Source organism: Phyllobates terribilis, unplaced genomic scaffold (genome assembly GCF_046119375.1).
Source record: "Phyllobates terribilis strain yellow unplaced genomic scaffold, ASM4611937v1 Scaffold_4__5_contigs__length_816908805, whole genome shotgun sequence".
Lineage (NCBI taxonomy): Eukaryota > Metazoa > Chordata > Amphibia > Anura > Dendrobatidae > Phyllobates > Phyllobates terribilis.
This window is the reverse complement of record NW_027362764.1, coordinates 721,769-793,857: the sequence shown is the minus strand read 5'-3', so window position 1 is coordinate 793,857 and position 72,089 is coordinate 721,769.

Here is a 72,089-nt window from a genome sequence, read left to right as displayed (position 1 = left end):
ATATATACCTGACAGGAGCCCATACATTCTGCTGGCTCCAATAATATATACCTGACAGGAGCCCATACATTCTGCTGGCTCCAATAATATATACCTGACAGGAGCCCATACATTCTGCTGCCTCCAATAATATATACCTGACAGGAGCCCATACATTCTGCTGCCTCCAATAATATATACCTGACAGGAGCCCATACATTCTGCTGCCTCCAATAATATATACCTGACAGGAGCCCATACATTCTGCTGCCTCCAATAATATATACCTGACAGGAGCCCATACATTCTGCTACCTCCAATAATATATACCTGACAGGAGCCCATACATTCTGCTGCCTCCAATAATATATACCTGACAGGAGCCCATAGATTCTCCTGCCTTCAATAATATATACCTGACAGAAGCCCATACATTCTGCTGCCTCCAATAATATATACCTGACAGGAGCCCATAGATTCTGGTACCTCCAATAATATATACCTGACAGGAGCCCATACATTCTGCTGCCTCCAATAATATATACCTGACAGGAGCCCATAGATTCTCCTGCTTCCAATAATATATACCTGACAGGAGCCCATACATTCTGCTGCCTCCAATAATATATACCTGACAGGAGCTCATAGATTCTCCTGCCTTCAATAATATATACCTGACAGAAGCCCATAGATTCTCCTGCTTCCAATAATATATACCTGACAGGAGCCCATACATTCTGCTGCCTCCAATAATATATACCTGACAGGAGCCCATAGATTCTGGTACCTCCAATAATATATACCTGACAGGAGCCCATAGATTCTCCTGCTTCCAATAATATATACCTGACAGGAGCCCATACATTCTGCTGCCTCCAATAATATATACCTGACAGGAGTCCATAGATTCTGGTACCTCCAATAATATATACCTGACAGGAGCCCATACATTCTGCTGCATCCAATAATATATACCTGACAGGAGCCCATACATTCTGCTGCCTCCAATAATATATACCTGACAGGAGCCCATACATTCTGCTGCCTCCAATAATATATACCTGACAGGAGCCCATACATTCTGCTGCCTCCAATAATATATACCTGACAGGAGCCCATACATTCTGCAGCCTCCAATAATATATACCTGACAGGAGCCCATACATTCTGCTGACTCCAATAATATATACCTAGCAGGAGTCCATACATTCTGCTGCCTCCAATAATATATACCTGACAGGAGCCCATAGATTCTACTGCCTCCAATAATATATACCTGACAGGAGCCCATACATTCTGCTGCCTCCAATAATATATATACCTGACAGGAGCCCATACATTCTGCTGCCTCCAATAATATATACCTAGCAGGAGCCCATAGAGTCTCCTGCCTCCAATAATATATACCTGGTAGGAGCCCATACATTCTGCTGCCTCCAATGATATATACCCGACAGGAGCCCATACATCCTGCTGCCTCCAATAATATATACCTGACAGGAGCCCATACATTCTGCTGCCTCCAATAATATATACCTGACAGGAGCCCATAGATTCTCCTGCCTCCAATAATATATACCTGACAGGAGCCCATACATTCTGCTGCCTAAAATAATATATACCTGACAGGAGCCCATACATTCTCCTGCCTCCAATAATATATACCTGACAGGAGCCCATACATTCTGCTGCCTCCAATAATATATACCTGACAGGGGCCCAAAGATTCTCCTGCCTCCAATAATATATACCTGACTGGAGCCCATACATTCTGCTGCCTCCAATAATATATACCTGACAGGAGCCCATACATTCTGCTGCCTCCAATAATATATACCTGACAGGAGCCCATACATTCTGCTGCCTAAAATAATATATACCTGACAGGAGCCCATACATTCTCCTGCCTCCAATAATATATACCTGACAGGAGCCCATACATTCTGCTGCCTCCAATAATATATACCTGACAGGGGCCCAAAGATTCTCCTGCCTCCAATAATATATACCTGACTGGAGCCCATACATTCTGCTGCCTCCAATAATATATACCTGACAGGAGCCCATACATTCTGCTGCCTCCAATAATATATAACTGACAGGAGCCCATACATTCTCCGGCCTCCAATAATATATACCTGACAGGAGCCCATAGATTCTCCTGCCTCCAATAATATATACCTGACAGGAGCCCATAGATTCTCCTGCCTCCAATAATATATACCTGACAGGAGCCCATACATTCTGCTGCCTCCAATAATATATACCTGACAGGAGCCCATACATTCTGCTGCCTCCAATAATATATACCTGACAGGAGCCCATAGATTCTGGTACCTCCAATAATATATACCTGACAGGAGCCCATATATTCTCCTGCCTCCAATAATATATACCTGACAGGAGCCCATACATTCTCGTGTCACCAATAATATATACCTGACAGTAGCCCATAGATTCTGCTGCCTTCAATAATATATACCTGACAGGAGCCCATAGATTCTGGTACCTCCAATAATATATACCTGACAGGAGCCCATACATTCTCCTGCCTCCAATAATACATACTTTACAGGAGCCCATACATTCTGCTGCCTCCAATAATATATACCTGACAGGAGCCCATACATTCTCCTGCCTCCAATAATATATACCTGACAGGAGCCCATACATTCTCCTGCCTCCAATAATATATAACTAGCAGGAGCCCATACATTCTGCTGCCTCCAATAATATATAACTGACAGGAACCCATACATTCTGCTGCCTCCAATAATATATACCTGCCAGGAGCCCATACATTCTCCGGCCTCCAATAATATATACCTGACAGGAGCCCATAGATTCTCCTGCCTCCAATAATATATACCTGACAGGAGCCCATACATTCTGCTGCCTCCAAAAATATATACCTGACAGGAGCCCGTACATTCTCTTGGCTCCAATAATATATACCTGACAGGAGCCCATACATTCTCCTGCCTCCAATAATATATACCTGACAGGAGCCCATACATTCTGCTGGCTCCAATAATATATACCTGGTAGGAGCCCATAGATTCTCCTGCCTCCAATAATACATACCTGACAGGAGCCCATACGTTCTGCTGCCTCCAATAATATATACCTGGTAGGAGCCCATAGATTCTCCTGCCTCCAATAATATATACCTGACAGGAGCCCATAGATTCTCCTGCCTCCAATAATATATACCTGACAGGAGCCCATACGTTCTGCTGTCTCCAATAATATATACCTGGTAGGAGCCCATACATTCTCCTGCCTCCAATAATATATACCTGACAGGAGCCCATACATTCTGCTGGCTCCAATAATATATACCTGACAGGAGCCCATACATTCTGCTGGCTCCAATAATATATACCTGACAGGAGCCCATACATTCTGCTGCCTCCAATAATATATACCTGACAGGAGCCCATAGATTCTCCTGCTTCCAATAATATATACCTGACAGAAGCCCATACATTCTGCTGCCTCCAATAATATATACCTGACAGGAGCCCATACATTCTGCTGCCTCCAATAATATATACCTGACAGGAGCCCATACATTCTGCTGCCTCCAATAATATATACCTGACAGGAGCCCATAGATTCTGGTACCTCCAATAATATATACCTGACAGGAGCCCATACATTCTGCTGCATCCAATAATATATACCTGACAGGAGCCCATACATTCTGCTGCCTCCAATAATATATACCTGACAGGAGCCCATACATTCTGCTGCCTCCAATAATATATATGTAGCACCCTGAGGATTCGGCTGCTACAGGGGTATTGCACCTCAACCCAGAGGTGTGATATTCCACTCCCGGGTAAGGATGGAGTGTGGAACTGAGCTCAGTCAGCTGCATGCACTACACACATCCCATTTCCGAGGAACAGACCAACGGTACTCCCACTTAGAAATGTGCAGGTACGACCGAGTCTGTTCCTGGCTGGAGTGGGAGGGGGTTGGTACATCCCAGTAGTGTAGGGGCAGATAGGGGGAGCAGCCTGGGTAAAGTTAGGAGCTCATTGGGTGCTGGTCACCTGAGCTCACACATAGAGGGAGTATTTAAGGTGGGCACCATCTAAGAACAGGGTCAGTCAGTCAGTCAGCCACAGTCAGTCAGCCACAGTCAGTCTGTGAGAAGTCAGCCTGTTGTAGTGAAGACTTTGCAGAGCAGTGGAAGAAAGCAGAGGAGCAGAGCAGCCCCAAGGCCCAAGAGTGAGAGAGGAGAGAAAGAAAGACCCAGAGGGGGAGAAAGAAGGAACTCTGAGAGCCCAAATACAATCACAGGGTGAAGAGTTGGCAACAGGGTACCGGATCCCAAACTGGTGGGGGCTACAGCATACCTCAGCCAGAGACCGGAGGCCGTGGGCAGCATCTGCCACGGCCACCCACCATATCCACCCAGAAGGCAGACCACGCATAGGGTCAGGGAACCCAGAGGCAAGGGTTCGCCAACAGAAGGCCCGAGGGAGCCGGACATAGGTGGATCCCTGGTGGGGAAGGCCAGAGACGAGGACAGGACAGAACGGGAGCTCAGAACCACGCTCCAGAACTACTTGGGGGTTGGCCGAGTCCAGGACCTGGTGGACGCAGCACGGCTCGGGTGGTCACTCAAGGCCGGAGTGACCGGAACATCTGCAGTAAGTAAAGAACCCTGAACTGCACAACCCGACTCTGACTCTCATTACCATCATCCCTGCACCTCCACAACCACCATCCTCTGCACCTGACCCCCCTGAGGCTATACCCCTCCCGTTGGGGGTTATACTACCTAAGCTGCACAAACACCATCAGCCTCAGCGGACCCTGCTGCAGCGGCGGCCGTAGTGACCGCAATTCAACGGGTGGCGTAGTCGACATAAAGAACTTTAGTAACATCAGTAAGGACTGCCACACACTGAGCTTGACACCCTGGGCACGGACCGGGTCACAGCCACTCGGAGACTACAACCCCCATCTGATCCGGCTCCGGGTATTCCCCTAAAGAATATGGCCCAAGGGGCGCGTCAACTTTGGCGTAGTCGGCAGGATTACGTGCCCGCAACAACCGGGTACTGCGTGCCTGAAGAAAAGAACAAGTTTACCTCAAAAAGAAGTCTCCTGCCGGTTCCGGAGGGTCCCCGCCATCGGACTCCATCACAGGTCGATTCCCGCCGGTTGTCCGCCATTAACAGCTTTTTCCCGCCATCTGCAGAGTTTCCCGCCACTGGGAGACGATTCCCGCCATTTCCAAAGATTTCCCGCCTTGGAAGAGCGGACGCCATTATGGGCGTGCCTGAGGGTGGCAAGAGACCACCTCCCATCGTGGGCCAGGTCGAAGAATGGCGCCAAAAGCGGAAACCGCGCCCACCAACAGAGACTGTGATGCTGGAAGTGTCCATCAGCGTGAGAGAACTGCCCCTGGAACTGACAATCACTAAGTTGCCCCGGGACCACCCTCAATGTGGGCGGAGACAGAACAAGAGAACAAAGATGGGTGTCGCCTGGAGCAGTCTGGAGAGAGCGCACCCGGAGACAAGAAGCCTGGAGCAGAGTCCAGAAAGAGCCTACCCGGAGATGGAGGGAGAGCCAGGCAGCACCGACCCAGTGGTCAGGAGCCTGATGCGGGCCGCCACTCCAGGCAGCACCGACCCAGTGGTCAGGAGCCTGTTGCCGGTCGCCACTCCAGAAGGCCTGCTGGAGACAACGGGAGAAGAGCAGAGCAGCACCGACCCGTTGGTCAGGAGCCTGCTAGAAGCAACGACCCCACTAGGCTTAGTGGAGGTCTTGGCACAGCTCCCCCGAGATCGGGAGTGTGCACAGACCGCGCTGGAGGGCCTCGCACGGAGGATGGCCCGGGTGCAGCGAGAGACGTTGGCGGAGTGGAGCCGTGAGATGGCCCAGCAGACAAGAACTCGTCAGCGGAGCACGCCACCCGAGACGAGGAGACAGACCGCCTCTGAGGATGGCGCAGGAGGACTGAAGGCCGGAGACGGCGCCGAGAAGGGAGCCGAACGAAAGGAGGCAGGTAAAGGGGACGTCTCTACCCCAAACCGGGAAACCGCGTACCTGCCCCAGCTCCCCGTCGCAGAGCCCGAAGTACCCCCTGCCGTGCCCGTAACCGCAACGTCACCGCCACAGACTAGGCCTCAACCGGAAGCCGTAGCCGCGACCCCTGTGACGTCACACGCCTCGACCCCGAGCGTGACCAAGCAGGAAGTACCACCAGCCTGGTCGCAAGGCCTAGTACCCCCGGGCGCCGCAATACCAACAGCGCCCCCTACCTCCGCGGAGCCACCGGCCTGGTCGCAGGGCCAAGTAGCCCAGGGCGCCGCCGTCCTTACGGTGCCCTTCACTTTCCAGGTGCCCCAGGCCTGGCCGCAAGGCCTGGGCAACCCGGGCGCCGCTTCCACCACCGCGCCCATAACACCTAAAGTACCGCACCTGGGTGAGGACCTGTTCGCCCAGCATACGTGCCCGGGCGGGTCTGAAACTGAAACTGTCCACAAAGAAAGAGCAGGAGGACGTCGTCGTTGAGTACAGCAGAGTAGAAGCTGTATATAGTTGCCCGTCGGGGCACGGTGAACCGTTGCTGCTATTATAATCCCCATTGGGACCAGCGAATTGAACTGTTACCCGTATTTCCCTTATTCCCACTGACCGAGGACTGAGAGCGGTCATCCCTTTCCTAATACCTGGCCGAGGACTGAGAGCGGCCATACCTTCCCCTTGTATATAGTTGCGCTTCCTAAAGCGCCCCCTACCGGTTTTATAGAAGAACTGATTTTTCTTCAAGAGACTGTCGCACTTTACCCGGTCACAAGTTGCACCGTGACCGGAGGTACCAGAAGATAAGAATGTTTTTATGAAAAGTTTATATGAAAAGTTTATGCTGATATATATGATGTTTTATATGTTTATGTTTCTGAAAAAAATTGTATGTTTTGGATGTTGTTTATATCTTACAGCCCGAGGACGTGCTGTGATTTACCAGGGGGGAATGTAGCACCCTGAGGATTCGGCTGCTACAGGGGTATTGCACCTCAACCCAGAGGTGTGATATTCCACTCCCGGGTAAGGATGGAGTGTGGAACTGAGCTCAGTCAGCTGCATGCACTACACACATCCCATTTCCGAGGAACAGACCAACGGTACTCCCACTTAGAAATGTGCAGGTACGACCGAGTCTGTTCCTGGCTGGAGTGGGAGGGGGTTGGTACATCCCAGTAGTGTAGGGGCAGATAGGGGGAGCAGCCTGGGTAAAGTTAGGAGCTCATTGGGTGCTGGTCACCTGAGCTCACACATAGAGGGAGTATTTAAGGTGGGCACCATCTAAGAACAGGGTCAGTCAGTCAGTCAGCCACAGTCAGTCAGCCACAGTCAGTCTGTGAGAAGTCAGCCTGTTGTAGTGAAGACTTTGCAGAGCAGTGGAAGAAAGCAGAGGAGCAGAGCAGCCCCAAGGCCCAAGAGTGAGAGAGGAGAGCAAGAAAGACCCAGAGGGGGAGAAAGAAGGAACTCTGAGAGGCCAAATACAATCACAGGGTGAAGAGTTGGCAACAGGGTACCGGATCCCAAACTGGTGGGGGCTACAGCATACCTCAGCCAGAGACCGGAGGCCGTGGGCAGCATCTGCCACGGCCACCCACCATATCCACCCAGAAGGCAGACCACGCATAGGGTCAGGGAACCCAGAGGCAAGGGTTCGCCAACAGAAGGCCCGAGGGAGCCGGACATAGGTGGATCCCTGGTGGGGAAGGCCAGAGACGAGGACAGGACAGAACGGGAGCTCAGAACCACGCTCCAGAACTACTTGGGGGTTGGCCGAGTCCAGGACCTGGTGGACGCAGCACGGCTCGGGTGGTCACTCAAGGCCGGAGTGACCGGAACATCTGCAGTAAGTAAAGAACCCTGAACTGCACAACCCGACTCTGACTCTCATTACCATCATCCCTGCACCTCCACAACCACCATCCTCTGCACCTGACCCCCCTGAGGCTATACCCCTCCCGTTGGGGGTTATACTACCTAAGCTGCACAAACACCATCAGCCTCAGCGGACCCTGCTGCAGCGGCGGCCGTAGTGACCGCAATTCAACGGGTGGCGTAGTCGACATAAAGAACTTTAGTAACATCAGTAAGGACTGCCACACACTGAGCTTGACACCCTGGGCACGGACCGGGTCACAGCCACTCGGAGACTACAACCCCCATCTGATCCGGCTCCGGGTATTCCCCTAAAGAATATGGCCCAGGGGGCGCGTCATATACCTGACAGGAGCCCATACATTCTCCTGCCTCCAATAATATATAACTAGCAGGAGCCCATACATTCTGCTGCCTCCAATAATATATACCTGACAGGAGCCCATACATTCTGCAGCCTCCAATAATATATACCTGACAGGAGCCCATAGATTCTGCTGCCTCCAATAATATATACCTGACAGGAGCCCATACATTCTACTGCCTCCAATAATATATACCTGACAGGAGCCCATAGATTCTGCTGCCTCCAATAATATATACCTGACAGGAGCCCATACATTCTCCTGCCTCCAATAATATATACCTGACAGGAGCCCATAGATTCTCCTGCCTCCAATAATATATACCTGACAGGAGCCTATAGATTCTCCTGCCTCCAATAATATATACCTGACAGGAGCCCATAGATTCTGCTGCCTCCAATAATATATACCTGACTAGAGCCCATAGATTCTCCTGCCTCCAATAATATATAACTGACAGGAGCCCATACATTCTGCTGTCTCCAATAATATATACTTGACAGGAGCCCATACATTCTGCTGCCTCCAATAATATATATCTGACAGGAGCCCATACATTCTGCTGCCTCCAATAATATATACCTGACAGGAGCCCATACATTCTGCTGCCTCCAATAATATATACCTGACAGGAGCCCATAGATTCTCCTGCCTCCAATAATATATACCTGACCGGAGCCCATACATTCTGCTGCCTCCAATAATATATACCTGACAGGAGCCCATACATTCTGCTGCCTCCAATAATATATACCTGACAGGAGCCCATACATTCTGCTGCCTCCAATAATATATACCTGACAGGAGCCCATAGATTCTCCTGCCTCCAATAATATATACCTGACAGGAGCCCATACATTCTGCTGCCTCCAATAATATATACCTGACAGGAGCCCATAGATTCTCCTGCCTCCAATAATATATACCTGACCGGAGCCCATACATTCTGCTGCCTCCAATAATATATACCTGACAGGAGCCCATAGATTCTGCTGCCTCCAATAATATATACCTGACAGGAGCCCATAGATTCTCCTGCCTCCAATAATATATACCTGACAGGAGCCCATACATTCTGCTGCCTCCAATAATATATACCTGACAGGAGCCCATACATTCTGCTGCCTCCAATAATATATACCTGACAGGAGCCCATACATTCTCCTGCCTCCAATAATATATACCTGACAGGAGCCCATACATTCTGCTCCCTCCAATAATATATACCTGACAGGGGCCCAAAGATTCTCCTGCCTCCAATAATATATACCTGACAGGAGCCCATACATTCTGCTGCCTCCAATAATATATACCTGACAGGAGCCCATACATTCTGCTGCCTCCAATAATATATAACTGACAGGAGCCCATACATTCTCCGGCCTCCAATAATATATACCTGACAGGAGCCCATAGATTCTCCTGCCTCCAATAATATATACCTGACAGGAGCCCATAGATTCTCCTGCCTCCAATAATATATACCTGACAGGAGCCCATACATTCTGCTGCCTCCAATAATATATACCTGACAGGAGCCCATACATTCTGCTGCCTCCAATAATATATACCTGACAGGAGCCCATACATTCTGCTGCCTCCAATAATATATACCTGACAGGAGCCCATAGATTCTCCTGCCTCCAATAATATATACCTGACCGGAGCCCATACATTCTGCTGCCTCCAATAATATATACCTGACAGGAGCACATAGATTCTGCTGCCTCCAATAATATATACCTGACAGGAGCCCATAGATTCTCCTGCCTCCAATAATATATACCTGACAGGAGCCCATACATTCTGCTGCCTCCAATAATATATACCTGACAGGAGCCCATACATTCTGCTGCCTCCAATAATATATACCTGACAGGAGCCCATACATTCTCCTGCCTCCAATAATATATACCTGACAGGAGCCCATACATTCTGCTGCCTCCAATAATATATACCTGACAGGGGCCCAAAGATTCTCCTGCCTCCAATAATATATACCTGACTGGAGCCCATACATTCTGCTGCCTCCAATAATATATACCTGACAGGAGCCCATACATTCTGCTGCCTCCAATAATATATAACTGACAGGAGCCCATACATTCTCCGGCCTCCAATAATATATACCTGACAGGAGCCCATAGATTCTCCTGCCTCCAATAATATATACCTGACAGGAGCCCATAGATTCTCCTGCCTCCAATAATATATACCTGACAGGAGCCCATACATTCTGCTGCCTCCAATAATATATACCTGACAGGAGCCCATACATTCTGCTGCCTCCAATAATATATACCTGACAGGAGCCCATAGATTCTGGTACCTCCAATAATATATACCTGACAGGAGCCCATGTATTCTCCTGCCTCCAATAATATATACCTGACAGGAGCCCATACATCCTCGTGTCCCCAATAATATATACCTGACAGTAGCCCATAGATTCTGCAGCCTCCAATAATATATACCTGACAGGAGCCCATAGATTCTGGTACCTCCAATAATATATACCTGACAGGAGCCCATATATTCTCCTGCCTCCAATAATATATACCTGACAGGAGCCCATACATTCTCGTGTCCCCAATAATATATACCTGACAGGAGCCCATAGATTCTGGTACCTCCAATAATATATACCTGACAGGAGCCCATACATTCTGCTGCCTCCAATAATATATACCTGACAGGAGCCCATACATTCTCCTGACTCCAATAATATATACCTGACAGGAGAACATAGATTCTGCTGCCTCCAATAATATATACCTGACAGGAGCCCATAGATTCTGGTACCTCCAATAATATATACCTGACAGGAGCCCATAGATTCTGGTACCTCCAATAATATATACCTGACAGGAGCCCATACATTCTCCTGCCTCCAATAATATATACCTGACAGGAGCCCATAGATTCTGCTGCCTCCAATAATATATACCTGACAGGAGCCCATACATTCTGCTGCCTCCAATAATATATACCTGACAGGAGCCCATACATTCTCCTGCCTCCAATAATATATACCTGACAGGAGCCCATACATTCTGCTGCCTCCAATAATATATACCTGACAGGAGCCCATACATTCTGCTGCCTGCAATAATATATACCTGACAGGAGCCTATAGATTCTGCTGCCTCCAATAATATATACCTGACAAGAGCCCATAGATTCTCCTGCCTCCAATAATATATACCTGACAGGAGCCCATACATTCTGCTGCCTCCAATAATATATACCTGACAGGAGCCCATACATTCTGCTGCCTCCAATAATATATACCTGACAGGAGCCCATACATTCTGCTGCCTCCAATAATATATACCTGAAAGGAACCCATAGATTCTCCTGCCTCCAATAATATATACCTGACAGGAGCCCATACATTCTGCTGCCTCCAATAATATATACCTGACAGGAGCCCATAGATTCTCCTGCCTCCAATAATATATATCTGACAGGAGCCCATACATTCTGCTGCCTAAAATAATATATATCTGACAGGAGCCCATACATTCTGCTGCCTCCAATAATATATACCTGACAGGAGCCCATACATTCTGCTGCCTCCAATAATATATACCTGACAGGAGCCCATACATTCTGCTGCCTCCAATAATATATACCTGACAGGAGCCAATACATTCTCTTGCCTCCAATAATATATACCTGACTGGAGCCCATAGATTCTGCTGCCTCCAATAATATATACCTGACAGGAGCCCATAGATTCTGGTACCTCCAATAATATATACCTGACAGGAGCCCATAGATTCTCCTGCCTCCAATAATATATACCTGACAGGAGCCCATACATTCTCCTGCCTCCAATAATACATACCTTACAGGAGCCCATACATTCTGCTGCCTCCAATAATATATACCTGACAGGAGCCCATACATTCTGCTGCCTCCAATAATATACAGTGCCTACAAGTAGTATTCAACCCCCTGCAGATTTTGCTGGTTGACACATGCAGAATTAACTTGGCATTGTGACATTTGTACTGTAGATCAGCCTGGAAGTGGGAAATGCACTGCAGCAAATATTGTTTTTTGTTTTTTTTTTAAACGTTAAAAGTTAATTCACAGTGTCATTTATTATTCAACCCCTCAAACCACAAGAATTCTGTTTGGTCCCCCTAAAGTATTAAGAAGTAGTTCAGGCACCAAGAACAATGAGCTTCACATGTGTGGATTAAAGATCTCTTTTGCCAGCCTTTTCTGACTATTTAAGACCATCCCCAAACTGGTGAACAGCACTCAGACATGGTCAACATGGGAAAGACAAAGGAGCATTCCAAGGCCATCAGAGACAAGATCGTGGAGGGTCACAAGGCTGGCAAGGGGTACAAAACCCTTTCCAAGGAGTTGGGCCTACCTGTCTCCACTGTTGGGAGCATCATCTGTAAGTGGAAGGCTTATGGAACTACTGTTAGCCTTCCACGGCCTGGACAGCCTTTGAAAGTGTCCTCCCGTGCCGAGGCCAGGCTTGTCCGAAGAGTCAAGGCTAACCCAAGGACAACAAGGGAGGAGCTCCGGGAAGATCTCATGGCAGTGGGGACATTGGTTTCAGTCAATACCATAAGTAACGTACTCCACCGCAATGGTCTCCGTTCCAGACGAGCCCGTAAGGTACCTTTACTTTCAAAGCGTCATGTCAAGGCTCGTCTACAGTTTGTTCATGATCACTTGGAGGACTCTGAGACAGACTGGTTCAAGGTTCTATGGTCTGATGAGACCAAGATCGAGATCTTTGGTGCCAACCACACACGTGACGTTTGGAGACTGGATGGCACTGCATACGACCCCAAGAATACCATCCCTACAGTCAAGCATGGTGGTGGCAGCATCATGCTGTGGGGCTGTTTCTCAGCCAAGGGGCCTGGCCATCTGGTCCGCATCCATGGGAAGATGAATAGCACGGCCTACCTGGAGATTTTGGCCAAGAACCTCCGCTCCTCCATCAAGGATCTTAAGATGGGTTGTAATTTCATCTTCCAACAAGACAACGACCCAAAGCACACAGCCAAGAAAACCAAGGCCTGGTTCAAGAGGGAAAAAGTCAAGGTGTTGGAGTGGCCTAGTCAGTCTCCTGACCTTAACCCAATTGAAAACTTGTGGAAGGAGCTCAAGAATAAAGTCCACATGAGACACCCAAAGAACCTAGATAACTTGGAGAAGATCTGCATGGAGGAGTGGGCCAAGATAACTCCTCAGACCTGTGCCGGCCTGATCAGGTCTTATAAAAGACGATTATTAGCTGTAATTGCAAACAAGGGTTATTCCACAAAATATTAAACACAGGGGTTGTATAATAATTGACTCACACTTTTATGTTTAAAATTTATTAAAATTCAACTGAGCAACATAACTTTTTGGTTTGTAAGATTTATGCTTCTGTTCATAAATCCTACTCTCGTTTGCAGTTTGAAGGCTCTAACTTATTTGCATCTTATCAAACCAGCTAAATCTGCAGGGGGTTGAATACTGCTTGTAGGCACTGTATACCTGACAGGAGCCCATACATTCTGCTGCCTCCAATAATATATACCTGACAGGAGCCCATAGATTCTGGTACCTAAAATAATATATACCTGACAGGAGCCCATACATTCTCCTGTCCCCAATAATATATACCTGACAGGAGCCCATAGATTCTGGTACCTCCAATAATATATACCTGACAGGAGCCCATAGATTCTGGTACCTCCAATAATATATATCTGACAGGAGCCCATACATTCTCCTGCCTCCAATAATATATACCTGACAGGAGCCCATACATTCTCCTGCCTCCAATAACATATACCTGACAGGAGCCCATACATTCTGCTGCCTCCAATAATATATCCCTGACAGGAGCCCATACATTCTCCTGACTCCAATAATATATATGACTCGCCCCCTGGGCCGTGGGGCACGCGGATCCGGGCGATAGGGGAACGATGGGGTTAGTAGTGGCGGCCCGGTCCCGCGGCTCAGGGTGGTCAGACCAGTGGTAGTCTTTCAGATGTTTTAGATAATGTCCGACTACGCCACCCGTGGATTGCGGTTATTAGGAACCGCCGCTGCATGCAGACCGCTGGGGCTGATGAGGTGTGCAGCTAGGGTAGTGTGACTCCCTACGGGAAGAGTGCGGCCCCAGGGCAGTATAGTGGATGGTGGGAGTGATGGTAGTGAGAGTCCCAGAGCTGGTAGTGCTGGAGGAGCAAGGAGCACACAGACAACAGGTTGCAGTCCAGGGTCTTTACTAAACAGGTAAACTGACCCACAAGCAGTCCCGGCTAGGAGGGGACCTGGATGTCTGAGAGCAACGGGGAAATTGGCCCTGGTCAGGGTGAGGGTGTAGGCCTACCGTGCTCTCTGCGCTCCTTCTGGCTATCTCCTCCTGATAGGGTAACAGCCCACGTTTCCAAGCTTTCCGTGTATTCTCGCCTGTATGGCCTGCGACGTGGGCTCCTTTCTGCTCCCAGCCTTGTACGGCTTTACTGGTCCCTTTGGTTGTGGCAGGGCCTCCAGGCTTCTTAGGCCAAGGAATATACAGTCCCTTGCGGACTGGTTCTCTGCTGGGGGATGTGGAATCCTTCCAGCCTCAGACACCAAAGTCTGGTAAAATTAAGTCTTTTCTCTGCCAAGACAGGCTCTCTTCGCCTCTTGTCTCTGGCTTGTGGCTCTCCTACTGCCACACTTCCTCTTAGGTGCAATCAACTTTCTGTCCCTGCTCCACACTGGGACACGTCTCAGTGCTGAGACAGGCAATCCAGTTCTCCCTAACCCTGCCCCCAGTACCAGCTTTTATAGGGGCAGCCAGCTCCCCCTACTAGCCTGAGACAGGAGGCATTGCATGCTAATGTTCCCCTGACTAGAGAACCTCCCCCTTGCTCTCAGACACAGCTTTAATTACACTTGTGGCATCCAGGTCAGGGTGACACATTCCCCCCTAGTGAAATTTAGTACTCCGGGACTAAACAGTAAACAAAGACAATATGCATAACAATAAAACATTAACAGACAGACGACGCACAAATTGAGTTCTTTAGGTCACAGTGTGGTCTGTGACCGGGTGTCCATATCACCAAAACAACGGGGAGCCTTAACCAGGTGGGGGTCTGTCCTACCCCAAGTCCTTTACAGTCTTAGTTCATTCCTGGGTTAGGCTCCAAACGCAGTCCATACAAGGTCCCGGTTATAAAAAGTCCATAACCTTTGAGTCCTTACGGTAGCTGCAAGAAACTGAAACACAGAATTACCAAACATGCATGTAACTTGGCAAACAATTCAACACTTGGCAACAGGGTTATTTACAAGTTTAGTACACTCTATATTCTCCAGCGAGCGGGTATCTGTCCCTTTGTGCTCCTGGTTGACCTACGTAGCTCACTGTCTGGTGGTGGACCAACCTGGCTTTCCCCACTAGTGTTAGGGGTACAGCCCCTAACTACAACGTAGGTGCTCGGGGCACCTTTTGAGGTGGTCTCTGGAGACGACACTAGTGGTTTCTCCTCCGTCCTTGGTGATTACTCACACCTTTGGGTTGTCGTGGTCAGACTGCAGTATGGTGTAGGGTTCCCTTTCCCACTGGTCGTCCAACTTATGTAGCCTTCTTTTTCGCTTTAGGACTTGCTCACCAGGTTCTAGGGGACCAGCAGGGGCGTGTTGATTGAAGAGTCTTTCTTGCTTCTCTCTCACCTGGGCCAGGCTCTTCTCCACACTCTCCTGTACCTTCTTGTACTGCAGTTGCCTTTCCGTATCCCAGTCCGCATCCGGGGAGGTGTCCTCAGGTATTAAGACTCCCATCTCCAGGTCTACGGGCAGCTTACCTGGTCTAGCTCGCATCAGGTAAGCCGGGGTGCAGTTTGTAGCATTCACCGGGATATTGTTGTATAGGTCTATCAGGTCCGGCAGTTTTTCTGGCCACAGGCTGCGTTCCTCCAGGGGCAACGTCTTCAGGAGATCAATGACTATATTGTTCATCTTCTCACACATCCCGTTGGTTTGTGGGTGGTAAGGCGTTGTCCGGATCTTCTTACAGCCATAGAGGTTGCAGAACTCCTGGAAGATTTCAGCCTCGAACGCTGGACCCTGGTCTGTCAAGACCTGTTCCGGATACCCGTGTGGACGGCAGAAGTATTGCTGGAAGGCTCTGGCCGCTGTTTGGGCTGTCAAGTCTTTTACCGGGACCACCACGAGAAAACGGGAATAGTGGTCCACGATTGTCAGGGCGTAGATGTACCCTGACCGGCTTGGAGCCAACTTGACGTGGTCTAGAGCTACCAGCTCAAGAGGCTGCGTGGTGACGATGGGCCTCAAGGGTGCCTTCTGGCTGGCGCGGTCCTTCCTCCTCAGGTGACAAGGGCCACAGTCTCTGCACCACTTTTCTACAGCTCCTCTCATGCCGACCCAAAAGAACCTTCCTCTTAGTAGGAACTCCAGTTTCTTCCAACCGAAGTGTCCCGCTCTGTCATGGTAAGCCCCCAGGACCATAGCTGCATCCCGCCTTGGGACCACGACTTGCCAGGTCAGCTCGTGCGTCCGGTGGTTGACAATCCTTCTGCACAACTTGCCTTCGTAGAGGAACAGCTTGCTCTTCTCCTTCCATAGCTGCTTGGCTTCCTCTGGGGCATCTGGATCTAGGCGGGCGTCTTCCCGGGTCAGCAGATCTTTCACCAGGCGGACTGCAGGGTCACTATCTTGGGTCTCGGCCCAGCTGTGGTGAGGTAGGGGATTCATCATCACAGTTGTTAGATCCTCCTCCTTCACGCGGTGAGAGTGTTGAGCGGCTCCATACCGGTGAAACGCGGGGAGTTCTACCTCCTCCAGCTCTTCTGGGTCTTCGTCACCTTCAGGTAAGTGAGGCATCCTTGATAGGGCGTCCGCGTTGGCGTTGGTTTTGCCTGCCCGATACTTGATCACGAAGTCATAGTTGGAGAGACGGGCCATCCACCGCTGTTCCAGGGCACCCAGTCTTGCATTGTCCAGGTGTGTCAACGGGTTGTTGTCCGTGTACACGGTGAATTTTGCGGAGGCCAGGTAATGCTTGAAGCGTTCCGTCACGGCCCACACCACCGCCAAGAATTCTAGCTTGAAGGAGCTGTAATTCTCCGGGTTCCTCTCGGTGGGCCTCAGCTTCCGGCTGGCGTATGCGATCACCCGTTCTCTGCCCTGTTGGTTTTGGGACAGTACGGCTCCCAGTCCCACATTACTGGCATCTGTGTGGAGAATGAAAGGCTGGCCGTAATCAGGGTAGGCCAGGATCTCATCCCCCATGAGGGCCATCTTTAGCTGGCGGAAGGACTCCTCTTCCGGTTTATCCCACTTGAAGGGTGGCTTTTGACTCCTGGACTTAGACTGTCCGATCAGGAGGTCCTGCATAGGAGCTGCCATCTTAGTGAACCCGGGGATGAACCTTCGGTAGTAGCCTACCAACCCGAGAAACTGTCTCACCTCTTTGATGTTCGAGGGGCTTGGCCAGCTCTTGATTGCCGTGACCTTGTCAGGGTCGGGGGCCACTCCTTCCGTGCTTACCATGTGCCCTAGGTACTGGACCTTTGGTTTCAGCAGGTGGCACTTCGATGGTTTCACCTTCAGGCCATAGCCTTCCAGGGCTTCGAACACCTCAGCCAGGTGCTTGAGATGGTCCTCGTAGGTCTTCGAATAGACGATCAAGTCGTCCAGGTAAAGGAGGATCGTCTCGAAGTTTCGGTGCCCTAGACAGCATTCCATCAGCCGCTGGAAGGTCCCTGGTGCGTTGCAGAGCCCGAAAGGCATGCAGTTGAATTCGCTCAGTCCCATCGGGGTGGTGAAGGCGGTCTTCTCCTTGTCAGCCTCTGCCACAGGAACCTGCCAGTACCCACTAGTAAGGTCCAAAGTAGAAAAGAAGTTAGCAGATTTTAGTGCGGCTAAAGACTCCTCTATTCTATGCAGCGGATATGCGTCTTTGTGGGTGATACGGTTGATTTGTCTATAGTCCACGCACATTCTCATGGTGCCGTCTTTCTTTTTCACCAGAACCAAGGGGGCTGCCCAGGGGCTACAGCTATCTCTAATAACCCCAGCTTCTTTCATCTCTCTTAGCATGCCCTTGGCGTTCTGATAATGTGCAGGGGGTACAGGTCTGTGCCTCTCTTTTATTGGTGGGTGGCTCCCTGTGGGGATGTGGTGTTCTATCCCTTTTACTCTGCCGAAGTCTAGCGGGTACTCCTGTACCACCCGGTAGACTCCTTGTTTTTGGTGCAGGGGAGTGGAGTCAGCACCCACATGGAGTTTCTGGCACCAGTCCTCCTTTTGTTTCTGGGAGCCATTACCCTCCGCCTGTGGAGATGAAGGCAAGGGTTCCACGGCCCTGATAGCTTGGTGCTCGACAACAAACAGTTTGGCGAGTGTAGCGTACCTGGGTAAGTGTACTTCCCTCTCCCCAATGTTGAGGATGCGGACGGGCACCCTCCCATGACGGACATCAACCACCCCCCGGGCTGTCAAAATGGTGGGCCTGCTGTCTGAGTACACGGGTTCTACCATGGCTTGGTAGTCTCTACCTCTCAACCCGATTGCAGTCCGACACCAGATCATCATTTCACTTTTGGGAGGCATGGAAATGGGGAATGGATCACTGAGTCTCACGCTACCGATCTCACCACCAGACAGTTCTACCTGCAGCCATCTCATCAGGGCTTTTATCTCCTTGTTGAGGACTCTCTGTTGGCTGGAACTAGCATTCACCGCCATCTGTTGTAGAATTACAATTACCTCTGAAAGACAATTTTCAATTATGTTAGTACCCACAGTTATTTTAGGGTGACTTTCATGACGGTCAATGTCCACAATAATCACTCCCTGTGCCGGCAGTTCAACTTTACCAATTTTAATGGTCATCTCCTTGAACCCCATCTGCGGCACGGGTAAGCCATTACAGGCGATGATGCTCAAGTTACTGTCTGGATATCGTGTGATATCAGCATCAGTCCAATACTGCTTAAAAAGTACATAAGGGATTGTGGTTACTTGCGACCCAGTATCCAGCAAGGCGCTCATGGGGATACCGTCCAGCACCACGGGTAAAACCGGGCGCCCCCCAACGTACTTATCACGCCAATTATAAGGGCCTGGTGATCTTATGCCTGGGGGTCGGCCCTCTGCCCCAGGTTGGACCCGTTTAAATTACAGTACCTGGAAATGTGTCCGGGCTGGTTGCATCAACGGCAAATGGGCTGTCCATCCTCTGCGTAGCGGTCTGTGGGCCTCCCTCGGAACGACAGGATCCTCCTCTGTCGACGCCACGGGACATCCTCCGGACTTGAAGCCAGCTCGATGGGTCTTGACGGGTCCACTTGCAACGCCTGGACGGTCCTGGTCAATGCCGCGATGCTCCTGGTTAGCTCCTGGACTTGGTGGTGCAGGCATTTCGACGGGTTTGGTTCAGGGCCTGTGCATCAGCCTCCACGGAGTCCATAGAGGAGGGCGCCGCCTCCTGGTGGTAGGTGATAGCAGGGCGCCGGGGGTTTATAGCGCCACTGGTTGCAGATTCATGGAGCACCCTTATGGCCCTGTCCTTAAATTGGGCAAAGGTCAGGTCGGGGTTCTGAAAGAACATGAGGCGCAGTTGGGCCCTGTGGGCGCTAGACAGCAGACCTTCTATGAATTGTTCTGTTAGCAGCTTATCGGTTTCCTGCACACTGCCAGGGTCAGTTTGTTGAATAGCCCTCAAGGCTTCCTGCAGATTTAGGGCATAGTCTCTGATGCTGTCCTGTGCCCGCTGCTTACATCCATAGAACCTCATTTTAATCTCAGCGGAGGTACGTGTATCAAAGGTACCCCGCAGCCGGGCCAGAATACCCTTCACAGTCCTTTTCTCCTCAGTGGGCCATGATTTTACCTCCCTTTGGGCTGCGCCAGTTAACTGCCCTGTCAATATGCTGACCTTCTGTTCCTCTGTCAGGGGGTAAACCTGGAACAAACTGTATAGCCTTTCCTTAAAGTCAGTTAGGGCATGGGGCTCCCCTGAGTATTTGGGCAGCCAGGCCGCTCCAGGAATGTAGGGCAAGGAAAAGGGCATCACCGCTGCTGCAGCTGCGTTGGTGGTAGTGGGCGCCTCTGTGTCCGACATCTTCCTCCCCCCTAGTTACGCGTGGCCTACCTTCCGACGATCCTCTTCTGTAGGCCGTGGCTCCGCTGCTGCTGCTATGGACGAGGACCTGGCGTCGCGTCCTGATGACGTCAGCGTCGCTCTCTCTCCCTTCCAGGACCTTGCGCAGCGTCGATGCGTGGGGCGGAGCTTCGGATCTCGCGCGGTTTTGACGTCCACGCCCCTCTTCTTCCCGTGCGGCGTCCTGAAGATGGCGTCCGATGGCGGGAAGCAGCCGCGGATGGCGGGAAGACGGCAGAAGACGGTGGGAAACGGTCCAAGATGGCGTCCGATGGCGGGAATCGGCTCCAGATGGCGGGAAACGACTCCGGACGGCGGGAAACGGTCCAAGATGGCGTCTGATGGCGAGAATCGGCTCCGGATGGCAGGAAACGACTCCGGACGGCAGGAAACTTCGCCACAGGTAAGTTACAAAAGTCTTTTTCAGGCACGCAGTACCCGGTGGTTGCGGGCACGAAATCCTGCCGACTACGCCAAAGCTGACTTGCCCCCTGGGCCGTGGGGCACGCGGATCCGGGCGATAGGGGAACGATGGGGGTAGTAGTGGCGGCCCGGTCCCGCGGCTCAGGGTGGTCAGACCAGTGGTAGTCTTTCAGATGTTTTAGATAATGTCCGACTACGCCACCCGTGGATTGCGGTTATTAGGAACCGCCGCTGCATGCAGACCGCTGGGGCTGATGAGGTGTGCAGCTAGGGTAGTGTGACTCCCCACGGGAAGAGTGCAGCCCCAGGGCAGTATAGTGGATGGTGGGAGTGATGGTAGTGAGAGTCCCAGTGCTGGTAGTGCTGGAGGAGCAAGGAGCACACAGACAACAGGTTGCAGTCCAGGGTCTTTACTAAACAGGTAAACTGACCCACAAGCAGTCCCGGCTAGGAGGGGACCTGGATGTCTGAGAGCAACGGGGAAATTGGCCCTGGTCAGGGTGAGGGTGTAGGCCTACCGTGCTCTCTGCGCTCCTTCTGGCTATCTCCTCCTGATAGGGTAACAGCCCACGTTTCCAAGCTTTCCGTGTATTCTCGCCTGTATGGCCTGCGACGTGGGTTCCTTTCTGCTCCCAGCCTTGTACGGCTTTACTGGTCCCTTCGGTTGTGGCAGGGCCTCCAGGCTTCTTAGGCCAAGGAATGTACAGTCCCTTGCGGACTGGTTCTCTGCTGGGGGATGTGGAATCCTTCCAGCCTCAGACACCAAAGTCTGGTAAAATTAAGTCTTTTCTCTGCCAAGACAGGCTCTCTTCGCCTCTTGTGTCTGGCTTGTGGCTCTCCTACTGCCACACTTCCTCTTAGGTGCAATCAACTTTCTGTCCCTGCTCCACACTGGGACACGTCTCAGTGCTGAGACAGGCAATCCAGTTCTCCCTAACCCTGCCCCCAGTACCAGCTTTTATATGGGCAGCCAGCTCCCCCTACTGGCCTCAGACAGGAGGCATTGCATGCTAATGTTCCCCTGACTAGAGAACCTCCCTCTTGCTCTCAGACACAGCTTTAATTACACTTGTGGCATCCAGGTCAGGGTGACACATATACCTGACAGGAGCCCATAGATTCTGCTGCCTCCAATAATATATGAGAAACCACAATAATTGAGTAATAATGGCATAAAACGACAAAGTTTATTAAGGTAGTTAAAAAAGTATACAGTAGTAATACAAAAATTGTATAATTACATATTAATGTTCAGACAATGAGTGACTATTGGATCAATGAGATAGAAAGAAACTCCCATAACATCTTATAAATCCCTTAGATATGTGTGTGCCAGGGTACAGTATATCCCAATGGAATCCACAAGGGGAAGAGTCAAGGGAAGGAGCAGAGAAAGACGAAAAGAGTAAATGAAAATAAGTAATAAAGGTGGAAGCAAAGGAGAGGATCAGGTCATAACCAAAAGGGCGAGATAGTATCATCCTTAAATATAATTCCCAGATGGGAAGCCATAATAATGGATAAATAGGAGCACTCACCAAATAGGTTGCTAACCCTCCCAAGTGTATAGGGCAGAAGGAGGCAGGTAAGGAACATCCACCAGGGGCCTCGACGCGCGTTTCGCATGTAGCTTTATCAAGAGGCTAATAATATATACCTGACAGGAGCCCATAGATTCTGGTACCTCCAATAATATATACCTGACAGGAGCCCATACACTCTGCTGCCTCCAATAATATATACCTTACAGGAGCCCATACATTCTGCTGCCTCCAATAATATATACCTGACAGGAGCCCATACATTCTTCTGCCTCCAATAATGTATAACTAGCAGGAGCCCATACATTCTGCTGCCTCCAATAATATATACCTGACAGGAGCCCATACATTCTGCTGCCTCCAATAATATATACCTGACAGGAGCCCATACATTCTGCTGCCTCCAATAATATATACCTGACAGGAGCCCATACATTCTGCTGCCTCCAATAATATATACCTGACAGGAGCACATACATTCTGCTGCCTCCAATAATATATACCTGACAGGAGCCCATACATTCTGCTGCCTCCAATAATATATACCTGACAGTAGCCCATAGATTCTGCTGCCTCCAATAATATATACCTGACAGGAGCCCATAGATTCTGGTACCTCCAATAATATATACCTGACAGGAGCCCATAGATTTTCCTGCCTCCAATAATATATACCTGACAGGAGCCCATACATTCTGCTGCCTCCAATAATATATACCTGACAGGAGCCCATACATTCTCCTGCCTCCAATAATATATACCTGACAGGAGCCCATACATTCTGCTGCCTCCAATAATATATACCTGACAGGAGCCCATACATTCTGGTACCTCCAATAATATATACCTGACAGGAGCCCATACATTCTGCTGCCTCCAATAATATATACCTGACAGGAGCCCATACATTCTGGTACCTCCAATAATATATACCTGACAGGAGCCCATACATTCTGGTACCTCCAATAATATATACCTGACAGGAGCCCATAGATTCTCCTGCCTCCAATAATATATACCTGACAGGAGCCCATACATTCTGGTACCTCCAATAATATATACCTGACAGGAGCCCATACATTCTGCTGCCTCCAATAATATATACCTGACAGGAGCCCATACATTCTGCTGCCTCCAATAATATATACCTGACAGGAGCCCATACATTCTGCTGCCTCCAATAATATATACCTGACAGGAGCCCATACATTCTCCTGCCTCCAATAATATATACCTGACAGGAGCCCATACATTCTCCTGCCTCCAATAATATATACCTGACAGGAGCCCATACATTCTCCTGCCTCCAATAATAAATACCTGACAGGAGCCCATAGATTCTGCTGCCTCCAATAATATATACCTGACAGGAGCCCATACATTCTGCTGCCTCCAATAATATATACCTGACAGGAGCCCATACATTCTCCTGCCTCCAATAATAAATACCTGACAGGAGCCCATACATTCTCCTTCCTCCAATAATAAATACCTGACAGGAGCCCATACATTCTCCTGCCTCCAATAATATATACCTGACAGGAGCTCATAGATTCTCCTGTCCCCAATAATATATACCTGACAGTAGCCCATACATTCTCCTGCCTCCAATAATATATATACCTGACAGGAGCCCATAGATTCTGCTGCCTCCAATAATATATACCTGACAGGAGCTCATAGATTCTCCTGTCCCCAATAATATATACCTGACAGTAGCCCATACATTCTCCTGCCTCCAATAATATATACCTGACAGGAGCCCATAGATTCTGCTGCCTCCAATAATATATACCTGACAGGAGCCCATACATTCTCCTGCCTCCAATAATATATACCTGACAGGAGCCCATACATTCTGCTGCCTCCAATAATATATACCTGACAGGAGGCCATACATTCTCCTGCCTCCAATAATATATACCTGACAGGAGCCCATACATTCTCCTGCCTCCAATAATATATACCTGACAGGAGGCCATACATTCTCCTGCCTCCAATAATATATACCTGACAGGAGCCCATACATTCTGCTGCCTCCAATAATAAATACCTGACAGGAGCCCATACATTCTGCTGCCTCCAATAATAAATACCTGACAGGAGCCCATACATTCTCCTGCCTCCAATAATATATACCTGACAGGAGCCCATACATTCTCCTGCCTCCAATAATAAATACCTGACAGGAGCCCATAGATTCTGCTGCCTCCAATAATATATACCTGACAGGAGCCCATAGATTCTGCTGCCTCCAATAATATATACCTGACAGGAGCCCATACATTCTGCTGCCTCCAATAATATATACCTGACAGGAGCCCATACATTCTCCTGCCTCCAATAATAAATACCTGACAGGAGCCCATACATTCTCCTGCCTCCAATAATATATACCTGACAGGAGCTCATAGATTCTCCTGTCCCCAATAATATATACCTGACAGGGGCCCATAGATTCTCCTGTCCCCAATAATATATATACCTGACAGGAGCCCATACATTCTGCTGCCTCCAATAATATATACCTGACAGGAGCCCATACATTCTGCTGCCTCCAATAATATATACCTGACAGGAGCCCATAGATTCTCCTGTCCCCAATAATATATACCTGACAGGAGCCCATAGATTCTCCTGCCTCCAATAATATATACCTGACAGGAGCCCATAGATTCTCCTGCCTCCAATAATATATACCTGACAGGAGCCCATACATTCTCCTGCCTCCAATAATATATACCTGACAGGAGCCCATACATTCTGCTGCCTCCAATAATATATACCTGACAGGAGCCCATAGATTCTGCTGCCTCCAATAATCTATACCTGACAGGAGCCCATACATTCTGCTGCCTCCAATAATATATACCTGACAGGAGCCCATACATTCTGCTGCCTCCAATAATATATACCTGACAGGAGCCCATACATTCTGCTGCCTCCAATAATATATACCTGACAGGAGCCCATACATTATCCTGCCTCCAATAATATATACCTTTGAAATCACAAAAAGACATATATAGAAGCAAAAACAAATAAAATAAAAGGGATACAATACAGATACAGTGAAGGAAATAATTATTTGATCTCTTGCTGTTACTTATGGTTTTGTAGCCCATTCCAGCTTTGTGCAGGTCTATGATTTTGTCCCTGACATCCTTAGAAAGCTCTTTGGTCTGGCCCATGTTGTAGGGGTTAGAGTCTGACTGATTAATGGAGTCTGTAGACAGGAGTCTTTTATACAGGTGACTATGTAAGACAGCTGTCTGTAATGCAGGTAACGAGTTGATTAGTAGCGTCTAACTGGTCTGTAGGAGCCAGAAACTCATAATGGTTTGTAGGGGATCAAATACTTATTTCTCACTGCAAAAGGCAAATAAATGTATCTAATTTATACAATGTGATTGTCTTGATTTTTTGGGGGATATTTTATCTCTCAATGTTAAAATTAACCTACCCTTAAAATTATAGACTGTTCATGTCTTTGTCAGTGGGCAAACTTACAAAACCAGCAAGGGATCAAATACTTATTTCCTTCACTCTACATCTTACGAACTGGATCCGTGGGAGGAGAACGTGATGGTAGATATGGACAGACCTGCAATACTCATTGCTTCTCCTGGGGTCTGACTCCGATATTCCTTAGATAACAGGTTATAAAAGGTCTCACCAGACTCCTCACTCTTCCCTCCATGGAGGAAAGTGGAGGATGGCTGATTAGATTCGATTCTAATCCAGCTTTAGCAGAATCCTCCCACAGAAACAATATGGCTGTCATCTTACTGAACATCCTTTCCAGCCTTCTATACATACCACGCATGAATATGATCTATCCATAATTCAGGGAGATCTTGCACTCTTGTGGATTGCCAGCTACCAAAACTTTTGCAATTTTACCAACAGATGTGAATAGGCTTCACGATCCTGGATATATACAAAGATTTTGTCTATAAAAGAATTTGTCTTTACCAATGGAAAACTGGAGACATCTGAGTTCATATTAAGGTTTATGTCTTGTATACAAGGACATACACGCAATTCACCTCTATAAAGATGGCAGTAGGAGTGTCTGCCCGCTATACATTTACAGTAGCATATATAGCAATGCTGACACAGCAAATACCAGTGCAAACCAGTTATTTTCCATAGTGTCTGTGAAGACCCGGGGTCTTCCGTGGGCGTAATACTACTCAGACAACACAAGATGAGGGTAAAACAGTGTGGCAATACTTTATTGAACCACAAAGCGGACAATAAACAGTCCCAGAAAATACCCAAGATAGTGCAAAATTAAACAGTTCTCAATCTTCCGCTAGCCCGCCTGGGATAGAACAACTGTGACTTTGGGACTTCCAGGGCCAACTACCTCAACCAGTGGCCGCCCACTTCTGGCGGACCCCACAGAGAGAAAATAGCGGCCAGCTTAGGAAGCTAACAGTCCATCGAGGTACAAGGCCAGGAGACCTGACGGTCCCAACATGGCCTCTTTGGGAGTTTCCATGGGGCCAGATGACCAGCTGGTCCCAATATGGCTTCTCCCAATGTCTCCATGGGTTCCAGTCGACCGGAGGGTCCCACCTGGCAACCCCAAACAACATATCCATGGGGCCAGGTGACTTAATCGTCACAACCTGGTATCCTCAAATGTATCCATGGGCTTTCTGATGGTCAATGGAGCAGATCCATATCTTTCCAGTCAGGGCCTCGTACTCTTAGGCCGGAATCATGTAGAATCCAAATCTGTGTATCATGCCATCAGCCATGCTCCCAAGCTGATGGCATGAACGAGTCTCTGATCTTTGATTTTCCTTGCAAAGTCTCTCTGAATCTGTTTCAAGTCTGACTGCTATAGAACCACATGTCCCTTAAAATAGTTACAGTTTTCTGTTCAAGTACACATTAACAGGTAAGGGGTTAGGGATGGCATTACTCACAGGGCTCAGGTATAATTGTTTGAGCTAATCTATTTACATAGTTGGTATAGAAGGGGGCTCTTGCAAATAAACATCTAGCTAGCTTAGTATAATATGTCATTAGCATATTAACAACATCATTGTTTCCATACGAAGAGAAGTCAACTTTCAGTTTTATATACATAATAGCGTGTCCTTCTAGACCAGCCACAGAAATACACATTACAAGTCAACATTAACACAATAGTGTATTTCTCTTGACTTAACAAATCTAATCGTCTGGCTGATTAAGATTATAAGCTGTATCGTCAGTGTCCATTATCAAAACATGTGTAGGCATATAGAGGAACTTGTCCTTTTGCAATCTTCTTTTTGCACATCTCATTTTTATTTCTTAAACAATAATTTTCATGCATGAATCACTTAGGCGTTGGCTATAGTTAAGACATTTTAGTATAAGCATATAAAGAAAATATTCTAAAACTTTATCTTTCAACGACTATATAATTAATCACATAAAAATTATTATAACAAAAACCTTAAAATAATGTTTTACCTTGTCTGGTTTTCAGGGTACAGACAGAGTGGATGAACAAGGTTAAAGCATTGATGCCCCTGCGTTTAACATCTATGTGCCAGTGGAGGCATACAGGACACATCTGCTGGCCCAAATGGTTATCCAACATTAACAGCTACCCGGTAATTACTCTGTATATAGACTCCATGTCTGCTCTCCATCAGATAACCTGCTTCAATTACCTGTTCACAGCAGGGGGTGCAGGCAATGATCTAATGGCCCCAGCTTTTGATCTATATAACTCATAACCTCACTTATGACACTGGGTATTTTCAGAGTATTTTATTATTGTCACAGACTTTTGTAGTTTACCAGTATTTTTGCCTGCAGTATGTTTACACCTTTAAAAATCAATTGGAAAACTGCATTGCTTTCAGGAAAAAAAACACATCAGAAAAGTCTTTGGTTGCATTGCAGAACCATTATGTGTGAAATGACTCAGAAAAAAGTGGAATGCAATCTGTGCAAAACTAAAACTCTGCAGTGTCTATTAATCCAGCAGGTTAATGCGCAAGGACAGCAACAAAACTGGGGAAAACAACTTTGGCCATGTGTGGCCATTAACATGGGGGGGGGTCTCGGATACGTGGGTCATAGACCTGCTGGAACCTTGGCCTAGAAACTGAGGGCGCAACTGGCACAACACGGCCTTTACCAATTCCAACTCTGTCTCCTTTTATTATTCTTCGACTTATCCTGGGTAATTTTCTTCTTCCTCCTCCTACAGAGGATTCGGGAGCAGCCTTCATCTTGTTCCTGGAGCTCTGTTTCCCAGTTCCTGACCCACAGGTGGCCCCGACCTCTGACACTGTAGTGGTCCCAGCCATGTGGAAATGGGCTACCGATCCCTGCATCATCTGGACTACAGACGGTTCTCATGTCGGTGGAGAAAATCTCCAGCTGTCTTCTTGTGCCACCTTCAGCTTGGTCCACTTCCACAGCCCTCTCCCAAGCTTTCTCAGCCTTCTACCACCTCCCATCTGACACCGTCCAATCCAGAGTCTCACCAATTATGTAACTCAAGTGAGAACCTTGCAACTTCAGGAACATTACCCACTCGTCCAGCGAAAGATCATGTGGCCTCTGGGGTAGGTATTCCTTCGTCATCATCCGCCTCTACATAGACGTTGTGGCCAGTCCCATGCTCAGTTATATATGCATGCCCTCCTTTTGAGTCAAAGCTAACAACTTCTTCATAGGAGGCCTGTTCCTTTAAGTGGACAGCTAGGGAACCTACCAGCATCTCTTCAGCTTTAGTTTTGGGTTCTTTTTCTGGGCCGCCGATAGATCCATGCTGCGCTGATCCCTCACAAACTTCCAAAACCTTATCTCGATCCCCACAGGTCGCAGGGGGCGCAAAGTCATGGTTTGGGTCCTTATCGCTGGCTTGGTTGCTTGAGCTGGAACAGCCTGTCCCAGGTCTGCCGTGCTGATTCCTACCCTCTCCTCAAACAGTCTGGCCAACCCAAGGTCCTCTTTTCCTTGTCCAGCCTATCCGTCTACGCTCACGATAAGCGGGACCTTCTTGTTGTTCTGAGCCACTAACCACCAATACAAAGTTCATGCGCTGCGCCATCTTGGATTGCGTAATGGTCGCCATCCTATACGTAACTCGAGTTTTCCCTGCATCACTCTGCTCTTCTAGCTGCAAGACTCGATCCTGCTGACTACGCCAAATGTAAAGTGTTGCGGAGCGGTAGCCGTCGGCGAGGTACTAGTCTCTTGCGCCACGGCACATTACATGAAGGTGGGGGTCAAGGCTTGGTGCGTGGACTTGTGCTGTGAGGGTGCTACGTCTGTGTAGGCCGCATGTAACCTATGTTGCTTGTTGGCCAGGACCAGATATTTGACAGCTCAAAATAAACTTTTTACTGAACATTAACTTTGGGAGGGTTATACACAGTAGATAGCGGGTACATATCCTCTCAAACATTTTCTTGATAAAGCGTAACATTTTCCTCACATAAATTCAATCCCTCTCTTTTCTCTCTCTTTACTTGTTCTCTGTATTCACTATTCCTCATTAATTCACCACAAACCGGCTTGACACTACAGTTCGGCTAGCAAGAGACCTTGACTTCCACCTGCAGTTCCGCATGGCCGGACCACATGTTACCACCACATAGTGACCAAATAATACCACATACAGGAGACAAATACTGCCACATCATGACCAGACCACATATTACCACCACATAGTGACCGAAAAACACCACATACTAGGAACAAATACCACCACACCATGACCAGACCACATATTACCACCACATGATGACTGAATACTAATCATTAATAAAAAAACACAATACTAATATTACCTTAGCAGCTGAGATGTATATTATGAGGTTCTGCAGCAGCTGAGGTGTGTATTATGAGGTTCTGCAGCAGCTGAGGTGTATTATGAGGCTCTGCAGCAGCTGAGGTGCATTATGAGGTTCTGCTGCAGCTGATCTGTGTATTATGATGTTCTGCAGCAGCTGAGGTGTGTATTATGAGGTTCTGCAGCAGCTGAGGTGTGTATTATGAGGTTCTGCAGCAGTTGAGACATGTATTATGAGGTTCTGCAGCAGCTGAGATGTGTATTATGAAGTTCTGCTGCAGTTGATCTGTGTATTATGAGGTTCTGCTGCAGCTGAGATGTATATTATGAGGTTCTGCAGCAACTGAGGTGTATTATGAGGCTCTGCAGCAGCTGAGGTGTATTATGAGGTTCTGCAGCAGCTGAGGTGTATTATGAGGCTCTGCAGCAGCTGAGGTGTATTATGAGGTTCTGCTGCAGCTGATCTGTGTATTATGAGGCTCTGCAGCAGCTGAGGTGTGTATTATGAGGTTCTGCAGCAGCTGAGATGTGTATTATGAGATTCTGCTGCAGCTGAGGTGTGTATTATGAGGTTCTGCAGCAGCTGAGGTATGTACTATGAGGTTCTGCAGCAGCTGAGGTGAATTATGAGGTTCTGCAGCAGCTGAGGTGTGTATTATGAGTTTCTGCAGCAGCTGAGGTGTGTATTATGAGGTTCTGCTGCAGCGGAGGTGTGTACTATGAGGTTCTGCAGCAGCTGAGGTGTTATTATGAGGTTCTGCTGCAGCTGAGGTGTGTATTATGAGGTTCTGCTGCAGCTGAGGTGTATTATGAGGTTCTGCAGCAGCGGACGTATGTACTATGAGGTTCTGCAGCAGCTGAGGTGTGTATTATGAGGTTCTGCAGCAGCTGAGGTGTGTATTATGAGGTTCTGCAGCAGCTGAGGTGTGCATTATGAGGTTCTGCAGCAGCTGAGATATGTATTATGAGGTTCTGCAGCAGCGGAGGTATTTATTATGAGGTTCTGCAGCAGCGGAGGTATGTACTATGAGGTTCTGCAGCAGCGGAGGTGTGTACTATGGGGTTCTGCAGCAGCTGAGGTGTGTATTATGAGGTTCTGCTGCAGCTGAGGTGCGTACTATGAGGTTCTGCAGCAGCGGAGGTATGTACTATGAGGTTCTGCAGCAGCGGAGGTGTGCACTGTGATGTCTACCTTACTACATACAGTGGAAATGTATACACACTGCATCTGCTGAAGAACCTCTTTTTGTACCCTTATTTTGCATAAGTTTCACTACAAATAACTATTTTTGGAGGAACCTTTCTATTGGTTTTGTATAATGAAGTCTTTCTTGAATCCTGCTTCGGTGACATTATTTCCTGTTGTGATTATGAAGCTTTTCTAGATCTTCATTTATTATTTTTGCTTCCTATTTTATTTGGATTGAGATCTGCTCTGCAGCCATGGAAAGGAAATGTGCCAGCATGCGTCCATGCCATTTTGGGGCAGCCTGCGCCATTTTTTGGCAGCACATTAATCTGTAAACCTCACAACACTATCGAGAAATCTTCACCATTGGATTTGCAAGGAAACTGCTCAGTCTTATGGAGCCCAAGCTTTGTCCCCCTTGTTGGAGGACCGTGGGGTGGATTTCGTGCACGGACCCCTTCTCTATAGACCGGCACCTTATATGATCTATAAATACATACCGCCATACACCGGATATTCTTCACCCTCTTCATTGCCCGGATGTCGATATTCCGGCTCAAGGTTTGTTATAAGTCACCTGAGTTCACGTTAAAGTTCCTGCAGTAAAGAAAAGTGACCGACTCGCAGGACAGGGGGTAAGAACGTGGATTATCAGACGGTGTTACACAACGCAGCTTTACTGGACTCCACATCCAACTTACTCATACATTCACCTATTGCAATAGGATAACAATTAACTAACCGCATCCCACAGACGGCCCCACGTCACACTTACCGCTGCCACCACTCGCCATTATACCAGACCAGCGAGATGCCTTCTCCGATCAGCACACTGGTACACATGCACACCCAGCTTTCCCAAGCTCCTGAACGATTCACTACTTGCACTCTGGCTACAAGGTAACAGAACCCAGCTATTTTCTCTCCTCGAGATCGTGGGTATGTTACAGCAACGAGTGACAAACTGATTAAAGTTTTTATTTAAAATACAAAAAGAACAGTGCTTAAAAAAGTACCAAAAGATGAAATCACAAAAAGACATACAGTACAGACCAAAAGTTTGGACACACCTTCTCATTTTAAGATTTTTCTGTATTTTCATGACTATGAAAATTGTACATTCACACTGAAGGCATCAAAACTATGAATTACCACATGTGGAATTATATACTTATCATTGGGGTACATATATGTGGCATTATTAATTGTTGCTGCATTTGTTTACGTGGCCAGGGTTTTGAATCCAGAGATCCTGGGTTGACACTACCCCTGGATGGAGGTGTCTAAGGGTGTCCGTATCTAGAAATGAGGCCCCCCTCTTTTTTCGGGTTATCATGTGGCTATTATTTACCCCATGTGACGCCCCCTCCTCGATTTGCACGCGCCGCACCGCACCAATGGGAGGTTGTATGTCCGCCCCGGATGTGACGTGTGCGTGTCATGGCCGGAGTATGCGTTCCACGGACCGGAAGTGACGTACCCGCATGTGGTATACGCGGGTGGCTTTAAATGGAATAGGGAACGTAGAGGAGCTGCGCCGCCTATATGGAGTTTGGGCTGGCGACGGTCACCCATGACAGTAGGGTAGTCTTTACACCCTTATCTCCCCTGAGGAATTATGAATATAAGGAAACGCGTTGGGAGCGGTGTACTATGCAAGGCTGAGGATTGAAGTTGTTCTGACGCCCTGCTTGAATTGAACTATCCCCTGTTTAAGCATGAACTATCGATGTGGCTGGTGAGATCATTCCAATATTATTGCATGAATTGTGTGCTCATTATTAACCACCGGTGGTCTGCTAAGAATGACATTTGATGTTTCAGGCAGGGATGGTTCTAGGAAGGTTAGGCCACTGATTTTTTTGGTCGATTTGCCAATAATTTGCGTAACTTTTGGTTTATGTGACCGGTCTATTTATTTTTGAGTCCTTTGTATCACTATTCCTATATAGGATTTTATTCACATAATTTATTAAAGGTTATGCTTTAACTCTTATACCACTATTCTGCTTTGATCTTTTTGTAGAACTTCACAGATGTCAGACAAGCATTCCCACTCATCGGATGTTATGTGCTGAGGCTGACTAGAATACAGATGACGGCCAAGTTGTAGCTGGTATTCAACTACTACCCTCTGCTGCTCACAAAGCCTTGTCAACATGTGTAATGTGGAGTTCCAGCACATGGTCATGTTGCACACCAGTCGGTGAGCTAGCACTTAGAAAGTGCTTCTGCAGCACTGACAGATCGGCGGTAGCTGTAGCTCACTTGAGAAAATGGGCGCACAAGCAGCGTACCTTCACAAGTAGCTCAGGCAAATTATGGGTAAGTTTTGAGAAACAGCTGAACCACTAAGTTGAGCACGTGGGCCAGGCATGGTTCATACGAGCTTGCCAAGCTTCAGAGCCGCCATAGGGTTATGGCCATTATCACACACGACCATGCTTGGTTGTAGATTCAGAGGTGTGAGCCACAGATCTGTCTGGTCTGTTATACCTTTCCACAACTCTGTGGCAGTGTGCTGTTTGTCACCTAAGCAAATTAAATTCAGCAGAGCCTGTTGCCGCTTCATCGAGGCACTGCTGCAGTACTTCCAGCTTGCGATTGATATGGATGTTGTGCTTCGATATGACATTTGGAGATGGAGGATGAGGAAGGGGTGCAGAAACTGGAGTAGGAGGTGGAGGAAACCCTGATGGAACTAGGGCCCACAATCATTGGCATTGGTAACACATGTGCCATTCCAGAGTCCGACTCTGTCCCGGCCTCCAGAAGGTTCACCCAGTGTGATATCATTGAAATGTAGTGTCCCTAGCCAAAAGTACTTTTCCATGTCTCGGTCTTTAAGTGGACCTTCCCAGTAGCTGCATTGGTCAGGGCATGAGTGATGTTATGAGACATGACGCGCTGGTGTAAAGTGGGGACGGCTGTCATGGGTGTGTCAGGTCTAACAGACAGTCATCCTGGATCCAGCTGTAGAAGGTCACTGCGCTTGGCTCTGCAGGCACCTTCTTGATCTTTTCATCTCTGTATTATGGTGATATCCTTCTCCCTCTAGGACCGAGCTGTGACCTCCACTTTCTGCTGCTAATTGACACACCCTTGCTGGATGTTTAAATACCTTCAGTCTCTCCAGAGAGTCGCCAGTGCTAGCTCTATTTTCCTCTGTCCAAGCCTGAAGTACTGGTAGTCGGCTACTGTCTTCTTGGTGTTCCCTTGGAGGATAGTTGGCGTGATCTCTCTGGTGTGTTCTCAAGCTAAGTGTATTCCCTTGTCTGTTTACCTGTTTGTCTTTAGTTGCAGTGGGGGCTGACTAGTGCTCACCCCATCCCCTCCCTATTTAGGGCCTGTCGCTAGGGGCAGTCAGGTATTAGGTTTCCTGCTTGGCTATAAGTGTGAAACCTATTTAGGGACGTTAGGGGAGACAGGGTGTTGTCAGATCTGCCTAGGGGTCTCCACTCCCTCTTTTCCTAGTGTTTGGGCTTCCTTTCCCTTTTCTCGCTGTGTTGCACTTAGTCTTTCCCTCACCTTGCGTGACATTATCACCGGCCATACATATAATATAATATATATTAAAAAAAACCAGACACATGTTTTTTTTGTGTGTTTTTTTTTTCTCTCCCCTGGTTCAAGGATCCCGTTTCTGTGCTGGCAGAGCAGCTGCGGAGGTTGTCACTAGAGGTGACTGACCTTCTATCTGAGGTTCAGCAGCAACGGCAGCAGCTGCAGACTCCTATTGAACCCAAATTTGCCTTCCCGGACAGGTTTTCAGGAGGTAGAGACAAGTTTTTTGTATTCAAGGAAGCTTGTAAATTGTATTTCAAACTTTGACCTTACTCCTGTCACGGGTGTGTCAGAAGTGACAGACAGTCGCCCTGCAGTTGGTTGCAGGAGATCTCTTCATTTGGCATTACAGACACCTTCTTAGAGGCTGTCTCTCTAGGACCCAGCAGCTACATTCCTCTTGCTAATTAACATCCTAGGCTGGGTGTATAAATACCTGCTGTCTGCAAGGGGGAGGTGCCGGCGATACTCACATTACCCCTTGAGAAGGCTCGGAGCAAGTGCATTACTTCTTCCTCTCTGTAGCTATGAGGATGGGTGTTCATCTCTCTGAAGTCGACTAAAAGCTAAGATATCTTCCCTTGTTTGTTCCCCCTTGTTGTCTTTAGTTGTCAGTGTGGATCGACTAGTGCTCATTCCCCTCCCTTCCCTAGCCAGGGCCAAATGCCAGGGAAAGACAGGGCGAGGTTTGCGTGCGGCGATTGGTAAAGAACCAATATAGGGACGTTAATGGAGACAGGGTGATATTAGATCTGACGCGCCCCCTGGGCCAGTGTTGTTAGGGATACCCGGAGCCGGATCAGATGGGGGGTTGTAGTCTCCGAGTGGCTGTGACCCGGTCCGTGCCCAGGGTGTCAAGCTCAGTGTGTGGCAGTCCTTACTGATGTTACTAAAGTTCTTTATGTCGACTACGCCACCCGTTGAATTGCGGTCACGACGGCCGCCGCTGCAGCAGGGTCCGCTGAGGCTGATGGTGTTTGTGCAGCTCAGGTAGTATAACCCCCAACGGGAGGGGTATAGCCTCAGGGGGTCAGGTGCAGAGAATGGTGGTTGTGGAAGTGCAGTGAAGATGGTAATGAGAGTCAGAGTCGGGTTGTGCAGTTCAGGGTTCTTTACTTACTGCTGTTCTTGTACCGGTCACTCCGGCCTTGAGTGACCACCCGAGCCGCGCTGCGTCCACCAGGTCCTGGACTCGGCCAACCCCCAAGTAGTTCTGGAGCGTGGTTCTGAGCTCCCTTTCTGTCCTGTCCTCGTCTCTGGCCTTCCCCACCAGGGATCCACCTAAGTCCGGCTCCCTCGGGCCTCTTGTTGGTGAACCCTTGCCTCTGGGTTCCCTGACCCTATGCGTGGTCTGCCTTCCGGGTGGATATAGTGGGTGATCGTGGCAGATCAATCCTGCCCACGACCTCCGGTTCCTGGCTAAGGTGTGCTGTAGCCTCTGCCAGCTTGGGATCCGGTACCCTGTTGCCAACTCTTCACCCTTTGATTTAGTTTGGGCTCTCAGAGTTCCTTCTTTCTCCCCCTCTGGGTCTTTCTTTCTCCTCTCTCACTCTTGGCCTTGGGGCTGCTCTGCTCCTCTGCTTTCCTCCACTGCTCTGCAAAAGACTGATGTCTCACTGACTGACCAGCCTTCTGCAAAAGACTCATCTGCAAAGACTGACAGACTGACCAGCCTTCTACAAAAGACTCCTCTGCAAAGACCCTGATCTAAGATGGTGCCCACCTTATATACTCCCTCTATGTGTGAGCTCAGGTGACCAGCACCCAATGAGCTCCTAGCTTTACCCAGGCTGCTCCCCCTATCTGCCCCTACACTACTGGGATTTTCCACCCCCCTCCCACTCCAGCCAAGGACAGACTCGGTCGTACCTGCACATTATTAAGTGGGAGTACCATTGGTCCGTCCTCCGGAAATGGGATGTGTGTAGTGCATGCAGCTAACTGAGCTCAGTTCCACACTCCATCCTTACCCGGGAGTGGAATATCACACCTCTGGCTTGAGGTGCAATACCCCTGTAGCAGCCGAATCCTCAGGGTGCTACAGATCAGCCTAGGAGGTCTCCACTTCCCCATTTCCCTAGAGCCTTTCCCACACCTTGCATGACAACTGCTTTGGAAACATAGTGTTGTCAGATCTGCCTATGGGTCTCCACTCCCCCTTTCCATAGTGTTTGGGCTTCCTCACCCTCTTCCGTGCCTGAGCATGCTGTTGCTGGTCAGGCTGGTAGTGGTCAAGCTCCTTCTGATCTTGGTACAGTACAGGTTGGAAATGACTGATCTTTTATTGTCTGCGCTTTCTTTAAAAAAGCACCAGACTGGGGAACTACTGGCCTGGGAACTTGCGTGTGGTTTCCCACCTTCTTCCTCTGGCCACACCACTGCCTCTTCCTGCTTGTTGCAGTGCTGCAGATTACTCCCCCTCTGTGCTCCTGTCTTCCCTCCGCATGGCACCTTCCAAGGTTGGTGGGTCAGTGACTTCATCGTCCACCACCTTGTTTTCGACTTCCACTCTCTAGTCCTAACTGGTTGTCTTAACAACATCGCTTGTTGGCAGCTGTGTCTCATCATGATCTACCTCTGGAGGCACTAATTGCCGTTCCCCACCGTCATATTCTTCTTACGATGGCTGCTTAAATATTTGGGCATCACTACACAAAATCTCCTCATGTCCCTCTTGAATTTGCAGTGCGAGAGGCCAAAATCAATTAATGGAAATGTAAAGACTGTCCGGGTGTGGGATCACTCGTCTCCTTGGGCTCGCCATGGTGGGAGGAAGGAGGATTATGGTGAGGATTATGTGTTCCAGACTCTTGCCTAGTGAGACTGGACAGTGTGGAATACACGGTGGTGCTGGGAAACATGCTGGAAGCATTATATGCCATCCAACCGACCACCTGTTTGCACTGTTCTGACTTCAAGAGTGATGTTCCGCTCCACCCAGCAAACTGGGGCAGGAAGCTAGGTCTCGTGGATGAGCGTGTTTGTCATGTTTCCGCAGCAGTCACAGTTTCTTCTGGCCCACGACCTCAGCCTCTGCATGCACCATCAGCAGCACGTCCACTTTTACGTCCCTTGCCGCATGATTTGCGCATTTTAAATTAGGTATATAATATATGCCGGCAAACTTTCCGGTATTAATAGGGAAAAGAAAATATGTAGCTCTGAAAAGGTCTTTTGTTTTTAGGTTGCAGCAGCAGCAGCATACCTAAATAAGGACAGTAAGGCAATAAACCCTGTCTATATGCATCTAATCCAAAACTATCCCTCCTCCACCAGCTATCCCTACACTGAATGCTGGTAACAGCAGTTTTATTAGAGAAAGGACAGGATGCAGCCCTCAAAAGGACTTTTGTTTTAATGGTGCAGCAGCAGTATACAAGTACTTCTATAGCAATTAAACACCTGCTCGGGTCTAAACTCTCCTTCCTAGATCAACTGTCCATGAACTGCTTCCAGAGGAGAGGGTGTCGAGCATCACATCACCAGGTCTTATACATGACCCGACGGCACGATGCGGCTGGCCAATCACAGTAATGCCAGTAGCCAACATTGCTACGCCATTACCGTGTATGGCAGGCAATCCCTGCATGTTTATTGGCTTTCTAGCAGCAGCAAAACATGAGGGACGGAGACTGTAACATGGTGATCAAGCACCCGCAATACTCGATCGAGTGCCGAGCATACCTAAGCACCCAGATACTCGATCGAGTGTCAGGCAGTGCTGAGTACGCTCGCTCATCACTAGTCAAGGGGCCTTATCCCTCATAAGTGAATAAGTGAATAGCGCCTCCTGTGGGTGCAATTCTCCTGAATACCAGCTGTATGACACCTGACACCCTGCGGTATTGGCCCCTGGGAGGTTTTGGAACCGATTGGGGCAGATTAACTCCTTAAATACTGCTGTCAATCACCACAGCAGTATCTAAGTGGTTAAAAGTAGGTTAAAAGACCCCCTATGACAAGATAGTCCACCCTCGATCATAATCACAGGTGCCAATCATTGCATGGTGCCCTGAGGTCATCTGATGACACCAGGGTACAGTGGCCTGTGAGATCCTGCCATAAGCTGGGTCTCACAGGCACAGTCAGTGACTCATTGACAATTCTCCAGCAGTGCAGTACACGAGTACTGCAGGGCATGAAGCTAGTGATCAAAGTAAAAAATATTCATGTCCTACAGTGGTACTAAGTGAAAAAGTAAAAAAAAAGAATGACATAAAATGTGTAAAAAGTAAAAAAAAAACACACAAAAAAGCGCACACATATCACAAAAAGTTGTTTCGCCACTAAAAATGCAGCGTTTGTGTTAAAACAGAAATAAACAAAAAAAATGGACACATAATTGGTAACGCCGCGTCCGGAATGACCCGATCTATAAAACTGGCATGTTATTTATTTGGAAAGGCGAACACCATAAAAAATAAAAATTTAAAACACTCCATACTGACACACAAAAAAACTGAATAAAAAGCAAAAAAAAATATTGTGACGACACAGCATTTAATCTTAATTATGCCAAACTTAAATTCAGTAGGCCCAGAGATAAAGGCTATTGCCTGAATATTGACTATTGAATTTATGAGTTTTTTTCTTCGGTTGCACAAGAAACTAGGCCTATTGTCATGTGAGTCTGAATGTTGTAACGTATCTGTTATCTTTGGAGGACAGGAACACAGGTTCATGGAACAATCGATGTTTGCTAATATGTTGATTATCCATTATATAAGTCTATGTAACTTGTTGACCTGCAAATCAGAGGAGAACAAACTAAGCAGATTGATTAAATACTCAAACATTGCGATTTGCGAGTTAATCTCATCCCACCTTCCCCTTGAACTGTGGATGATGACCTGAACCACAAATGTGGGTATAAAAAGCGTATTTTCTATCCTTCTGTTACAAGAGAGTGACTTGACAGAACACAGCCAGGACATCATGACTCCATAGAGGAACACTGTATATGACAGCTGCCAGGACACCATGGCTCCATCAAGAGGGACACCGATTTGACATTCTACAGGAGATGCCAGCCTTAAGGACCACAGCCCTAGCTGGAAGAATACAGATCTGCTCCATTGACCATAGTTGAACCCTTAAAGACGTCTTGAAGAATCTAGGTTGGGACAATCAGGTCACCTGGCCACATACATCACTGATCTCGGTTAGCTTTCTAAGCTTGTCATTACCTCCTCTCTGTGGGTGCCAGCCAAAAGGAGGGTACCACTGGTGAGGGTAGTTGGCCTTGGAATTCCCGAAGTTGCAGCGGCTCAAATCCCGGCGAATCAGAGGAAGGGTGAGACTGTCATTTGCACCATCTTGGGTATTTTGCTGGGACTGTTCCATATTTTATTGATCGTTTGGTGGTTTAATAAAGTATTGCCACACTGTTTTATCCTCACCCTGTGTTGCCTGAGTAGAATTATGCCCACGGGTGCTCAGTGGGATGAGCCCTGGTCCATGCGGTCTCGGGCCAGCGGACGAGAGTACCCACTGCCCCACCCCCTCCCGTGTCTCCACATATATATAAAAAAAATGGTACAATTCAAAATGCCAAACCGTCCCGCAAAAAACATCCCCTAATATGGCATATTTGGAAAAAAGTTATCGCTGTAATCGTACTGACCCGATGAACAAATCGGTCTTATCACTTTTACTGCACGGTGAACTGTGCAAAAAAAATATAAAAAAACAATAACTGAATTGCTGGTTTTTATTCATTTAGTGTCTAAAAAAATCTGAATAAAAAGTGATCAAAAAAGTTATGTACCCCAAAATTGTAACAAAAAAATCTCCAGCTCATTGCGCAAAAAATAAACCCTAATACAGCTCTGCCAAAAAATAAAAAAGGCACAGCTCTCAGAACATGACGACAACATTTTTTTTTTTATAAAAAAAAGCATTTGTACTGCGTGATAATAGCAAAACATAACAAAAAAAAAGAAGATATAAATCTGGTATCACTGACCCGAAGGTTAAAGCCGTCTGTGGTAAGACGACTCGCTCGGCCGCTCCCGGAAGTAGACACAGGAACCGAGTTTTCTCTGCAGGCTTTATTACATGGCATAAAGCCCTGCAACTCCAGCAAAAATAAACACGGCCTTACTTGCAAAACGACAAAATAAAAGATAAACGATAGCACAGTCCATATGTATGGGGGATATGCCCACACAGGGTGTAATCCCAGCCTTCAGCTCTGTCCTGAGCTGAAGCTTTCCCAGTCTGGAGACCTTGCCTCTCCAGACCACAATACAGAGAAATAAACAGGCCTGAACATTTAAACCCTGCTCAGCCACACCCTGAGGGAAGGTATGGTGAATGACGTCCCTCCCATCTCTATGTCATTCACATAAAACCACACCCTTCAAAAGAGTTAACCCCCAGCATATAACATGCTGGCAGAAATTCAGTAGGTTTCAGTTCACACAGGAGAGCAACCTGAGTGACACATACCTCCCCTCGTATATTACACCAGTGACTCTGTCACACGTCTTATCACTAATACCGCACAGAAAATGACGCAAAATTAAAAATAATAAATATTCTTGTACTGCTGTCTATTTGTTCATTCAACCTCCCAAAAATTAGAATAAGGCTTGGTTAACATTTATAATGCTCTCTCCGCTGAGCACTGACGTCGGGTTTTCCGTGTAAATCCCAAAAAAAAATGCGATTCTGACAAAACCTCCAATGGAACAACTCACTGTAATGAGGCAGATGGAGTCCCTTTGGACTCTGTCTGGTCTCTGTTCCGGCGGTGTCACATCATTTTAGGTGTCTTTTTAGTGCACGTGTGGTTGACCACAGTTCTGTGAGTGCCTAAAAAGATGGATACCACTGGAACTGGAGAGCAAACAGAGTCCAAATTGTCTCCATCTGCCTCATTATAGTGAGTGATTCCATTGGGAGTTTCATCCGAATCACATTTTTGTGGGATTTACACGGAAACCCTGACGTAAGTGTTCAGCGTAGAACACAGCCTTATACTGAAAGCGATCAAAAAATGTTAAGTACCGTATATTCCGGCGTATAAGACGACCTGGTGTATAAGACGACCCCCCTACTTTCCTGTTAAAATATCGAGTTTAGGATATATTCACCGTATAAGACTACCCCTTTTCCAACGCATACCAAACACCGGTAAAAATTTAAAAAAAACAGATTTGAATTTAACATTGTCCTTTTTTTAATTTAAATTCTTATGACATGCAGGTATATAGCAGGAAAACTGTCACTCATAAACATATTAAAATAGGGGGGACCCCACGTCATTTTTTGGGGGGGTCCCCCATTCTAATAGCTAGTAAAGGCTAGGTATTCAGCTGGGGGCTGATATTAGTAGCCTGGGAAGCTCCGTGGGTATTACCCTCTTCCCAGACTTCAAACATCTGCCCCAGCCGTCTGCTTAACCTCCGCTAGAGACTATAATGATGGTGGATCCCACGCCAATTTTCTTTTTAAAAAATCCTTTATTTTAACACTAAATGACAATTGAGGGGTTAATAAAGATGCAGTCCCTAAATTATTAATTTTGTAATTAATTTTTCCCAAAAATGTTGACGTGGGGCTTCGCCATATTTTTGTGTCCAGCCAGGTACAGCAGGCAGGAACGGGCTGCCCCCAACCACCAGCTGCCTATTTGTACCTGGCCGGACACAACAATATAGGGAAGCCCTTTTTTTTTAAATTATTTCATGAAATAATTTAAAAAAAAAATACGTGGAGCTTCGCCCTATTTTTGTGTCCAGCCAGGTACAACTAGGCAGCTGGGGGCTGGAATCCGCAGCGCAGTGAGGCCCAAGCTTTCTGGGCCCCCCCCGCTGCAAATTGCAGTCCGCAGCCACCCCGGAAAATGGCGCGTTCATAGAAGCGCCATCTTCTGGCGCTGTACCCAACTCATCCAGGGCCCTGGTGCGGTGGCTCACTGGGTAATAAAGGGGTTAGGGCCAGCTTGGCATTATCAGCTGGCCCTAAGCCCGAAATTCATGGGGTCACGCCAATATTAGACATGACCACCATGAATTTCTAGTAAAGTAATTAAAAAAAACACAACACCCAGAATAAAGTCCTTTAATTGAAATAAAGACACAATTTTTTAATGTTCTAAATTAAACCATACTTACCATCACGCCCATTCCAGCTGAAGCCAACGATCTCCTGCAATAAAAGTAAAATAATAAAGCAACCTCATCCTTACCTCTCCATGGTTCCCAGGACCGGTCCAGCTCTGCTACATTCACATGACAGGCTGCACCGTTCAGCTTGCCATGCGGCAGACACTGAGAAGCGCAGGCATGCTTGTGCTCCTCAGTGTCTGACTGTGACGGCATCCAGATGAGCCGAGATCATGTCCAATGAACTCGGCTCACCTCATGCACGTCACTGACAGCGTGGGAAAATTCTCCTGCTCCCCGCATGCGCAGTAGAAGTTTCCCACGCTGTCAGTGACGGACGTCCAGGAGGTGAGCTGAGTTCATTGTCGGCTCATCTGGATGCCGTCACAGCCAGACACTGCAGAGCGCAAGTATGCCTGCGCTTCTCAGTGTCTGCGGGATGACAGGCTGGATGGCAGCGTTCTGCTGCGGTCCAGCCTGTCATCTCGATGTAGCAGAGCTGGACCCGTCCTGGGAACCATGGAAAGGTAAGGATGAGGTTGCTTTATTATTTTACTTTTATTGCAGGAGATCGTTGGCTTCAGCTGGAATGGGCGTGATGGTAAGTATGGTTTAATTTAGAACAATAAAGATTTGTGTCTTTATTTCAATTAAAGGACTTTATTCTGGGTGTTTGTGTTTTTTTTAACTTTGACTATGGGGTTAGTAATGGGGGTGTCTTATAGACGCCTCTCCATTACTAACCTGGGCTTGATGTCAGCTGGCATTATAAGCTGACATCAACCCCAGCCCTATTACCCCCTGCCACCGCTACAGGGCAGTGGGAAGAGTGAGGCTAAGTGCCAGAATTGGCGCATCCTATGAATGCGCCATTTCTGGGGCGGCTGACGGCTGGTGTTTCTAGCCTGGGAGGGGGCCAATATTCATGGCTCCCTTCCTGGGCTATTAATATCAGCCTCCAGCTGTCTGCCTAGCCTTTGCTAGCTATTAAAATAGGGGGGACCCCACGTCATTTTTTTGGGATCCCCCATTTTAATAGCTAGTAAAGGCTAGGTATTCAGCTGGGGGCTGATATTAGTAGCCTGGGAAGCTCCGTGGGTATTACCCCCTTCCCAGGATTCAAACATCTGCCCCAGCCGTCTGCTTAACCTCCGCTAGAGACTAAAATTAAGGGGAACCCCACGCCAATTTTTTTTTTAATAAATCCGTTATTTTAACACTAGATGACAAGTACAGTAATCAACACTGTCACTGTGCTTCTTATATGTGTGACTGACATGTTTCTATCTATCTAATCTATGTGTGATGCTCTATCTTTCTGTTATAAATTGTCGGGTACCGATGCTGAATTGCCGGCCGGCTTTCTTAAAGAGACAGTGCATGAAAACACTATTATTTGTTTTAATAAATCCTTTACACTAAATGACAAGTACAGTAAGCAATACTGTCACTGTACTTCATATATATGTGACTGACATGTTTCTATCTATCTAATCTATGTGTGAAGCTCTATTCTTTCTATTCTAAATTGTCGGGTGCCGGCTTATGCCGCTGCTGAATTGCCGGCTTTTCATATATTGTCACAGAAGCGATGCGAACTTCCCAGCTCCGGACACAGCGCAGCGCTTCTGTGACAAGTGAAAGCTGTTGGCACAGAAGCCCTGCGCTGTGTCCGGAGCTGGGAATACGCAGCGATGTGTCAGTTTCAGCACAGAAGCGCTGACTGTCTGGACCTACCGCCGCCGTATTTTAACTCCCTCCACCTTATATTAACTCCGACATGGCAGGGATACGGCCACGGCAGCTTATTAACACCCCCAGAGTATCCCCGCATGTCAATTTCTGAAAGTTCAAAAGCATTACCGGCGTATAAGACGACCCCAGACTAGACAGAAGATTTTTCAGTCTTCAAAAGTCGTCTTATACGCCGGAATATACGGTACCCCAAAATGTTACCAATAAGATCCCTAACTTATTCTGCAAAAAAACAGCTCCCACTCAGGTCCGTCATCTGTCATTGGAAATATAGGGGGTTCCCATGTTACTGGTAGAATACTCTGGAAAAGCGACAGAGCTCCCAACCCCAAATAAAATCCAGTGAAGTCTGCTCTCCCAAATCCGCATCTTCCCCTCCTTCTGAGCCCCAATGTGCCTAAACCGCAGTAAGTGGCCACATGTTGGCATTATTGTAGTGTGGAGAGAGTACTTCATTTACATGGTGCATGTTTCCAGAAACACAAGCCGGGCACAATGTATGGAGGCGCTTCAATATATGGGGGCACTACACTGCAGGGGGACACAATGTATGGGCACTAAACTGGCAGATTTGCAATTGTCCAGAGAAAAGGCCCAGCGTGGATGCTACAAAATAGTCGCTGCAGCCATAGATTAATTCATTGAGAGGTGAAATTTCATTGAGAGGTGCAATTTCTATAATAGGGTTACATTTGGGGTTTTTCTTCTATTCTGGCACCTTAAGGGCTCTGCAAACATCACCCACAAACTATTCTAAGGCTCCAAAATCCAAATAGTGCTCCTTCCTTCTCAGCCCTGATATGTGGTCAAACAGAGTTTCTGACATATGGGGCATCACCGCATTCGAAAGAAATTGTGCAATAAATTGTGGGGTCCAGCTTCACCTACTAACCCTTGTCTAAGTGACAAATCTGCAGGATGATGCCACCACCATGTTTCACTGTTGGGATTGTATTAGGCAGGTGATGAGCAGTGCCTGGTTTTCTCCACACATACCGCTTAGAATTGTCACCAAAAAGTTCTATCTTTGTCTTACCAGACCAGAGAATCTTATTTCTCATAGTCTGGGAGTCCTTCATGTGTTTTTGAGCAAACTCTATGCGGGCTTTCATATGTCTTGCACTGAGGAGAGGCTTCCGTTGGGCCACTCTCCCATAAAGACCCGACTGGTGGAGCGCTGCAGTGATAGTTGACTTTGTAGAACTTTCTCCCATCTCCCTACTGCATCTCTGGAGCTCAGCCACAGTGATCTTGGGGTTCTTCTTTACCTCTCTCACCAAGACTCTTCTCCCACGATTGCTCAGTTTGGCTTGACGGCCAGGTCTAGGAAAACTTCTGGTGGTCCCAAACTTCTTCCATTTAAGAATTATGGAGGCCACTGTGCTCTTAGGAACCTTGAGTAATGCAGAAATTCTTTTGTAACCTTGGCCAGATCTGTGCCTTGCCACAATTCTGTCTCTGAGCTCCTTGGGCAGTTCCTTTGAGCTCATGATTCTCATTTGGTCTGACATGCACTGTGAGCTGTGAGGTCTTATATAGACAGGTGTGTGCCTTTCCAAATCAAGTCCTATCAGTTTAATTAAACACAGCTGGACTCCAATGAAGGAGTAGAACCATCTCATGGAGGATCACAAGGAAATGGACAGCATGTGACTTAAATATGAATGTCTGAGCAAAGGGTCTGAATACTTATGACCATGTGATATTTCAGTTTTTCTTTGTTTATAAATTTGCAAAAGTTTCTACATTTCTATTTTTTTCAGTCAAGATGGGGTGCAGAGTGTACTTTAATGAGAAAAAAATGATCTTTTTAGAATTTACCAAATGGCTGCAATGAAACAAACAAAAAAAATAGCGCCATTTTCCGAGACCTGTAGCGTCTCCATTTTTCGTGATCTGGGGCTGGGTGAGGGCTTATTTTTTGCGCGCCGGGCTGACGTTTTTAGTGATAACATTTTGGGGTAGATCTGATGTTTTGATCGACCGTTATTGCATTTTATTGCAATTTTGCGGCGACCAAAAAACGTAATTCTGGCGTTTAGAATTTTTTTCTCGTTACGCCGTTTACCGATCGGATTAATTATTTTTTTATATTGATATATCGGGCGATTCTGAACGCGGCGATACCAAATATGTCTATGTAGGTTTTTTTTTATATATATATATATATTTTATTTTGAATGGGGCGAAAGGGGGGTGATTTAAACTTTTATATTTTTTTAATTATTTTTAAAAACTTTTTTTTTTCACTTGTTGCTTGCTTCAATAGTCTAGAAGCAGCAACTATCCGATCGGCTCTGCTACATACAGGGGACGAGCAGATCCCCCGCATATAGCAGAATTGGTTCTGTGCTATGAGCACCAACCACTAGGTGGCGCTCATAGCGACCAGATCATGACAACCACAGGCGTCTGCTGCAGACCCTGGGTTGTCATGCCCACCCATCGGTGACCCGCGATCAAGTGACGGGGTCGCCGAAGGGCGGGGCTTATGACGCGCTACCCGGAAGCGCGCGTTAAATGCTGCTTTCGGAGATTGACAGCGGCATTTAACATGTTAACAGCCGCGGGTGGATCGCGATTCCACCCGCGGCTGTTGCGGGCACATGTCAGCTGTAAGAATCAGCTGACATGTGCTCGGTTCAGGGATGGCTCAGCGCAGCAGCCCTCACTGAACTGGGGGTACGCAAATGTGCGTACTAATACGGCATGGGTTGCAAAGGGGTTAATGCATCTAGTTTCCAAAATGGGGTCACTTTTGGAGGGTTTCTGCTGTGTTTGGTACCTCAGGGGCTTTGCAAATGTGACATGGTGTCAGCATTCTATTCCAGTCAAGTTTACATTCCAAATACCAAATATCGCTTCTTCCCTTCCAAGCCCTGCCGTGTGTCCAAACAGATTTTTTTGACTGTGTTTGGTATCACCGCAATGAGAAGAACGTAGGTAACAAACTCTGGGTCCACTTTTTCATGTTACCTCTTGCAAAAGTGAATAATTTGGGGCAACATTTTTGTCAAAAATTGAAATTTCTCAATATAATGTTATCAAATATGTAGTACCTGTAAGTTCAAAATGCTCACTATACCCATGGATAAAAACCTTGAGGGGTGCAGTTTCCAAAATGGGGTCGCTTGTGACGGGTTTCTGCTGTTTGGGTGCCTTAGAGGCCGTGCAAATGCGACATGGTGCCTGCAAATGATTTCAGCCAAATTTGTGTTTCAAAATTCAAATGATGCTCCTTCCCTTCCGAGCCCTGTCGTTTGTCAAAACAGAGGTTTCTGACCATATATGGGGAATAAGCACGCTCAGAAGAAACTTGGTAACAAGTGGGGTCAATTTTATTGTGCTCTTGACGCGCCCCCTGGGCCGCGTGAGGAACCCGGAACTTGGCCTTTTTGTAGATGCTGGGGGTTGTAGTCACCGTGGTCTTGACCCGGTCCCATGGCTCAGGGTGGTCAAACTAAATGGCAGTCTATATACCAATGTCTGACTACGCCACCCGTGAATTGCGGTCAGGATGAACCGCCGCTGCAGGGCAGACCGCTGAGGCTGGTGTTGTGGGTGCAGCAGAGTGTAGTACAACTCCCCACGGGAGGAGTGTAGCCTCAGGGCAGTGTATGCAGAGGATGGGGGTGATGGTGCGCGGGAGCAGCAGTAACCTCACGGAGTCTGTCATGCAAGTCAGGGTCTTTACTGTTGATGGCATTAAAGGACCCATCCGGAATACAGGTTAACAATGGAGGCCTGGTCAGCCTGAGAGCAACTGGGAAATCTTGCTGGTTAGGGGGAGTTTGTAGGCCTACTGTGCTGACTTCACTCTTTCTTGGCTATCCCGCTGTAGTGTAGTGGAAGCCCATGTCCCTGAGTGTACCGTGTTGTTCTCACCCATATGACTGGCGACTCGGGCCTTCCGTGCTTCTCACCCCTCCAGGGCAGTAGTGGTCCCTCTCGTGTGGCTGAGCCTCCGGGCTTCCTTGGGCCAGAGGACTTGAAGTCCCCTGCATGGTGGTTTTCTGCTGCTGGGCTTATAACCCTCACAGCCTCGGACTCCAGTGTCCGGCTAGTAAGTCTCTGGCCAGGAAGAACTCTGCTAGTTCCCCTCCTGGCCTCGTGTTCCTCCTCTGCCTACAGGGACACCTCAGCCTGCTGCTGACCTGTCCCTCTCTCTGGAACTAGACTGGAACTTGTCTCTGGCTTCACTGGTCTGTCTAACCCCTCCCCAGATCCAGTTTATAAAGGGCAGGTTACTCCCCTCCCTGGACTGAGGCAGGAGGTGCTGCTTGCTAATTGTCCCCAACCAGGGAACCTCCCACCTGCTCTCAGACATGACATTGCTGCCACTGTGGCAACCAGACCTCGGGGTGCCACATTCCCCCCTAGTGAAATTTAGTACTCCGGGACTAAACATATTTCAAGAAAACACAAATACAGGGTATAAGCGATAACATAAACATATATACAAGTATATTTAGTTTTTATAGGTCACGGCGCTCCAGTGACTGGGTGTCCATGTCACCCTACAAGGTGAAGTCTTGCACGGTGCGGGGATCAGTCCCCACAAACCCCAAGTTCCTGGCCTTGGGCGTGGCGGCAAGGCTGAAGCTAGCTACTTTGGACCACAAGGGGGCCACGCCGGCCAATTTTTTCATCTGTGGCCATTCGCAAGAGGGCACCAGGTGCAACTATCTACAAGGTAGTTCCGGTTATTCACTGTCCATAACCTGTTAGTCCATGAACCCTGTCGGGTAACTAGAAAAACATAATTAGTAACCAGGCAATAAACATAAAACATTTGCAATATACAGGTAGATATATACTTGGCAATTAGATTCTCCAGCGAGCTGGTATTTGACCCATAGTGCTCCTGGCGAACCTACGTAACCCACTGTCTGGTGGTACTCTATTTGGGTCCCCTGTTTCCACCCCCTGTGTACTGGGTGTGCTCAAGTCTGCACTAGAGGTGTTTGCAGATGTCACGGGTAGGTTGGGCAGCTTTCTGCGTACTCTTTGGCTCACCATGGGCATGGCAGGTTCACTACTAGCAGAGGGTTGATTCTCCTGAGCTGCTGGTACGGACTCTTCTGCCTCCGGGGCCACTGGCTCTTCCAACACTACTGGCTCTTCTGCGGGCTCTTGAGGAGTCGGCTGGAGGAAGGTAAGGACGGGTACCACTATGGCATTGTTGATTTGTGTACAGGACCGGGGAAATTCTCCGAGCACTGTACTGACCATTTCTTCCCTTTCCTCTGCGGGTTTAGGGCTATCTTGGTCTTCATCAGCACTTCACAGCTGCTCGGGACACCTCTTCAGGTGGTCTCTGGAGACAGTGGCTGTGGTCTCTCCTCCATCCTTACTGATAACACACACTTTTGGGTTCTCATGGCTTGACGGCAATACGGTGTACGGGTCTTTCTCCCACTCATCATCCAACTTGTGGAGCCGTCTCTTTCTCTTCAAGACCTGCTCTCCAGGTGCCAGGGGAGCAGCTGGAGCATGCTGGTTGTAATCCCTCTCTTGCCTCTCTCTGGCCTGAGACAGACTTCGCTCCACGCTTTCCTGTACTTTCCGGTATTGCTGCTGTCGTTCTGTGTCCCAGTCTGCTTCTGGTGAGGTGTCCTCTGGTGTCAGGACTCCCATCTCCAGGTCAATTGGCAGCTTACCAGGTCTTGACCTCATTAGGTAAGCCGGGGTGCAGTTGGTAGAACCCACTGGGATATGGTTATACAAGTCCACCAGATCCAGCAGTTTCTCAGGCCACAAGCTGCGTTCCTCCAGGGGCAACGTCTTGAGCAGGTCTATTACTACCTGATTTATTTTCTCACACATCCCGTTGGTTTGGGGGTGGTAAGGCGTTGTCCTTATCTTCTTGCAACCATACAGGTTGCAGAATTCCTGGAAGACTTTAGCCTCGAACGCTGGACCTTGATCAGTCAACACTTGCTCCGGATACCCGTGTGGACGGCAGAAATGCTGCTGAAAGGCTCTGGCGGCCGTCTGAGCTGTTACATCTTTGACAGGGACCACCACTAGGAACCGTGAGTAGTGATCTACGATTGTGAGGGCGTAGACGTATCCCGATCTGCTTGGAGGCAGCTTTACGTGGTCCAGGCCCACCAGCTCAAGGGGCTGCTTTGTGATGATGGGCTGCAGGGGAGTCTTCTGGCTGGCGCGGTCCTTCCTCCTTAGGTTGCACGGGCCACAGTCTCTGCTCCATCTCTTTATAGCCCCTCTCATGCCTACCCAGAAGAACCGCTCACGCAACAGGAACTCCAGCTTCTTCCATCCAAAGTGCCCTGCGCCGTCATGGTATGCTTCTAGGACCATAGCCGCATCCCGCCTTGGGACCACTACCTGCCAGATCAGCTCATGTGTTCGAGAGTTGACGGTCCTGTGGCACAGCCTCCCCTCGTAGAGAAACAGCTTGCTCCTCTCCTTCCACAGCTGTTTGGCCTCTTCTGGAGCATCCGGATCAAGGTGGGCATCAGCATTGGTCAGCATCTCTTTTATCAGGCGGACTGCGGGGTCACTATCTTGTGTCTCTGCCCAGCCGTGGTGGGGTAAGGGATTGAACGTAGCAGTGGCAGAGCACCTCTCCTTTATGCAATGGGAACACTGGGTGACCCCATGACGGTGGAATGCAGGGAGTTCAATTTCTTCCAGTTCTTCTGGATCCTCTCCCCCGTCCTGCAAGTGAGGCATTCTGGACAATGCATCTGCGTTGGCATTTGTGCGCCCTGTCCGGTATTTGATGGTAAATTCATAATTGGACAGCCGGGCCATTCATCTCTGCTCTAGGGCACCAAGTCTTGCAGTGTCCAGGTGTGTCAGCGGGTTGTTGTCTGTGTACACAGTGAACTTAGAAGAAGCCAGGTAATGCTTGAAGCGTTCGGTGACTGCCCACACCACTGCCAGGAACTCTAGCTTGAAGGAGCTATAATTCTCAGGGTTTCTCTCTGTGGGTCTCAACTTTCTGCTGGCATAAGCAATTACCCGTTCTCTGCCCTGCTGGATCTGGGACAGTACGGCTCCTAGCCCCACGTTACTGGCGTCGGTGTGGAGGATAAAAGGCTGGCCGTAATCAGGGTAGGCCAGGATCTCATCCCCCGTGAGGGCCATCTTCAGCTGGCGGAAAGACTCCTCCTCCAGCTTGTCCCACTTAAAGGGCGGCTTCTGACTTTTAGTCTTTGACTGACCTAACAGGAGGTCCTGCATAGGGACTGCCATTTTGGTGAACCCGGAGATGAATCTTTGGTAGTAGCCTACCAACCCAAGGAACTGCTGCACTTCCTTTATGCTGGAGGGTCTTGGCCAGTCCTTAATCACCGTGATCTTGTCAGGGTCTGGGGCTACTCCATCAGCACTCACCACGTGTCCCAGGTACTGTACTTTTGGCTTCAGTAGATGACACTTGGAGGGTTTCACCTATAGGCCGAAGCCTGCTAGGGCGTCGAACACCTCTGCCAGGTGCTTTAGATGGTCCTCATAGGTCTTGGAATACATGATGACATCGTCCAGGTAGAGTTGGACCGTCTCGAAATTTCTGTGCCCCAGACAACACTCCATCAAACTCTGGAAGGTCCCTGGTGCGTTGCAGAGTCCGAACGGCATACAGTTGAATTCACTGAGGCCCATCGGGGTGGTGAAGGCGGTCTTCTCCTTGTCTGACTCTGCTACAGGAACCTGCCAGTACCCGCTAGTGAGATCCAAAGTAGAGAAGAAGTTAGCAGATTTTAATGCAGCCAAGGACTCCTCTATCCTAGGTAACGGGTACGCATTTTTGTGTGTTATTCTGTTGACCTTTCTATAATCTACACACATCCTCATCGTGCCATCTTTCTTTTTTACAAGAACTAGAGGAGCTGCCCAGGGGCTACAGCTATCCCTGATCACCCCAGCCTACTTCATCTCTCGCAACATACACTTGCCATTCTGATAGTGTGCAGGGGGTACAGGCCGGTATCTCTCTTTTATGGGTGGATGGTCTCCTGTGGGGATTTGGTGTTCTACCCCCTTTACTTGCCCAAAGTCTAGCGGGTGTTTACTAAAGACTCTTTCGTACTCCTGAACCACCTGGTAGACTCCCTGTTTTTGTTGTGAGGGAGTGGAGTCGATGCCCACATGCAGTTTCTGACACCAGTCCTCCATTTGTTTCTTGGAGCCGTTACCCTCCTCTGGTTGAGATGGAGGCAAGGGTTCCACGGCCTTTACAGAGTTCTGGTTAATGGTGAACAATTTGGCTAGAGTCGCATACTGGGGCAAGTGTACTTCTCTTTCCCCAATATTTAGGATGCGGACCGGTACCCTCCAATGGCGGACATCAACCACCCCCCGTGCTGTCAAAATGGTGGGCCTACTGTCTGAGTAAACGGGTTCTACCATAGCTTGGTAGTCTCTACCTCTTAACCCGATTGCAGACCGGCACCAGATCATCATTTCACTTTTTGGGGGCATGGCGATAGGGAATGGGTCACTCATCCTAACGCTTCCAATCTCACCACCAGACAGTTCTACCTGTTGCCGCTTCATCAGGGCTCTGATCTCCTTTTGTAAGACACGCTGCTGGCTGGAGCTGGCATTCATTGCCACCTGCTGTAATATACCAATTATCTCTGAAAGACAATTTTCAATTACGTTAGTACCCAAGGTTATTTTATGGTGACTTTCACGACGGTCAATGTCCACAATAATCAGTCCTTGCGCCGGCAGTTCAACTTTACCAATATTGATGGTCACCTCCTTGAACCCCACCTGCGGCACAGGCTGACCATTGCTGGCGATGATGCTCAAGTCAATATCTGGGTAGCGGGTAATATCCGTGTCATCCCAGTACCGCTTGAAAAGTACATAGGGGATGGTGGTTACCTGTGACCCGGTGTCCAACAGCGCACTCATGGGAATGCCATCCAGTACCACAGGCAAGACCGGTCGTCCCCCCAAATACTTGTCACGCCAGTTTGACGGGCCTGATGATCTTATGCCTGGGGGTTGTCCCTCTGCCCCAGGTTGGGCCCGTTTAAATTACAGTACCTCGCAATATGTCCTGGCTGGCTGCAGCGGCGGCAGATGGGCTGTCTATCCTGGTCGTAGCGGTCCATTGGCTTCCCTCTGAATGGTGGGATCCTCTTCTGTCGGCGCCACGGGACGTCCTCCGGACTGGTAGCCAGCTGGATCTTTCCTGAAGAGGATACCTGTAACGACTGCATAGTCCTGGTTAGTGCGGCAATGCCTTTAGTCAGTTCCTGGACCTGAAGGTGCAGGTCTGTAGACGGTTTACTATTCTGTGCGTTGGCTCCAGCAGATTCCGTAGACTGGGGCGCCGCCTCTTGGTGATAAGTGATAGCAGGGCACCTGGAGGCCGCAACACCACCGGGTACGGGTTCTCGGAGTACCCGGATAGCTCTGTCCTTAAACTGTGCAAAGTCTAACTCAGGGTTCTGCAGGGCCATCAGGCGCAACTGAGTTCGGTGGGTGCTGGACAGCAGACCCTCAATGAATTGCTCAGTCAGCAGTTCATCTGCATTCCTCACACTATCAGGGTCTGCCTGCTTGATGGCTCTCAGTGCCTCTTGCAAGTTCAAAGCATAGTCTCTTATACTTGGGCCCGCTGCTTGCACACATAAAATCTCATTTTGATCTCTGCTGAGGTGCGGGTATCAAAAGTGTTCTTTACGGTCCCCTTGTCCCTGACTGACCAGGACTTTACTTCTCGTTGGGCCGCGCCGGTTAACTGGCCTATCAGTATGGTCACTTTTTGTTCCTCCGTCAGCGGGTACACCTTGAATAGGCTATATAGTATCTCCTTAACGTCGCTCAGGGTATGTGACTCCCCTGAGTACTGGGGCAACCAGGCCATTCCGGGGATATAAGGCATTGTGAACGGCATTACTGCGGCAGCGGCCGTGCTGGCGGTGACAGCCCCCTCTGCTTCCGTCATCCTCTTCCCCCCTAGGCAACCGTGGCCTACCTTCCGTTGCTTTTCTTCTGTAGGCCGCAGCTCTGGGGGCGTTCGTCGGGGTTGAGGACCTTGCGTTGCGTCCTGGTGACGTCAGCGTCCTCTCGGCTCCTTTCAGGACCTTGCGCAGCCTCCGTGCGTAAGGCGGGGCTCCAGTTCTCGCGCGCTTTCGTCATCCACTCCCCTATTCTTCCCGCACGGTGTCCCAGAGATGGCGCCCGATGGCGGGAAAATGGCTGCAGATGGCGGGAAACGGCTGCGGAAGGCGGGAAACTCCACGAAGGTAAGTTTTACAGTCTTTCTTCAGGCACGCAGTACCCATTGGTGGCGGGCACGAAATCCTGTCAACTACGCCAAAAGTTGACGTGCCCCCTGGGCCGCGTGAGGAACCCGGAACCGGGCCTTTTTGTGGATGCTGGGGGTTGTAGTCACCGTGGCGGTGACCCGGTCCCGTGGCTCAGGGTGGTCAAAGTAAATGGTAGTCTATATACTAATGTCCGACTACACCACCCGTGGATTGCAGTCAGGATGAACAGCCGCTGCAGGGCAGACCGCTGAGGTTGGTGTTGTGGGTGCAGCAGAGTGTAGTACAACTACCCATGGGTGGAGTGTTGCCTCAGGGCAGTGTATGCAGAGGATGGGGGTGATGGTGCGCGGGAGCAGCAGTAACCACACGGAGTTTGTCATGCAAGTCAAGGTCTTTACTGTTGGTGGTATGAAAGGACCTGTCCGGAATACAGGTTAACAATGGAGGCCTGGTCAGTCTGAGAGCAACTGGGAAATCCTGCTGGTCAGGGGGAGTTTGTAGGCCTACCGTGCTGACTTCACTCTTTCTTGGCTATCCCGCTGTAGTGTAGTGGAAGCCCACGTCCCTGAGTGTACCGTGTTGTTCTCACCCGTATGACTGGCGACTCGGGCCTTCCGTGCTTCTCACCCCTCCAGGGCAGTAGTGGTCCCTCTCGTGTGGCTAAGCCTCCGGGCTTCCTTGGGCCAGAGGACTTGAAGTCCCCTGCATGGTGGTTTTCTGCTGCTGGGCTTATAACCCTCACAGCCTCGGACTCCAGTGTCCGGCTAGTAAGTCTCTGGCCAGGACAAACTCTGCTAGTTCCCCTCCTGGCCTCGTGTTCCTCCTCTGCCTACAGGGACTCCTCAGCCTGCTGCTGATCTGTCCCTCTCTCTGGAACTAGACTGGAACTTGTCTCTGGCTTCACTGGTCTGTCTAACCCCGCCCCAGATCCAGTTTATAAAGGGCAGGTTTCTCCCCTCCCTGGACTGAGGCAGGAGGTGCTGAAAGCTAATTGTCCCCAACCAGGGAACCTCCCACCTGCTCTCAGACATGACATTGCTGCCACTATGGCAACCAGACCTCGGGGTGCCACACTATTCCTTGTAAAAGTGAAAAAATGGGGCTAAAGCAACATTTTAGAGTAAAAATTAAATTTTTCTATTTGACTTTGTATTAATTCCTGTATAGGTCCAGAAGAGTTAACAAAAATTCCTGACAGCAGTTTTGAAATATTTAAGGGGTGCGTTTTTTAAACTAGTATCACTTTTGGGGAGTTTCCAATATATAAGCCCTTCAAAGTCTATTGAAATGTGAAACAGGTTTTGTAAATTTCTTGAAAAAAATGAGAAATTGCTATTAAACTTTTAATCACTCTAACATACTAAAAAAGTAAAATGACATTTGAAAAATGATGCTGATGTAAAGTAGACATAAGGGAAATGTTGTCTTAATTATTTTGTACAACATGACTAACTGGTTTAGGGATATAATGATTGAAAGTTTGAAAATTGAAAGTTTTTCAAAATTTTCACTAAAATTCCAATATTTTCCCAAATAAATGCAAAACATATCGACCTAAATTTACTACTAAAATAGACTACAAAACATTCTCAGCTGGGATACCTTGAAGCGTTAGAGTTATTACCACATATAGTGACACCGGACAGAGTTCAAAAATTTGCCCTGGTCATTAGAGGGAATCTGTCAGCAAGTTTTTACTATATAATCTGAAGACAGCATGAGGTAAGCCACGGACCCACTATCAGTATTTGGTCAGTATTTTTTTCTCAGGAGTGGGAGCCAAAACCAGGTGAGGAACAATCAGAGAAAAGGTAGAATAGAAGCAAGTCACCAATTCTGCATTTATCATCCACTCCTGGTTTTGTCTCCCACGCCTGAGAAAAAACACTGCCCGAATACTGACCAAATACTGATAGTCGGGCTGTGGCCGTAGGGGATAAAACACAGATTTCAGCTTGACATCTGAGATTTTGATTCCTTACAATGATTGTTTTAGCACCAGTAGCTTATCATTGCTGTGATTAGCTGGTTGACTGCCTCCTACTCCAGCACGCCCCTTCCTGTGATAGGCAGCTCACTCTCTATGGACATTGTATATACAGAGCCCAGTCCTCCTGTGATAGGCAGCTCACTCTCTATGGACATTGTATATACAGAGCCCGGTCTTCCTGTGATAGGCAGCTCACTCTCTATGGACATTGTATATACAGAGCCCGGTCCTCCTGTGATAGGCAGCTCACTCTCTATGGACATTGTATATACAGAGCCCGGTCTTCCTGTGATAGGCAGCTCACTCTCTATGGACATTGTATATACAGAGCCCGGTCTTCCTGTGATAGGCAGCTCACTTTCTATGGACATTGTATATACAGAGCCCGGTGGGGGTGGGGTTAGCATTTTAGCTCTGATTGCTAAATCTAAAACCTCTGCTTGTAAGAGAACGGCTGCACCCAGTTAACTAAGTGATACATTGTTTGATTCAGCTTCTCTTTGCCTACATCATGCTGCTCTAAGATGAGGTTGCAAAAATCTGTTGACAGATTCCCTTTAAGGTTAAAATTGGCTCAGTGACTTAGGGGTTAATATTAATTAATATATTTTATTTGTGCTTTCCTACAATGATAAGTGATAGCATATTACAGTCAGCAAACTCACATTAAATCTTCATATAAAAGAAAACCAGTTTAAAGCTCTGTTTCAACTATGTCAAACAACTGGAAAGATAGGGGGAGATTATTTAAAAGAAGTGCAAAGAAAATATGTCATGGTTGGCCAAAGCTATCAATTACTTTTTTTGCAAATGATTCTCTGTAAAATTGAAAAATTAGATATTTAATCTGATTTGTTGCCATGAGCATCAACTCCTTATTTCTTTCACACTGATTACAGTAAATCTCCCACATACAGTTACATATTTTTCGGACTATAAGACGCACTTTTTTCCTCCAAAATTTTGGAGGAAAATGGGGGGGTGCATCTTATAGTCCGAATGTTGGGGGGGGGGGGTATATATATACACTGTGTGGGGTAAGGGGGGAGCGGTAACGGCGGAGGAGTGGGACACAGGAGGCAGCAGCCGCCCGCTGCAGCCTACACTGTCCCCGCTGCTAAAGAAAATGAATATTCACTGGGCGTGGGGAGCAGTGAATATTCATGCTCCTTAATAGCGGCACACAGTGTAGCCACAGCGCGGCTCCTACTGTTGCCGGAATCACCTGTGCCCGCTGTTAAAGGGCATGAATATGCAACCTCTCTCCACGCCCATGGGAGTGGAGAGGGGTGAATATTCATGCCCTTTAATAAGCGGACACACGCAATAGCCCGGCAGCAGCAGGAGCCGCGCTGCGGCTACGCTGCGTGCCGGCTATTAAGGAGCATGAAGTCACTGCTCCCTGCGCCCACAGTCCTGACTTCCAGCAGCTGATCTCTCCATGTGAGCCGCGCATGGCAGTGACGTCATGCGCAGCCCACATGGAGAGATCAGTGCGGGCAGACAGGATGCATCGCTGGAGAAGAGAAGAAAGGTGAGTAGGAATGTTTATTTTTTATGTGCAGCCTGGTGGGGATTAGGGGGACCATGCATACTAGGATAAGGATGAGGGGGCCATACATACAAGGGTAAGGATGAGGGGTGCCATGCATACCAGGATAACCCTGATGGGGCATACATAACAGGATAAAGATGAGGGGGCCATACATACCAGGATAAGAATGAGGGGCCATACGTACCAGGATAAGGATGAGGGGTGCTATGTGTGGCGCCCCTGAGGGTTCGACCGCCACAGAGATGCTGCACTTCTATAATGGAGTGTAGTGTTCCTCCTCTGAGGTAAGGCCGGTGTGATAGTCGTGACCCAAACTTTTGCATCCAACACCACATTTCTCCACCAGAGGGAGGTAGTAAGCACTAGGTGCTGCTCCCCTGGTTACAGGGAGACTGGGGAACCAAGAGTTAGTGGGTGCGGGTGGAGGACCTACAAGTTAGTTACACCTTAGATTTCATATTTAATACAAAGCCATCTTTGATCTTGGTCCTTTTTAGTCCATCTGCTAGTCCTTGTTAGTTAGTTGGTCGTACTGTGCTGTCAAATACTGTGTGTAATGTGACCTCCCTCCCGGAGCGCAGATCCTGTGTGGGCCTGCACCGGCAAGGGACACAGCCCTCGTACCCTGGCATTGGGATGAGAGGTAGGTTGCAGACAAGGAATGTCTCAACCCGGCCAAGGACCAGGATCAAGAAGGCCCGGAGCTTAAGAGTGTGGCTCCCTAGCAAATGGGTCCCAGGCAGGATGCAGACGGAGCGGTGTACGCCACCTGTCCTCGCCATGCTGATATATTCAGAGGGCCTCCGGCTGCAAGAGGGGTACCGGCCCCCGACACCTGACCTTGCTACTCTGTGTCCTGGACGGAAAGGCCGGTTAGGCCCAGAGGATCCCACCGGGTATCAGACGGAGCGGAGCTGCCACCCGTACCCTTGTTCTGAGAGGAGCTCAGAGGGAGACCCGGCCAATTTGCACACACACGGACAGGAAAGGATACGGTCTGTAGTTCAGGAACACTCTGCAGTAGGGTCCCGACTGAATGCTGGACTTACTCGGAGGTTGTCGGACCCCGGTCCCTGGTGACCACAGGACTCCGCGGGGAGCAGGGAGTCGCCTTCCTTTGCCATCTATGTGAGTAAAGCCTTGGAAGTTCACCCCTATGGCCTCCGGACTGTTTATTCTGCGCCACACCGCACGACGCGGCGCCCGTCTACTACCCCCATCCTCCTGTCCCTCTGCCCTGAGCCCTTGCTCCGCCTGTGGGGAGTAGTAATAACTTTGGCCGCCATAACACCAGGCCTCAGCGGACTGCAGCGGCGCTGGTGGCCCTTCACCAGGCACCACAGGTGGCGTAGTCGTTAATCAGCCACTCAACCCGGACAAGCAGGGCCGGCGTCAGCACCCGGCGCACCCGGGCAAATGCCGGGGCCCTGAGCAGGCAGAGGGGCCCACTGGCGGTCGCGCACCCCGCTGGGCTATGGGCGGAGGAGAGCGGTGTCAGCGCCCGCCCTTCTCCGCCGCTTGCTCAGGGCCCCGGCAGCCGGATACTTACCTCTCCCCGTGCCTCCGCAGATCAGCTGTCTTCCTGCTCTGCGCTCCCTGTGACGTCTCAGGTCAGAGGGCGCGGTGACGCCTTTACACCGCGCCCTCCCCTGAGCCGTCACAGGGAGCGCAGAGCAGGAAGACGCAGACAACGCTGGAGTCCCGGACCCGAGCAGTGGACAGCGGGCAGCGAGCAGCAGGTAGCAGGTGAGGAGAAGGGAGGTGAGTATTTGATTTTTTTTTTTTAATGTATGGAGGCATGGGGCAGTATAAAGAGAGGGGGGGGCATCCTGCATGGGGCATTATAAAGAGGGGGGGGCATCCTGCATGGGGCAGTATAAAGAAGGGGGGTGGCATCCTGCATGGGGCAGTATAAAGAGGGGGGGTGACAGCCTGCATGGGGCATTATAAAGAGGAGGGGTGACAGCCTGCATGGGGCATTATAAAGAGGAGGGGTGACAGCCTGCATGGGGCATTATAAGGTGGGGAACAGCCTGCATGGGGCATTATAAAGAGGGGGGGTGACAGCCTGCATGGGGCATTATAAAGAGGGGGGGGCATCCTGCATGGGGCATTATAAAGAGGGGGGGTGACATCCTGCATGGGGCAGTATAAAGAGGGGGGGTGGCATCCTGCATGGGGCAGTATAAAGAGGGGGGGTGACAGCCTGCATGGGGCATTATAAGGTGGGGAACAGCCTGCATGGGGCATTATAAAGAGGGGGGGTGACAGCCTGCATGGGGCATTATAAAGAGGAGGGGTGACAGCCTGCATGGGGCATTATAAAGAGGAGGGGTGACAGCCTGCATGGGGCATTATAAGGTGGGGAACAGCCTGCATGGGGCATTATAAAGAGGGGGGGTGACAGCCTGCATGGGGCATTATAAGGTGGGGAACAGCCTGCATGGGGCATTATAAAGAGGGGGGGGGGATTCCTGCATGGGGCATTATAAAAAGTGGGAGTGACAGCCTGCATGGGGCTTTATAAGGTGGGGAACAGCCTGCATGGGGCATTATAAAGAGGGGGGGGATTCCTGCATGGGGCATTATAAAGAGGGGGAGTGACAGCCTGCATGGGGCTTTATAAGGTGGGGAACAGACTGCATGGGGCATTATAAAGAGGGCGGGGGGCATCCTGCATGGGGCATTATAAAGAGAGGGGGGGGACATCCTGCATGGGGCATTATAAAGAGGAGGGGTGACAGCCTGCATGGGGCATTATAAGGGGGGGACAGCCTGTATGGGGCATTATGTGGGGGGTAACAGCCTGCATGCAGCATTGTATGGGGGCCAGTATCCTGTATGGAGCGTTATAAGGGGACCGGTATCCTGTATGGAGCGTTATATGGGGGCCAGTATCCTGTATGTAGTTTTATAAGGGGACCAGTATCCTGTATGGAGCGTTATATGGGGGCCAGTATCCTGTATGGAGCTTTATAAGGGGACCAGTATCCTGTATGGAGCGTTATAAGGGGACCGGTATCCTGTATGGAGCGTTATATGGGGGCCAGTATCCTGTATGTAGTTTTATAAGGGGACCAGTATCCTGTATGGAGCGTTATATGGGGGCCAGTATCCTGTATGGAGCTTTATAAGGGGACCAGTATCCTGTATGGAGCCTTATATGGGGGCCAGTATTCCGTATGGAGCCTTATATGGAAGCCAGTATTCCGTATGGAGCCTTATATGGGGGCCAGTATTCCATATGGGGGCCAGTATTCCGTATGGAGCCTTATATGGGGGCCAGTATTCCGTATGGAGCCTTATATGGGGGCCAGTATTCCGTATGGAGCCTTATAGCATTATAAGGGGGGGACAGCCTGTATGGGGCATTATGTGGGGGGTAACAGCCTGCATGCAGCATTGTATGGGGGCTAGTATCCTGTATGGAGCGTTATAACGGGACCGGTATCCTGTATGGAGCGTTATATGGGGGCCAGTATCCTGTATGGAGCTTTATAAGGGGACCAGTATCCTGTATGGAGCGTTATATGGGGGCCAGTATTCTGTATGGAGCCTTATATGGGGACCAGTATTCCGCATGGAGCCTTATATGGGGGTCAGTATTCCGCATGTAGCCTTATATGGGGGTCAGTATTCCGCAGGGAGCCTTATATGGGGGTCAGTATTCCGCATGGAGCCTTATATGGGGGTCAGTATTCCGCATGGAGCCTTATATGGGGGCCAGTATTCCGCATGGGGCCTTATATGGGGGCCAGTATTCCGCATGGGGCCTTATATGGGGGCCAGTATTCCGCATGGGGCCTTATATGGGGGCCAGTATTCCTTATGGAGCCTTATATGGGGGCCAGTATTCCGTATGGAGCCTTATATGGGGGCCAGTATTCCGTATGAAGCGTTATATGGGGGCCAGTATTCCGTATGGAGCCTTATATGGGGGCCAGTATTCTGTGTGGAGCGATTCACCGGTTTCTGAGCTATTGTGGAATTTACAATAGATATCACTCATGTAATGTAAGAAGTGAAATCTTTGCATTGTACTATATATATATATATATATATATATATATATATATATATATATATATTTCTCCGCCGTATCTTTGCATCATTAATCGTGGTATGTGTTAAAGGGGCCCACTGAGACTCTTTCGCCCGGGGCCCAGAAAAACCTGGAGCCGGCCCTGCGGACAAGCCCATACCATCTCTTTCTAATGTGACGGCCCTGAGCACGGGTTGGGCCCAGGCCATGGCTGCATCCCACCTCTCCATCACAGGGCCCGACACCGAGTCCCCCAACACCCAGGGTAAAACACGGGCTTTACGAGTAGAGGTGTCACACTATGTATACCAGGATAGGGATCAGGGGTGCCATGCATACCCGGATAGGGATTAGGGGTGCCATGCATACCAGGAGCGGGATGAGGGGTGCCATGCATACTAGGACAGAGATGAGGGGTGCCATGCATACTAGGATGGGGATGAGGGGTGCCATGCATACCAGGATGGGGATTGCTGTGCCATGCATACCAGGATGGGGATGATGGGTGCCATGCATACCAGGATAGGGATGAGGGGTGCCATGCATACCAGGATAGGGATGAGGGGTGCCATGCATACCAGGATAAGGATGAGGGGTGCCATGCATACCAGGATGGAGGGATGCCAGGCATACCAGGATGGGGATGGGGACCACGTATAAAAGGAAGGGGGGGCATATATACCAGGGTGGGGGATATTGTCAGAATTGGGGGACATTACCCCTATACCAGTGTCAGCAGAAGACCCTCTCCCCCTTAAAAGTGCATCATGACCACATTTTTCCTTAAATTTTAATTTTTTTATTTTCCTTCTCTAAAACCTAGGTGCGTCTTATAGTCTGAAAAATACGGTATATACAGAACAGACCAAAAGTTTGGACACACCTTCTTGAAGCTCATCAAGAGAATGCCAAGAGTGTGCAAAGCAGTCATCAAAGCAAAAGGTGGCTACTTTGAAGAACCTAGAATATAAGACATATTTTCAGTTGTTTCACACTTTTTTGTTAAGTATATAATTCCACATGTGGTAATTCATAGTTTTGATGCCTTCAGTGTGAATGGACAATTTTCATAGTCATGAAACTACAGAAAAATCTTTAAATGAGAAGGTGTGTCCAAACTTTTGGTCTGTACTGTACCGGTTCTCTGCACCATCATTCCTTCTACTCATTCTCTATATGTCAACCAGGGCTGCTTCTGTCATGAGGTGAGATGAGCATGTTGCCCCAGGCGCTTGTTGGAGCAATCTGAAAGGGGTGGCAGAATGCGGCTGCTGCCCCCTCAGAGACACTAGACACAGGCCTGTAGGCGGCTGCTGCCCCCTCAGAGACACTAGACACAGGCCTGTAGGCGGCTGCTGCCCCCTCAGAGACACTAGACACAGGCCTGTAGGCGGCTGCTGCCCCCTCAGAGACACTAGACACAGGCCTGTAGGCGGCTGCCAGTCACAGTGTATCAGACAGAGGGGCAAGATTGCAGCGCAGAGGGGGGCGCTCCAATGCTAGCTCCATACTCAAGTGCAGCGTTGATGCTCCTGTGAAATCCAGCATTAGGCTGGATTCATATGGGATCATTATTTCCACTATTAAAACATACAAAACAAGCAGGGGCGTAATGATCGCGGTCATAGAGGGTACAACCGGGACCAGACCCATGCTTGTGCGTGGCCCGACGACACCAATTTCACCTGGATGTGCATTCTCTGACACACATTCTGCTGAAATGTATTGTGACGCAGAGACCCGCCGGCTCCCTGCACTTCAAGACAAGCTGTCAGCCAATCAGAGGCTGGCAAAAGGTGTTGGCGGCCCGCAGAAGTCCGCTACCGGCTGGGGGAACATTATATCAGGATGGCGGACACTATATCAGGATGGCGGACATTATATCAGGATGGGGAAATTATATCAGAATGAAGGACATTATATCAGGATGGGAGATAAGATACCAGGCTGGGAACATTATATTAAGATGGAGACAATATACCAGGATGAGTGACATTACACCAGAATGGCGGACATTATACCAGAAGGGGGACATGGTTATAGCATGGAGCCCAGGATGGGGGACATTATACCAAAATGGGGACATTGTATCAGTCAGGGGTGGTACAGGGTGGGCATCAGTCAGGGTTGATACAGGGGCACTCAGGGGTAATACAGGGGAGGCTCAGACAGTCAGGGGTGAAACAAAAAATTGAGGGAAATCCTCCCTTAGTGACTGAGCCCTCTCACCCTCTATCACTAATGAGTAAAGCCCCTCACTGTTGGTGTTGATGGGGGCTCAGTTATGTGATAATCCTGCTCAGCTACATATATCTCACCTTTGGTGAGTGATGTAGCAGGCAGCCATCCATCTCCCTGTGCTTCTCACTGTCAGCCTGTGACACAGTTAGGGGGGAGCGCTGTTACTCAGCACATCATGGCTCATTACCTCAGCTCTGCTGTTAGCACGGGGAAGAGGCCACAAACAAAACTAACACTGATTGGCTGCGATGCTGCCAATCAATATTAGACTTACCAACAGCAGCACCGCTCTCCCTGGTTGCTCCAGGTGCGGTATCGCAGAGGCAGAGATTCAGCATTATTGATCAGCGATCAGTCAGTCCCTGAAGTGAGCTGCTGTCTGCACTGCAGCAGAACAGATCCAGTGACTCCCGTACTCTGCCGGGATGTCTAATGCTGGGAGGAGCGGTGAATAGTAATCAGTGACACGTGTGAGCTGCCGTGCTTGCAGCATGTCATGTGCTAGTGCACTGAGTGCTGCTGACTGCTCCTCCCAGCATTAGACATCCCGGGAGAGCAGTGCACGGGTCACTGAATCTCTCCAGCTGCAGACAGCGGCTCACTCCTCATACTGACCAGAACACTGATCCATCCTGCTGAATTCTGAACACTGTGATATCGCACCTGGAACTGAATCACTGGAATCAGTAAGTAATAAAAATGCCTTAAAACATCCTCTCTCTCTCATTATTCTGGCATTTGGCAAATATTAAAAATGATGGTAATCCTAATTGACCTAAAACGGGAAAGGTTTATTCTGATTTCACGTCAGATATTGAGAAAAACCTGCGTCTTTTTATATAGTGTATGGAAACTTCTGGTGTCAACTGCATGTGTATGTGTCCCTATAGTTATAGTTTTGGATGATTACTATTGTCCCTTCATTGCATCCAAATAACCTGTTCACAAAATCAAAGTATGTCATTGGGTTGGAAGGGGTTAACCAGGCAGTTCTGATGACATCACAAAGCACATAGACATCCTATGACATCACAATTGGTATAGAATGTACAGAGTGTAACTCCTGAGCCATCTTGTTTCATTCGAGGCTGACTGCTGGAAGGTGACAAGTCCAGGTAGGGAACTCTTCACCTATGACCTCACTCATACATTGTATAGATGGGGGGTCAGTAGTGGGATTCAGAACTGCATCATTAACCTGAAAATCTCAGCAGATGGCGCTGGATCCTGTGTCCCGTGCTGTGATTGTTAGAATGAGTCTATGATTTACAAAAAAATGTTATTGACCAGATCCCATGGAAAATCATTTGGGGGCTTTAGTAAAGCAGTGTGAGCCCGGCCTAACAGGGGCTACCGATCTGGACAAACCCTTCCCTAAATGAGGACTTGCTGGCGATCAACTGATCATGTATCACTGGTCTTGAAGACCCTCAGCAATCGGCTGGCTTTGCTCTCTATGACCCCCATGTGCTCTAATAAAAGCATATAGAAAGGGGAGGGCCGGCTGACACCACCCCATTTGGCTCCATTTTTGGGTAGCTTTGCCATTATTCTTGTCAAAACATAGAGTTTTCAGAACATCCATTTAATAGCAGACTGGTCCAGTTCTCCATTATCCGCTCTCATGGTCCTGCTGGATCAGGAGTGACCGGTAGCTGACGGTTTATGGTGATCAGGAGTTGCAGTATGGCGCCGGTGTTTCCCTTTAGGTCATAGAGCAGTAGGTGACGCGGATTAAATAGGACCTATCATTTAATCCTCATTTTTTGTAATGATAGGTGTTATGTCTCATCTAGTTCAGATGAGCAGCAGTAATGAAGCACGGACCGATGACGGTGGCGCAGCAGGATGGCCGAGCAGAAACAACGGAGAACGCCGTGGCTTGATGGCAGCAGGAAGACCAGAACTGGAACCACAGGAAATCAAGAGCAGAATTGAAGCAACGGCACCTGGTATAATAGAGTTACAGACTCTGATCAGACTTTCATCAGAGTGGTATCAGTTTTTCTCGGACATGGAGAGGAGAAAGAAAAGGTTTCTCACCTTCTCCCTTCTGCAAGTCGGTGAAAATCGGACCACACTCCGATGTCAAAGCGCGGTCCAATTTTTCCACAAGCGCATAGACTTGCATTGCCATTGCCATATTTTGCAGACTATAAGACGCACCCCAAATTTTGGGGTGGAAAATCATTTTTTTAATAAAATGGTGGTGCCTCTTATAGTCCGTTTAACAGTAGGTTACCAGGGGGCGGCGGTGGTGGAGCGGGGTGACAGGAGACAGGGCCACTGCTTTAGCCAGTCGGCGGCGACAGGAGTGGGGCGATGCTGCGGGCCCTGGGCTCTCATAAGATGTCGGCGCCGGTGAGCAGAGTCCCCTTTCCTATAGATTGCCCTGCAGTAGGCTTTGGGAAAATGGCTGCTAGAGGTGACGCATGTGCAGATTGAGATCTCGGGAGATGCATGCGCCGCCTCAAGCGTCCATTTTCCCAAAGTCCACTGCAGGGCAATAAATGGGAAAAGCTACTCTGCTCACCGGCGCCGACATCTTATGAGAGCCCAGGGCCCGCTGACACCGGCCTCCTGTGACCGCGCTCCACCGCAACCACCCCTCGAAAGCTACATTCAGATATTGTATATTAGATTGTAAGCTCCTAGGACAGGGTGTACATTATTCTGCATGCCCTCAGGAGCAGCCTGTATATTGTATATTAGATTGTAAGCCCCTAGGACAGGGTGTGCATTATTCTGCATGCCCTCAGGAGCACTCTGTATATTGTATATTAGATTGTAAGCTCCTAGTACAGGGTGTGCATAATTCTGCATGCCCTCAGGAGCAGTCTGTATATTGTATATTAGATTGTAAGCTCCTAGGACAGGGTGTGCATTATTCTGCATGCCCTCAGGAGCAGCCTGTATATTGTATATTAGATTGTAAGCTCCTAGGACAGGATGTGCATTATTCTGCATGCCCTCAGGAGCAGTCTGTATATTGTATATTAGATTGTAAGCTCCTAGGACAGGGAGTGCATTATTCTGCATGTCCTCAGGAGCAGCCTGTATATTGTATATTAGATTGTAAGCTCCTAGGACAGGATGTGCATTATTCTGCATGCCCTCAGAAGCAGCCTGTATATTGTATATTAGATTGTAAGCTCCTAGGACAGGATGTGCATTATTCTGCATGCCCTCAGGAGCACTCTGTATATTGTATATTAGATTGTAAGCTCCTAGTACAGGGTGTGCATAATTCTGCATGCCCTCAGGAGCAGTCTGTATATTGTATATTAGATTGTAAGCTCCTAGGACAGGGTGTGCATTATTCTGCATGCCCTCAGGAGCAGCCTGTATATTGTATATTAGATTGCAAGCTCCTAGGACAGGATGTGCATTATTCTGCATGCCCTCAGGAGCAGTCTGTATATTGTATATTAGATTGTAAGCTCCTAGGACAGGGTGTGCATTATTCTGCATGCCCTCAGGAGCAGCCTGTATATTGTATATTAGATTGTAAGCTCCTAGGACAGGATGTGCATTATTCTGCATGCCCTCAGAAGCAGTCTGTATATTGTATATTAGATTGTAAGCTCCTAGGACAGGGTGTGCATTATTCTGCATGCCCTCAGGAGCAGTCTGTATATTGTATATTAGATTGTAAGCTCTTAGGACAGGGTGTACATTATTCTGCATGCCCTCTGGAGCAGTCTGTATACTGTATATTAGATTGTAAGCTCCTAGTGCAGGATGTGCATTATTCTGCATGCTCTCAGGAGCAGTCTGTATATTGTATATTAGATTGTAAGCTCCTAGGACAGGGTGTACATTATTCTGCATGCCCTCAGGAGCAGTCTGTATACTGTATATTAGATTGTAAGCTCCTAGGACAGGGTGTACATTATTCTGCATGCCCTCAGGAGCAGTCTGTATATTGTATATTAGATTGTAAGCTCCTAGGACAGGGTTTACATTATTCTGCATGCCCTCAGGAGCAGTCTGTATTTTGTATATTAGATTGTAAGCTCCTAGGACAGGGTGTACATTATTCTGCATGCCCTCAGGAGCAGTCTGTATATTGTATATTAGATTGTAAGCTCCTAGGACAGGGTGTGCGTTATTCTGCATGCCCTCAGGAGCAGTCTGTATATTGTATATTAGATTGTAAGCTCCTAGGACAGGGTGTACATTATTCTGCATGCCCTCAGGAGCAGTCTGTATACTGTATATTAGATTGTAAGCTTCTAGGACAGGGTGTGCATTATTCTGCATGCCCTCAGGAACAGTCTGTATACTGTATATTAGATTGTAAGCTTCTAGGACAGGGTGTGCATTATTCTGCATGCCCTCAGGAGCAGTCTGTATACTGTATATTAGATTGTAAGCTCCTAGGACAGGGTGTACATTATTCTGCATGCCCTCAGGAGCAGTCTGTATATTGTATATTAGATTGTAAGCTCCTAGGACAGGGTTTACATTATTCTGCATGCCCTCAGGAGCAGTCTGTATTTTGTATATTAGATTGTAAGCTCCTAGGACAGGGTGTACATTATTCTGCATGCCCTCAGGAGCAGTCTGTATATTGTATATTAGATTGTAAGCTCCTAGGACAGGGTGTGCGTTATTCTGCATGCCCTCAGGAGCAGTCTGTATATTGTATATTAGATTGTAAGCTCCTAGGACAGGGTGTACATTATTCTGCATGCCCTCAGGAGCAGTCTGTATACTGTATATTAGATTGTAAGCTCCTAGGACAGGGTGTACATTATTCTGCATGCCCTCAGGAGCAGCCTGTATATTGTATATTAGATTGTAAGCTCCTAGGACAGGGTGTACATTATTCTGCATGCCCTCAGGAGCAGTCTGTATATTGTATATTAGATTGTAAGCTCCTAGGACAGGGTGTACATTATTCTGCATGCCCTCAGGAGCAGTCTGTATATTGTATATTAGATTGTAAGCTCCTAGGACAGGGTGTACATTATTCTGCATGCCCTCAGGAGGGAGCAGTCTGTATACTGTATATTAGATTGTAAGCTCCTAGTGCAGGGTGTACATTATTCTGCATGCCCTCAGGAGCAGTCTGTGTACTGTATATTAGATTGTAAGCTCCTAGTACAGGGTGTACATTATTCTGCATGCCCTCAGGAGCAGTCTGTATACTGTATATTATATTGTAAGCTCCTAGGACAGAGCTTTGTGGGTGAGAACAAGCAATTTAAATTGGATCCTATAATTCATGGGCAGCCAGTGCAATAACTGGCACAGAGCGGAGGAGTCTGAGTAACGATTAGCCAAATAGATGACCCTGGCAGCAGCATTAAAGATGGACTGGAGGGGGGGAAAGTCGAGTGAGGGGGAGGCCAATTAAAAGAGAGTTACAGTAGACGAGGCGGGAGTGGATCAGGGCAACAGCGAGGGTTTTTGTTGTTTCCAAGGTGAGAAAGTGGCGGATTCTAGAGATGTTCTTCAGGTGCAAGTGACAAGAGTGGGCAAGAGATTGTATGTGGAAGGTGAAGGAGAGATTGGTGTCAAACACAATGCCCAGACAACGCACCTGCTGGCTCGGCATTATTGTGGTACCACACACGGAGAGAGAGAAGTCAGATTTCGAGAGGTGGGTAGACGGCGGGAGCACAAGAAATTCAGTATTTGGAAAGGTTGAGTTTCAGGTAGAGAGCGGACATTATGTTAGAAACTGCGGCCAGACAGTCACTGGTGTTCTGTAGTACAGCGGGGGTAAGGTCAGGGGATGAGGTGTATAGTTGTGTGTCATCAGCATAAAGATGGTACTGAAAACCAAATTTGCTGATGGTCTGTCCAATTGGGGCTGTGCAGAGAGAGAATAGAAGAGGGCCAAGGACTGAACCCTGGGGAACCCCAATAGTGAGAGGAAGGGGAGAAGAAGTGGAGCCAGTGAACGGTACACTGAAAGAGCGGTCAGATAGGTAGGAGGAGAACCAGGAGAGAGCAGTGTCCTTAATGCCGATTGAGTGGAGCGTAGAGAGTAGGAGGTGGTGGTCAACGGTGTCAAAGGCGGCAGAGAGGTCAAGAGGAATGAGCAGAGAGTGGTGACCATTACGTTTTGCTGTCAGAAGGTCATTGGTTACTTTGATGAGTGCAGTTTCTGTAGAATTTAGGGGACGGAAGCCGGACTGTGATGGGTCTAGAAGAGAGTGAGTGGAGAGGTAACTGGTAAGGCGGGAGTAGACCAGGCGCTCCAAGAGTTTAGAGATGAAGGGAAGATTGGAGACTGGTCTGTAGTTGTTTGTGCAGGAAAGGTCAAGAGAGGGCTTTTTTTAATAATGGAGTAATGATGGAGTGTTTGAAGGAGGAGGGGAAGATACCAGAAGAGAGGGAGAGGTTGAAGATTTTAGTTAGGCGAGTAGTGACGACTGAAGAAAGAGACTGGAGTAGATGTTAGGGGATGGGGTCAGTGGTGCATGTAGTGGGATGGGAAGAAGAGAGGAGCCTGGAGACTTTGTCTTCTGTGACTGGGTCATATGTCGAGAGTGATCCAGAGGGGATGTGGGGAGGGATGGGAGTCACGGCTCTTGGTGGCTGGGGGCTGATTTCCTGATGGATGGTGTCTATTTTGTCTGTGAAGTAGGAGGCCAAGTCCTCAGCACAAATGTCTGTGATGGGGGCCTGCGCTTTAGGACTGAGGAGGGAGTGAAAGGTATTGAAGACTTTTTTGGGATTGTTGGATAGTGAGGAGATCAGGGTGGTGAAGTAGGTCTGTTTGGCGAGGTCAAGGGCAGAGTTATATGTTTTTAACATAAATTTGTAGTGGATAAAGTCTTCTAGTGTGCGAGTTTTCCTCCATAGGCGTTCGGCACTTCTAGAGCAACGCTGGAGAAATCGGGTTTGCGGTGTGACCCAGGGCTGTTTTGCTCTGTGTTTAGAGGTTCTGAGGGTGATGGGTGCTACTTGGTCCAGCGTGCTTCTGAGAGTGTCATTGTAGTGGTTTACAGCCAGATCAGGACAGGAAAAAGAGGAGATTGAGGACAGTGATGAGTGAAGGGAGTCTGTAAGTGTATGAGGGTTAATGGCTTGTAGATTTCTGAATGTGTGATAGGTAGGAGTGTGCTGGGGTGGGTGAGGATTTGTGAGCGTGAAGGAGAGAATGTTATGATCAGAGAGGGGAAGAGGGGGGTTATTTAAGTGGGGGATTGAACTAAGCCGGAC